The 72,089-nt window shown below is 38.2% G+C and overlaps 1 protein-coding gene and 1 long non-coding RNA gene across 2 annotated transcripts; one reads left to right on the top strand and one right to left on the bottom strand.

The window, feature by feature from the left end:
• Window positions 1–28,436: 28,436 nt before the first annotated feature.
• LOC485640 (60S ribosomal protein L10-like) lies at window positions 28,437–28,789 on the top strand. Its single transcript, XM_038570674.1, has one exon. The coding sequence runs from the start codon at window positions 28,476–28,478 to the stop codon at window positions 28,713–28,715; it is 240 nt and encodes a 79-aa protein (XP_038426602.1). The 5' UTR covers window positions 28,437–28,475; the 3' UTR covers window positions 28,716–28,789.
• A 23,020-nt stretch (window positions 28,790–51,809) lies between these two features.
• Window positions 51,810–65,563, bottom strand: LOC111091957. The gene is made up of 3 exons (XR_005376949.1): window positions 65,438–65,563; window positions 57,534–57,670; window positions 51,810–53,970 (listed from the first exon to the last, which is right to left on the bottom strand). It is a non-coding gene; the product is annotated as an uncharacterized LOC111091957 (long non-coding RNA).
• Window positions 65,564–72,089: the final 6,526 nt, after the last annotated feature.

Below are 72,089 nucleotides of genomic sequence, written 5' to 3'. Positions count from 1 at the left end.
TTATTCAATAATATATGTATTTTTTTCATCCAGGCTAGGTATAGAGTAGTAAACAAAAGCTGACATCTTTTCTTGTGGAGTTTATAATTAACAGAATAGACACTAAATATGCAACTAGAAGATTATGTTACTACCCTCAAAAGCTTCTACTTTCCATTTGAGGAACATCATGCTTTCCCTGTCTATGCCAAATGATTATTTACTGAACTAGCAGTTCTGATGTCTTCCAGTTCACTTTGATTTATCCAGTTCCACTAGTTTTGAAAGATAATTCAGATAAAACAAGACTCCATTAAGTAGAACTATTGCTGTGGGGTTTGCTATAGCTTTGCAAGGTAATTCTTAGGCTGTTTTGCCTTTGCCGTTTTATTGTCCTTAATGAGGATAACTGGTAGGAAAGTAGGAAGAGGGGGCAGAATGATTAAATCTCTGCTTTTGGATATTTGCAAACTGAAATGATTTACTTGAGAACATAGTTGCTCTTTCACTCAAATTTTTAGGGAGAGATGAGGGAGGGAAAAGAGAGAATATTAGAATCAATGGATTTAACGTGGACTGGTTATTTACATACTCAGCTGTTTGGTAGAGTATTATTTAACTGATTAGCAGAAGTATTTTCAGACCTGTGTCACTTTGGATTCTCTGAGAAGCTGACACTGAGTTAGCAGCACAAGAGGTTTGTTTTTGGGGGGAGGGTTGTGCAGGATATCTGTACAAGATAAGAAAAAGAGGGGATAGGATGGTGGTGGGAGAGTCTCAGGTTGTGATGCAGATCTAACAAAAATTCACCCTAGTGTCAGCCCAGTGGGGAGCTCCATAGCAGAGATTATCCTAATGAGGAGTCCTGTTTTGAGGAAATAGCCAAGCCCTAACTGGCCTCGTTGATCAGTCATCAGCTGGAAGGTCTGCAAGAAAAACGAGGCCTTGGCTCAAGATCCTGTAGGTGCCGAAGCTGGAGGCTTTCAGCTAACCTCACAGCTTGCAGTGAAGGGTAAGGTCTCCATGGCTGCCACAGTCCCCAAGCATGTCCTTCAACCTGTGATCCCACCTCCCCTGGGGCAACCAAACCTAGTACCCATTACCTTAAGCAGAGATACCACAGAGAAATACAGAGAGAAAGAACTAGTCAAGTGGCAGCTTTTGAGTTCCAAAATAAACTTTTGGTATGCATGGCTGTGAAAATTACTTGAGAAAAAAGTCATTGTATTTTTCAAAAGCCTAAGTCATATCCCATGAAGGATAGACTAGGACAGTTCTGTGACTAGAGAGAGTTGTGCCTCTTTCAAGAGGAAGAAGGAGGAGAGTGAATGGAAAAAGCAAAAGCTCCTGGGTTGAATCCTGAGAGAAAAGAGGACAAAATATGAAAAACCAGACAGAAGAGCAATGTGAGAACCTGGTTTAGGGACAGCACTCTGCACATGCCCTGTCCTCGGGCCCTTGGCCGCGGGGCTGATTATGGGCCTGCAATCCAGCTTGAACACTGCTTCACGAGCTACCAAGGGAAATGTTTTCTTCTAGCTGGTTTACCCAGAAGAGGTGCATCTTGGCAATTTGTCCATAATGATTAGACACTTTTTCTCGAATTCATGAAGTTCTTTGTACACCAGCAAGGAGGTTGCCAATGCATTGCTTTCTGGATGGAGTCTGAGAACATTGCTGGGTCTCAGAAGCATCTCTATATAAGCCAGGTAAGGATGAGGAAAGAATGAGGGTCAGGTGGGAAGTTTACAATCATGGACCTGAAGCCTTCTTACTAGGCCTTGTAGTGCAGTGTTGGGAGATCTCGAATTTCTCCCCTCAATGTTCAGAATAGTACCATTGTCGTACTGAAGCCAGAAATCCGGGAGAGGCCATAAAGTAGAATAAGGAGCTTTTCTGGAGAAGTAAAGAACCAAGAGTCAAGAGCATATGAGAATTAGTGGATGCCAAGTGGGCAACATTGTTCCCCTCTGAGTGTTCTAGAAATGCTAGGGCCTCAGAGACAGCTCTGGGAATCTTTTATATTAGCAGGGTTACCTAAATCCACTGAGGTTAAATCCCTGCTATCTCAAGGGATAGAGGCCCAAAGTAATTGAATTGTAAAAAAAATTAAGGTCCACAAATTTGTTTTCACAGCTTAGTTTACAACCCAAAACCTTAGAACCTCCTGCAGTTAGTCTATAACTGAGGTTCCAAGTTGAATTGAATTTTCTTAGATCTCCGAAAGAAAGTAGGAGAGCAGGACAGATTTGGGCTTTCTGCACCAGCCCGTGTTCTTTAACTCACAGCATCCTACTTCCTCTCTGCAACCTGTTAGGAAACTCAGCCAACGCTGTGCAGTGTTTGGCACACAGCAGGTGCTAGATAAATGCATGCTATGGAATGTTAATTGACTCATTTGCTGCATCCTTCAAGGTCGAATTAGCTGCACGTACAAGGAAGGCTGAAAGGCTTAAGTCCTGTGCTTTAATTAGCAAACCATGATGAACTCAAGTGCTTTAGAGAAAGGGAGAGAGATGGTTGAAATCGGCATTTCAAATGATCAGAATCGCCGATCTGTTTACACACATGATGCCAGAATCTGGCTGGTGAATGTTACAGGAATGTTTTAACAGCCGAAGCACTGTGCATGGAGTTAGCACCCTGCAATGACAGAGCTGAGTGTACACCTCTTTCTTGTGAGGTTACCACCTACCATTTAGCCCAGACAGCAGAACTCTTAGTGTTGTTAGGGTCTTTTAGCATCCCACCTTTCTCAGACCTGTCTACCCTACAGCCAGGGAGTCTGGGAGCCAGACCAATTTATTTAGGTTTCGAGTGCCAAGTGTTTGATGTACTTACATTGATTCACAAAGTAAATTCTACTTTAGCTCATACACACACACACACCCAGAACAAAATGTACATTTGCTGACAGATTTCTTAATTTGTGGACCCATTTTAAGGGCTTAAAATGTAGTTCCTAAAATGAAGCTGTACAAATACACAAACAACTCAAATGTTCATCAACAGGGTGATAGATAAAGAAACATACATAGAGCTATGCAGTAATAGAAAAAGACAAACTAGTTTTTAAATTTTTAAAATTATTTTTTATTTAAATTCAATTAATTAACATATAGCATATTATTAGTTTCAGAGATAGAATTCAGTGTTTCATCAGTATTATATAATACCCAGTGCTCATCACATCATGTGTTCTCCTTAATATCTATCACCCAGTTACCCTGTCCCCTCACCCCCTTCTCCTCTGGTGATCCTGAGTTTGTTTCCTATGATTAAGAGTCTCTTATGATTTATCTTCCTCTCTGATTTCACTTGTTTTATTTTTCTCTCCCTTCCCCTATGATTCCTTGATTTGTTTTTTAAATTCCACATATGAGTGAGATCATATAATTCTTTCTCTGATTGACTTATTTGGCTTAACATAATACCCTCTAGTTCCATCCACATCATTACAAATAGCAAGATTTCTTTCTTTTTCTTTCTTTCTTTCTTTCTTTCTTTCTTTCTTTCTTTCTTTCTTTCTTTCTTTCTTTCTTGATAGTTGAGTAATATTTCATTATATATATATATATATATACACCACATCTTCTTTATCCATTCATCTCTTCTTGATGGACATGTGGGCTCTTTCCATAGTCTGGCTATTGTGGACATTACTGCTATAAACATTAGGCTGCAGGTGACCCTTTGGATCACTACATTTGAATCTTTGGGGTAAATACCTAGTAGTGCCATTGTTGGGTCATTGGATAGCTCTATTTTCAACTTTTTAAATGAAGGTTTTATTTATTTATTCATGAGAGACACACAGAGAGAGACAGAGACATAGGTAGAGGGAGAATCAGGCTCTCTGCAGGAGCCCGATGTGGGACTCGATCCCGGACCCTGGGATCACGCCCTGAGTCAAAGGCAGACGCTCAACTGCTGAGCCACCCAGGCATCCCTATTTTCAACTTTTTGAGGAACCTCCATACTGTTTTCCAGAGAGGCAGGAGGAAGAGGAAGAGAAAGAACAAACTAGTTATACCTACAATAGCATGGATGAATCTCAAATCGTTATGCTGAGCTAGGTGCAAAAAAAAACAAAAAAGGTACATTTGTATAAAGTTCTAGAATAGGCAAAACAAGTATTTGGTGAAAATAACAGAAAAGTAGTTGCCTTCAGGTTGAGGACTGCCTGGAAAGGGGCACTAGGAGACTTTCTGAAATGATAGAATTGTACATTTAGGATCTGTGAATTATACTGGATCTAAATCATACTACAATGAAAAAAATAATCGAATAAAAAAGCAAGGCTCTAATAAAGGATTGGAGAAATCGCAGCAGGTGAACATTTCAAGGGATGGCTACAAGGACAGTTGCCATTATTTGCACCGTCTGAAGAACATGTCTACTTTCTTTGGCAACATTAGACTTCATTGAAAGAAGTGTTGGGTAGTTTTCTTAGTGGACAGATATTAAGAAATATAACTCTGCATGATTTGTCACTGGCTGTATGGATGACATCTTTATAAAAAGGTTTTATTAAAAAAAAAAAGGTTTTATTTATTTATGAGAGAGAGAGAGAGAGAGAGAGAGAGTGGGGGGAGGGTTGTTAGGGGCAGAGGGAAAGGAAGAAAGAGTCCTAAGCAGACTCCCTGCTGAGCATGGAGCCCTGAGCATGCAGGGTCCACTTCCTGACCTTGAGTTCACAATCTGAGCTGAAACCAAAAGTTGGATACTTAAACGTCTGTGCTACCTAGGTGTCCCTGGATGATGTTTCAAGTCATTTTTAAAATAGAAAGTTTATTGTGTACTTAACCAAGAACATCAGATTAGAACAGAGATGTCGTCATAAAAATCAAACATTTTTAAAAAGACCATTCATTCTTTTTCTAAAGACACCTGGAGCTGAAGACTTCAGCTGAAGTTATGAAATTTTAGAGTTAACTTCTGTTTTAGTATTTAACTCTATGATCTTGCATATAATAATACCTAGTCTGTTTTGTTATAAAGATCAAATCAAGTGCTGTATATGACAGTGTCTTGTAAATTGTAAAGTAATACAGGAATGTACACTTTAGGGATCCCTGGGTGGCTCAGCGGTTTAACGCCTGCCTTTGGCCCAGGGCGTGATCCTGGAATCCTGGGATCAAGTCCCACATCAGGGTCCCTGCATGGAGCCTGCTTCTCCCTCTGCCTGTGTCTCTGCCTCTCTCTCTGTCTCTCATGAATAAATAAATACTTTTTTTAAAAAAAGAGGAATGTACACTTTATGGCTATTATTACTATTTAAATGAACATGGGAACCTAATCGGAATTTTTACCTTTGAATTAGAAGAGCAGGGATACCATAGTTATACCATGCTAAAATAGGCGTGTTATGTTCCTACAGTGACTTTGAGTTCGTGTAAAAATTGTGAATTATTAAAAAAAAAAATTGTGAATTATTTACATGTGAGCATATATATGTTTTCCTATCCTTACCGCACACTCCAGCACATTTTCCATTCATCCCCATCTTCAGGAATCACCCACAGACAACACCAAGACTCCAATACTTTTTCACTTAAGCCATATTTTGACAAGTACCGGGTACTTCATGTGGGGTGAATGCGGAAGTGCAGCATAAAGGGAAGGAAGACATCGGCCCCTTTAAATGATTGCCTGGGCTTAGCTCGATGTGGAATACTTAGGGTTTTCATTTTTGCTGAGTCAACTCAGGTGCTTTTTTTCCCGCCCCCCTCCAATTATTTTCTGATGGCTGCATTTGCTGAGCAAAATGTACTTTAGCTCTATTAAAGTAAGAAGTATCAAGTAAATAAATTTGGCACCATCTGCTTGGAACTTAGTCTTGACGTATTGATGCCTTTTTTCTAGATGATAAAAACTTGGAAATGCTAAGTGCACACAGAAACCGATATTGCAGTAATTTAATGCACAGGTGTCTATGACGCTGCTGGCAAAGCGGACAAGGGAATTTAACGGCTGCATGTAACTGCCTCAGGCTTTAGGAAATGAAAGAAACTTCCAGGGGGAGAAGTTCTTCCAGGTTGCTGGCTTTTCATCTGTAATCTATATGAAGTATCCCTGAGTATACTGAGGGCCTGTTATTGGTCAAATACTTCTGGTAATTGTAGAATTAATCAAAGAGATTTTTGTAATGTCCACATAGGCTTAGCAGCTGTCTTCGTAGAAGAAAATTGCACCCAATTCAAATGCTTGCCATAAAGTATGGCTGATAACTGGGCATTAAAATGAGAAGCAGTTTGGCATAGCATTCAAGCAGTCCAAGTGTGGGCTCTGGAATGTAACAGAACTTTCTTCAGATATTTATTCTATCATTTTCTTGATGTGTGATCTACACTAAATGAAACTCTCAAGCTTCAGTTTCTATATCTGTAAAATGGGTATGTTTGTAGTAACTACGTCAGTTATTGATTGCTGTGGAAAAAACAAACATAAAACTTAGTAGCTTAAGCAATGATTTGTTACTTGAGAGTGTGGGATATCTAGGTGGTTCTTTTGCTTCACGTGGTATCAGCTTAGGCACTAGGAAGGCTAGAGTCATCTGGAAGCTGGACTGGGAATTCAGGGCTGTGCTGTTGACTGGTGGGTCCTTGGTTCATCTCCACATGGTATGGCATTGGAGTGATAAGACAGAGAAGTTCAGGAGTAAGCATCTCCATCAGGCCTTAATTTAAGGGCTAGGCCCAGAATTGGCATAGTACCATGTCCACTGAGTTCTTTTTTTTTTTTTTCTTTTAGTGGTGGGGGAAGGCTGGGTGTGGGGAATAGTGAGAGAGAGAGAGAAGAATCTTTTTTTTAAAGATTTTATTTATTTATTCATGAGAGACAGAGAGAGAGAGAAAGAGAGGCAGAGACACAGGCAGAGGAAGAAGCAGGGAGCCCGATGTGGGACTCCATCCCGGGTTTCTGGGATCACGCCCTGGGCCGAAGGCGGAGCTAAACCACTGAGCCACCCAAGCATCCCATACTGAGTTCTTTTGATTGATTGTAAAGAATGGATAAAATAAAAATGTGAATATTTTACACAGAAATGAATTCAGACTAAGCCTTTATTCAGTTGTTATTAATGTTGATATTATACGGGCGTAAATAGTATGGTTTAGAGGAGATGGCATTAAGGTATTTAAGATTCAGGCTAAGAAACTGAAACATATCTAGGTATCATAAAAAAACAAACAACAAAGGTCTTTAAAGGTTGTCTGGGCAACCTTTCTCATTTAGGGAAACAAAAACCCAAAGACTAGCAGAATTTACTAAAGGACACCCAGTTCATGGTACAGTTGAGTCTGAAAACTCATCTCCTACCTAGTCCATTGTCCTGTACAGCAGGCAAATTTCTTCCCTTCCCCAGAGCCTCAGTTCCTCCATTGGTAGATTGAGAATAATAGTACATTCGTTAAAGGCTGTTATAAGGACTCAGTGATTTAATGAATGTAAAGTACTCATTGCAATGAGAACATTCTCAAGAACTTCTTGATGCTCGGGTGCCTGAGTGGCTCAGTTGGGTAGGCATCCACCTTTGGCTCAGGTCATGATCTCAGAATCCTGGAATCAAGCCCTGTGTCCAGCTGCCTCCTCCCCACTCGTGCTCTCTCCCACTATGTCTGTGTCTCTCCAAATAAATAAATAAATAAATAAATAAATAAATAAATAAATAAATAAATTCTTAACATAACTGCTTAATCCTACTTCAGATTGCTACACTCAGCAATCTTCCCAAATCTATAACCTTTATTTCCTACCTGTGAAGAGATCACAAGCTGTACAGTGCACTCAAGGTCTGGCATTTCATAGGCTGGTTATTATTTTCTGCGACTATGAGGCAAGACGGTCCTGTGGCTTTAAACATTACCTACATAACAATAACCCCTATCTTATAGATTCTGTCTATAATTAATATGTTACTATCTATTCCATATCATTCTTTGGATGTCTAAGATTTATCTCAGAGTTAGAATGGCCAAGATTGATCTTCTGATCTTTGCACTAAAACTCCGCTAGCCTTCCCCAGTTCAGTTGATGACAACATCATTGTTCCATTTGCTCAGGCTATAATGGGCAAGGCCAAACACCTGAGTGTTACCCTTGCTTCCCTCTTCCTCTTGTACTATGTGTCCCACTTGTTAAAGGACCTGTTGGCTCTATCTCCAAAATATATTCTGAATCTCCGCGATTCTCACCCTCCACATGGATACCACCCTGCCCATCATCATCATCTCTCTCCAGGGTTTCTGCCGTCACCTGCCAACTGGTTCAACTGGTTCCCCATTTTCCACCCTTGCTTCCCTAAAACTTATTCTCAACACAGTAGCCAAATATATTCATTTAAAAATGTAATTTAGATCTTCTTCTGACATTTCTACTCAAAGCTCTGGAATAGTTCTCCCTAGCAAAAGCTAAAGCTTTTTCAGTGTCACAAAGCTCTATGTGATCTGCCTTCCTTGTACTTGGCAACTTAACCTCATTGCTCTCTCCTTTCCAGACACACTGGCCTCTTTCTGTTCAGCAAACATTCCAGAGGTACTCCAACCTTAGTGCCTTTTTGTATCTGCTCCCTCTGCTTGGGACATTCTTCCACCACATATCCACTTTTATAATTCCCTCACTGTTTTTTCTTCAAGTCTTTGCTTAAATCTCATTTTCCCAATGCTAACTATCTTGACATCGTATTTAATAGTGCAGCCTAAAAAAAAAAAAAAAAAAATAGTGCAGCCTATTGCAACCCTTTACTATCACACTGTTCATTCCCTTTTTCTGGTCTATGCATTTTTTTTTTTTTTTGCCTTAGCACACATCACCTGTTATTCAGTCTAATTTACTAATTTATTATGTTTATTTTTTTTCCATTTCTCCTAACTTGAATGTGGATTTAATGAAGTCTAGGTTTTGTAACCAATATATTCCAAGTACCTAGAAGAGTGACTAGAAGGTGGTTAATGCTTAATAAATATTTGCTGTGGACCAACCATTTCTAAAGCTAAACTGAAAGGGCTGCCATCAAACCAAGAAAGCTTCCTCTAGGGCTGTAGGCTCTCTAGATGATCTCATTCACTCACATGGTTTTCATACAAGCCCTCCATAGTGACCCCACACTACTTTTGTTTCTGCTTCCATCTCTCTCATGGACCTAACACACAAGCCCCTAAGGAATAGTTTCACGTTGATGTCCCAAAGACACATGAAGCTCAACATGTTGAAATGTTAATTCTTCATCTTCTATTTCCTCTTTCTTCTGTTGTGTGTACTATTTGAGAAGATGGTGTGGCTCATCCAACTCAGAAGCTATAGGAGATCTAATATTATTAATGAGATTAAGGCCTCATAGTAATTAAAATTAAACACAGAAGCAGGTGGCACTATTTTTCAGGCCTGTTTTGGTCAAAAATTTGTAAAGATTTGATTTAACCATGACTGTAGACATATGCAAATGAGCTAAATTTGCATGCTGTCATTTAGTTTTAGTAATAGACCACTAAATCTTATTTAGGTTAAAAAATGATAATATTGGATGAGGCATATTGGACAGTGAAAAGGGGGTGAAATAACAAGATTGGAGGATGGCAGAATTGAAAAATTGTTAGAACCAAGATTTCAGGAGACTAAACTTTAAATATAGAAAAGGTTGGAATTTTGATTTAAAAAGCGATACAACTATTGGTAATAAAATGGAGATTATAAGTTTATGAATGAATGAAAGAGGAGGCAAGGAAGACAAGAAAATTGGAGGTGAGAAAGTGACATATACAGGGCCAAGGCATTGACAGTAAGAAATAGAGGGCCAAGGCATTCAATATATTGCTGGTGGGGTTATTGATGTTACCAGGGAGGAGGGCATGTATCTTGGTGGAGAATAGGATAGTAAGCTGGATGCCATTTTTCAGCGGATATGGGAGAGTGACTGGGATTTAGTGGATGACTTCAGACTTCCATAAACCAAAGAATCATCCTGAACACTTTAAATTTAATTACTTTCCAAGACCTATTGATTTCTCTCCAAAATATCTTGAGAATTCATTCACTTCTCTCCATCTCCTATACTACAACCTTAGTCCATAGTTATGTAATTTCCAACCCAGGTTATTGCGACAGCTCCTTAGTTCATCTTCTAAGTTTCTAAGAGCCCTACACAGACTTTGTAAAATGTGGAAAATGTTAATATAAGTGAATAAATGATTTTTGTTTCAGGATCAGATGGTGATAATATCACATAGCAGTTATTATTGGATGCCTAGCCACCAGTATCCATTGACAACTTCTTTCCTCTTTACAGGAAAATCATTTTTTATTTTGTTCAGTATCCACTCTTCCTCTCTTTTTTCTTATATGTCTATTTTTTCATTGGAGTTCGATTTGCCAACATATAGTATAACACCCAATGCTCATCCCGTCAAGTGCCCCCTTCAGTGCCTATCACCTAATCACTCCATCCCCCTGCCCACCTCCTCTTCTACTACCCCTTGTTCGTTTCCCAGAGTTAGGAGTCTCTCATGTTTTGTCACCCTCTCTGAATTTTTAACCACTCATTTTCTCTCCTTTCCTCTTTAATCCCTTTCACTATTTTTTATATTCCCCATATGAGTGAAACCATATAATGGTTGTCCTCTGATTGACTTACTTCACTCAACATGATACCCTCCAGTTCTATCCATGTCGAAGCAAATGATGGGTATTTGTCGTTTCTAATGGCTGAGTAATATTCCATTATATATATAGACCACATCTTCTTTATCCATTCATCTTTCGATGGACCCAAGACTCCTTCCACAGTTTGGCTATTGTGGACATCGCTGCTATAAACATTGGGGTGCAGATGTCCTGCCGTTTCACTGCATCTGTATCTTTGGGGTAAATCCCCAGCAGTGCAATTGCTGGGTCATAGGGTAGTTCTATTTTTAACAATTTGAGGAACCTCCACATAGTTTTCCAGAGTGGCTGCACCAGTTCACATTCCCACCAACAAGAGGGTTCCCCTTTCTCCACATCCTCTCCAACATTTGTTATTTCCTGTCTTGTTAATTTTCCCCATTCTCACTGGTGTGAGGTGGTATCTCAATGTGTTTTTGATGTGTATTTCCCTGATGGCAGGTGATGTGGAACATTTTCTCATGTGCTTGTTGGCCATGTGTATGTCTTCCTCTGTGAAATTTCTGTTCATGTCTTTTGCCCATTTCAAGACTGGATTGTTTGTTTCTTTGCTGTTGAGTTTAATAAGTTCTTTATAGATCTTGGATACTAGCCCTTTATCTGATATGTCATTTGTAAATATCTTCTCCCATTCTGTAGGTTGTCTTTTAGATTTGTTGGCTGTTTCTTTTGTTGTGCAGAAGCTTTTTTATCTTAAGCCCCAATAGTTCATTTTTGCTTTTGTTTCCCTTGCCTTCATAGATGTATCTTGCAAGAAGTTGCTGTGCCCAAATTCAAAAAGGGTATTGCTTGTGTTCTCCTCTAGGATTTTGATGGATTCTTGTCTCACATTTAGATCTTTCATCCATTTTGAGTTTATCTTTGTGGATGGTGTAAGAGAATGGTCCAATTTCATTCTTCTGCATATGGCTGTCCAATTTTCCCAGCACCATTTATTGAAGAGACTGTCCTTTTTCCAGTGGATAGTCTTTCCTGCTTTGTCAAAGATGAGTTGACCATAATGTTGAGGGCCCATTTCTGGGTTCTCTATTCTGTTCCATTGATCTATGTGTCTGTTTTTGTGCCTGTACCACACTGTCCAGAAATCAGTGGCATTTCTATACACTAACAATGAGACTGAAGAAAGAGAAATGAGGGAATCAGTGCCATTTACAATTGCTCCTAAAAGCATAAGATACCGAGGAATAAACCTAACCAAAGAGGTAAAGGATCTATACCCTCAAAACTATAGAACACTTCTGAAAGAAATTAAGGAAGACACAAAGAGATAGAAAAATATTCCATGCTCATGGATTGGAAGAATTAATATTGTAAAAATGTCTATGCTACCCAGGGCAATTTACATGTTCAATGCAATCCCTATCAAAATAACATGGACTTTCTTCAGAGAGTTGGAACAAATAATCTTAAGATTTGTGTGGAATCAGGGGATTCCTGGGTGGTTTAGCGCTTTAGTGCCTGCCTTTGGCCCAGGGTGTGATCCTGGAGTCCCAGGATCGAGTCTCACATCGGGCTCTCTGCATGAAGCCTGCTTCTCCCTCTGCCTGTGTCTCTGCATGTCTCTTTCTCTGTGTCTCTCATGAATAAATAAATAAAATCGTAAAAAAAAAAAAAAAAAAAAAGATTTGTGTGGAATCAGAAAAGATCTCAAATAGCCAGGGGAATATTGAAAAAGAAAACCAGAGCCAGGGGGGAATCATCATGCCGGATTTCAAGTTGTACTACAAAGCTGTGATCACCCTTCCTCTCTGCCTGCAAATGCCTAAGGGAAGACTAAAAGCATCCCCTGGTCCAAAGAGTACTTGATTAGGTTAAGGGTAGTGTTTATCAATAAGCTCTTGACATTTTGGGTGGTACCATTCTTTATTGTGCAGTGCTGTTTATGTATTGCCAGACATTTAAGTAGTCTAAATATTTCCTGCTAAATATTAAGAGTCCTCCAGTCATCGTGACAACCAAAAATGCACCATAGTATTATTGTCTAATTTTTTGAACCACTAGCCTAGGGGTCCAGAGAAGGCATGTGATTCAATTCTGACTTTTAATAAGTAAAATTATATTGAGGAACACCTAGGAGAAGTTTCTTCACACCATCTGGTAGGCCACAGGAAGATCTACTCTGTACCTCTGGATTATGTCACATCTACATTGTTCACCTTGAATTGCTACTTTGCAACCATCCTGAAAATGAAGCTATTCTAGGCTGGTAGACTGGAGGAACAACAAAACCCTTGACTTTCTAAATCAAGTAAGTCTGCGGCCCATCCTATCTTGGGATTTCTTTTTATGTTAAGGAACTAAAATTTTCACCCTTAAACAAGCTTGGGGTTACTTGCTGCTGAAAACAACCTAATAATCTATATACCACTTGCTCCTTAACCTACCTGGAAGAAAGAAATTTTCTATTAGATGGTTCCTTGTTTCTGAGACTTACAACCAAACCTGTGTTAAAATGATGGGGTCCAGGGCAGGCTGCCTCCAAATATGGCACTTTGGCACAGTGATTATTTTGAATGAAAGTTACGGAAGTGATAGCTGGTACAGGAAGGACATTCTGAACTTCCTTTTTTCCCCTGAAAGCAAGAAGTGAATTCCCCTTGTGGGGGGATCCTCTTTGCACCTGGAGAACACAAGTCATCCTTAGTTGCAGTGACAGGGAATTCGGGGCCAAGTAGGCTATATAAACAAACCTTTTATTTGATTAATTTGCTACCTCAAACCAAACCTCTTTGGCTGATCAGCTATTCACAAAGCTGCCTGCTTTTGTCACTTCTTTGACTCTTATACATCTATGAGCTAAACAAAACTTGTTTTGTTTTATCTTGTTTTCTCCTGTTATCTGTTTCACATCAATTCAATTATTAGGCCAGCCAAAGAACCTAGAAGGGAAGAAAGGAAAAGTTTTCCTCCCCAATACAAGGCAACCTTCTTTCTTTCTTCTCTTATCCATTCAGACAATTGATTTAAAAGCAGAGAAAAATCATTTAGAAAAAATAGCATGCAGCTTTGTTGGCTCAACCAAATATATATCGATTTCTTTGCTGGAGGAAGGGAGAAATAAGCCTCTATCTCCTACAGCTTACTGGTAGGATCAGTCCTTTGCTATTTCTAGATTAACTCATTATTTCCATTATTCTTCCCTTCCTTTTTTTCTTTTAATTGGAGGTGACTGCTTTTTTGGGGAAGCTGGACCAAAGAGCCAACCTCAACACTTTAGGGGATATACTCAATGGGAGAAGTCAAAAGGACATTTTGGTTATCACAGGCAGGAAAATTTCTATCCAGGGAAAGAGCTCTCTGCATCAATAAGCAGAAGAAAGGAAGCACTAACTATTCTTTATGACCGATTTCACAGTTTAGGTTTGTCTTTGAATCACTCGCCACAGATAGGGACACTCTGTACAGCAGAAGCCAGAGACAGGGAAGGACAGCAACGGCTGAAAGGAAGGACTTTTGCAAGGTCAGGTCTTCTGCGTAATTCAAGGTGTAGCTTATTTGAAAGCACTGATTATAAAGCTGACTCGTTGTTTCAGAACTTATGCAGAAATAGGAAATGCATCCTTTGATGTATTCCTTCTGGATAAGCCTTCATCTAGTAGATCACAGTGGATGGCAGTTTCAATTCTCCAGGTCTTGATTCTGTCCTCTGAAGAGGATAGGAAATTGGGCTGTAAACTTATTCCTGGAACATGTAGATGAGAGAAAAATCTACATTCCTTTGAAGACTGTTTGGCTATTCATCACGCAAGCCTGAGATGTAGTCACTATGTTTCAACAGCACTTGGACAATTGAAATTGCCCAGCAGTGAAAGGAGGAGGTAGACGGAAAGCACAGTGTTGGCTGAAATGGCGGGAATGAGGGCTTCAGGGGGATACTGGAGCATCTGAAATTGTCCTGCAAGAGTCTTGGCCACCATCACTCCCCCTCCAGCTTCACACACAAAGAGTGAGCCCCCTCTCCATTTAAGTGGTGAAATCTCCCTGTCTCATGTATATAATATAGGGAACAAATCACCCAGTATCCCCTGCTGTGATATACCAGCCCTCTTAGCTCTTCTCAACTGGCTTCAATGTTGATCAGAATAGGAATTTGAAGTTCTTTAATGTTGCTTCTTGCAAAACTGCTTATCTCCTTCCATAATGTTGCTTCTTGCAAAACTGCTTATCTCCTATTCCTCGAAGGGTTAATATTGTATATTATCTCTGGTAAAAAAAAAAAAAAAGTAAAACGTATAGCAGACATTTGTCTTTTTCTTTTTCTTTCCCTCCACTGTGGAAACATAAAATTGGAGACTCTAGTCACAATCTTAGGAAGGGCTCAGCCATGTGGTTTACACTTGACAATCAGATGAGCTCGGAGCCTACCCTGAATCCAGAGATAGTTACAAACGAGGGAAGATTCCTTTCTGTTGGTCCACCAATATCCTCTTCCTAATGTGCTGCCACCCACAGAATGTCAGGGCCTTTTCCAACAGGGGAGCGTCCTGCATCAGCCGGGTGCCCAGTATATGAATGTAGTCACTGACAAGCCCATAGGACTGGTTCTGTAGCATGTTTCAGCCAATGAGCCTAGCTGCCTGACTTATCTACTATTTCTGCCTATTTTCTGACTTAGGCTGCTGTGTTTGGGCATTTATTTAACATAATTTTCTACATCTTTTAATATGTACCTTATGGTCCATCAAAGTTGATTTCTTTACTGTCCTCTGAGTTCGTGTTCAAAGGAAACTCATTCTTAGCTTTCTATCATATGAAGAATTTTTAAATCAATGGCTCTCAACTGGGGACGGTTTTATCCCCTGGGGGATACTTGGCAATGTCTAGAGATATTTTTGGATGTCATAGTGGAGGGGGAGCTGCTGGCATATATTAGGGGAGCAAGACATCCCACCACAATAAAGAATTATACACTCCTAAATTTCTGTTGTGTGGAGGTTGAGAAGCCCTGTTTTAGAGGCAGACATCCCTGGACTTCTGTTCCTGGCTTGTTTGTTTACCAGCTACATGGCCTTGTGTAAGACATTTATGCCCTGTGAACCTTGGTTTCCACATTTATAAAATAGGACTGATGATTGTTGTTGGAATCCAATGGAAATATATAGAGAGTCCAGGCCTTTTATAGCCAATGTGCTGTGAACATTGGCTCTCTTCTCCCTGACTGTCTTTCCTTCTTGATCTCCTTCTATGTTATGGAGAGGAGTTTGAAAGTTATTTTAAACTCTCTTGTCCCCAGGATCCTTCTTCCTATTTTAATCTTACCATCCTTTGTAGCTCAGTTTCACTTTCTCAAATATCCACAGGAAAGATCTTTTCTATTAGTTCCCTACGAACCATCCAGCAGTACCACATAACACATAGCTTGGTTTTTAATTTCGCTATTGATCTTGTGTTTGCACATCTCTGACTCAAAGCCAAACTTCCAGGAGACTGGGGGCTCATACCTGGTGCTGCCAGAGAGCCTAACACAATGCAGTGGCACATGGTGAGTGCTGCTAAATGTTTGCTGGTAAATCTATTGGATAAAATATTTTACTGGCAGCCCGAAGTGTTGGTGCAGCTGTTCGACTATGCAGTTATTCTGGCAAAGGGCACTTCTTTTGCAGGCATTTTCCTGCATATCACTGCTTCCCTCCCAACTTTGTGCTCCCTGTTGCCAAACACTTTCCTTTTTCGGGTACCATCTCATCACACCTTGTCTGGGTAACTAACCTAAGAGGCAGGATAAATTTATGAAATGGGATGGAATTGTAATCCCTTGCCTCCCTCTTTGCAAAGCCAGCTCACTGTCCCTCCAGGGGTAATATGCTCAGTTTCAGCAATGGCCTGTTTCATCCAAAGTGCCACTTCAAATGGAGGTGGTTTTAGGCCCAAAGAGAGAGAAAAAGTAGTAGTGTGGTCAATTTATATTGTGGATGGTTACTGAGAACTCTCTTAGGTGAGTTCCACATGACCTATAACTACATTGATTTTACCTGATTCTTCCCATTACCTCCTGCACTGCTCGGTTCCAAACTGTAACCTAAGATATTCTGATTTGTCTCTTAAATAAATCACTTTTTTAAAGATTTTATTTTATTTATTTGTGAGAGACACAAAGACACACACTCGATCCCATGACTCCAGGATCACGCCCTGGGCTGAAGGCAGGCACTAAACTGCTGAGTCACCCAGGGATGCCCTAAATCACTTTCAAATCTATATTTGTATGTCTCTATCTATATACCTGTCTGTCTGCTCACCCGTCCATCCATGTGTCCATTCATCCTTAAGATTCTTCCATATAACTTTAGTTTTTTTTTTGGGGGGGGGGAGGGACGTGTGGAGAATGAAGTTATATTTCTTAGCAGGCCTTCCTAAACTGATCCTGGATTATCTATCCAACCTCATTTATAGCAATCCCCATCTCAAACTTCCCCTCCAGAAATATTGTACTTTTTATATTATGCCTCCCACATATGCAACACGCACAAACACCCCCCATGCTGCTGCACAATTACTGCTTTACTCATGCTATCTCCTCTCTCTTGAGTACCTTTCTACCTCCTTTGCACTCAGCCCTTCCCAGCCCGTGTATATGATAAACACTCTCTAACCTTCCCCACCACAGACTAAACTAAGCACTCTACTTTACTGCTTCCTGTCTTAAAATCAGTGGTTTCTTTCATGATATTGAAATGAATTATTTTAGAATTTGTCTTCTTTTCCAGACTGTGATACCACTGAAGACAGTGACCATGTTTTATTCAGCTCTAAATTCCCTTGTGAATAACAAGAAATTCAGTTTGAACAGACCTGAATGTGCAATGAAAACAAGAGGCCTTTTAGTCACATGTTTCTTTGGCAATGAGCTCTTTGGCCTGATTGCAGGGGGGCAAATAGTATCTGTAGCAATGACTGCCTGGGGTATGGTGCAGAGGAAATCTAATGCCATGATTGATTAGTGATGTCTGCATTGGCAGAATTGCAAGTGGCAAATTTGTCAATGCACTTCCCAAATCAAATTATTTGATCATGGCCTCTTTGAAAGATTTATATCCTTTGGCCTGGTCTCCAAGAACTCTTTCTCTTCTTTTATAACTGGTTTCTTAGCCATCACTATTGTGATGGAAAAATAGAAGTTACACTAATTGTTGCCTTTTTTTTTTCTTCAGTCAGAAGCATCATGTTTTGTTCCTTCTGGCCTGAAATCCTGTTAAGTATCAAAGAGCAGATGTTCCGTGCTCATTTTCAGAAGCTCATGGGGAAAACTTCAGAGAGTTAACTTTGTGTTTTGAGACTAGGCATTCTGAACCACAGGATGGTCCTGGACTCAAGGTGTTTAAATCTCCACGGCAGGCTGGAGGAGAAAGACTAGTAGGTCTACTATAAGTCTGCACCTATTGTTTTTGTCCTTACCCTGCAAAAATCTTCAAGGGGCTGGCCTCTAGCTGTTTTTTTCCCACTATTCTGAGCTGGTTGAGTAGGCTCATTTATCAGATAGCAGACAGATAACTAGAGCACCCAGCTTTTCCCTACCTAGTATGACAAAGGAGATCTTTGCAAATGTTCCATGAAAATTGATATAAACTGGGATGCTATGTTCCAAAGTCCTAAATCCAAGGACAGAAATAAAGGGACATAATTACTCAGGCTATTACCGCTGTACTCAAGTATAATATTCAAATGATGGTAAGGGACAGGGCTTTAATTTAAAAGGACCAAATATTGGCCAACAAATCTGTTTTTTCATATCTGAGGAAACACTGTATTCAGAAGACTCCTCAGTAAATGGAAAGATTCACTCACCAGTTGTGTGCATGTGTTCTGCTACATGTTGGATGCAAAGAGAAATGACACTGCCTCTGAACTCACAGCACTAATACTTTAATGGGGGGGGGTGGTCGGGGATGTTTATAGTTAATTGTAATGTTGACTAGAGTCTATTGTACTCACAGTGCAAGTAAAATGCACAGCAATTGGAGACTATAGAAGCCTTCAGCCTTTAGAGGAAGGTGTCTTCAATATTCTCTTCAATGGTCTTTGGAGAAGGGATGAGGGAAATGAAATTTTGGATGGGATAAATATCAGAGCAGAGGTATATAGGATCTTAGATCAGTTCTCAGACTACTTCCCGTGTACTAAATACTGTGCTAGATCCTAGGGAGAGAGAAATGAGTAAGATGGTATCCAGAATTTTTAATCTAATAGTGGGAAAGCCCATAGCATGTTGATGGAGAATATTTAGACAGGCTTGGCTTAAATTATGATATAAAAGGATAACAGTGAAAGAGGGATTGACCAAGTAATAAAAAAGCCTTGACTAAAAAACCAAGTAATTGGGTATTCTAGAGGTAAATGAAGGTTTGGGGAGTGGAAGTGATTTTTTGCTTGTTTGTTTTCATTGCATAGTATCTCAAAGTTTGCTTAAAATATTTTGATGAAAACTACTTAATCATTTAAAACTATACCAAAGTGTTATTGATTTGGGTCTTATTAATCTTTTCATAATTCCAACGTGGACTGGTCTAAAATTTACTTTCCATGAGGAAAAGATTTGTTTTTCTAAATGAACAGATAACATGATTGAGATTCCTGAGTTAATATTTTATTTCAAACTAGTTTTAAGCATTTAAAACAGTTGTTTGCATGTCCATTGTATATAGGCTCCATTAATGCCAAGTTAGCTGTGGATTATTATAATTAATATATTCTAGCATCTAGGCCCTTAATTATTTAAGACATTATAACTCCAACAGAAATTAATCTGATTCAAAAGTTTTATTTTTGTAATATCCTTTGAGATGGGACCATTTTGAGAATTTAGGTCCACTTTGGAGCTAGGATTCTAAAGAAAATTTCTCATTCTTTCATGGAAAAGCTTTTCCTAGAGGGGGCAGATGAATTTTTCCCTCAATCTTTTCCTATATCCCAACTATAACTATCCATCTATAACATTTCTATAACTATCTTTGACAGTCATGGTCAACACTTTGGGTTTGGGGCTCAATCCAATCAATATCACATCCTGGAAATAAAACCCTTTACTAATCTAAAAGAGATCAAAGTATCCTACTATTCCATTCCACACTAAAATCCTAAGGATCAAGTGTACAGGTGTCACATATATAATTAGTATCTTCCAATGAGCCAGTGAAATCATTTATGCTCATACTAAAGTGTAACCATCTTGAGGACAGGAATTATATTTCATTCATCTTTATAACCCCACAGTCAGAATGTCATTTAGAATGAGACAGATGCTAAAGAACAATTGTTTGAATTGAATTCATGAGATGACCAGAATGTCTAATGAGCTCACTGAGCATCATCCATCAACCAAGACATAAATAACCAAAAACAATTTTCCAGTGAACTCCTAATTTGGATTTCCAGAAGAACAATAGTATTGTTCTCATTATTTTACATATTCAAGCCACTATAGTGAATGCAATGTTGGAAAATATTTACATGAAGTTTCTTACTCTTAATTTGAATTTCCTTTTTTTTTTTTTTTTTTTTTGAATGTGATATGCCAAAAAAACTTTCCTAAGATAAGAAATTCAGTTTCTCATTTTATCCCTTAGGTCAACCCTTTAGTGGAAAGATGCCAAGAAATGTCAGTCTGTGTAAAATTATGGCTCTCAATGGATGGCTATTATAAGAAGTGAGAATAAATGGTAACAATTGTTGATAACTGCTAATCTGCTAATAACTAGTAGCAGTGAGCACACTAGACAAAATGTACCTTCCGAGGTTTGGATTATGGCAGTTAGACCTGATCATGGTTACTCCCCAAAGAAACATGTAGAGTTCTTGCATGATGGAAAAGTGAATATTATAGGAAATTCAATAATTAATCAACAGACATATACAGTTATTATTAGAGGTTCACAAGAGGAATTCATAAATAGTATTGAGGTAAGCAGCCTAGTAAAAAGAACAAAGAAGCATGATGGCTCTGTCAACTTATCCATTTGTTCTGCATTCTTTCCGCTTTTATCCTATAAGACAGAATTTTTATTCTGGCTCATAGTTGGAAGGCCCTCTGATAAATGGTTCTGATGACATTCTCCATTTCCTTTATAGTTTTCTTTTCTAGTTTTGATCATTTTAAATAGAGTAGAAATTGTTGATTGTCTCCATATTTGCTGTGAAGGACATATATAACTTTGATGCATGGATCTGCTCTATGGGAGGATATGAATTATTAAGTGCCATGTTTGCCATCAAGCCATAGGGACACTGCAGTGCAGAGTTGGCTCTCAGGACTGGCTTCCTGGGGCTGCATGAATGATGTTTCAAGGATGAAGGAGAGGAAGATTGGGATCACTATATATAACACTATATAGTCCAACTCAACTATAATCCCTGATGCTCACCATCATTCCCATTATTCAAAGAATATTATTAATAAACATTCAACTTAAGGAAATTTAATATAAAAACAGAATTGAACAAAGTAGGTAGGAAAATGGGAAAATAGGACTTATATCTCTAATTAACTGTCAGACATTTACTGTTTCCTTGAAACAGAATAGACTACATACCTAGGCTTCAGAATTAAGACTTTGTTTCTTTCTTTCCTTTATTCCTGTGCATCTACCTAGATCATTTTATAGGTTATCCTTGTTAATTCCTCATATTCTTTTTTTGCATATAGCATTTTAGAATGCCTAATCAGAATGTGTAGTGGTCCCTTGGCATGTAAAAATGAAGCGTATTGGAATCATTAAAAAGGATTACTGACCTTGGTTCTAACAAGTATAAGATGGTCAGAAATTACTGAAGTTGCATCATATTTTGTGTGTCATAGAAGTTATATGGTTTCAGAATACAGACATCAGATGTTCTCTCCTTCCTCACCCTACCCTCAACTTCTGCCACCATACCGGTGGAAAAAAGTATATGTGATCTATATAAACTGGATGCAAATGTTTTCCTCTGAGATGAATATTGCATCAATCTTTCTCCTAATGAATCCCTTGGTTTCAACGGGTAATATTTCTATCTTGATACTATTCACTGGCATTTTGACAATGATGAGAGCAGGTCTCTGATCTGGGAAGACGGTGTTACAATTCTGAAGATGCTATCACCCTTTACCACCCTGGGGTGACAGAGAATCTCTACTTTATTATTAACTACTTCTCACAGTAGGTGGAGCTGCTAAAGTGATTGATAAACTTGGTGCATTCATTGGGCCACATTTTACCCAATGGGCCAAGGAGGGTAGGAGAGAGGAAAGCTTCATTTTATCTCTACAAATGTAACTTTAACACTCCAGCAGTGCATTCTATAGCACACCCACAAGCCATGGGCAGGGGGCCTGTTTATTGCGTATTTACTCAGTCATTAAGAAACGCATGTTGTCCTAGTATTTATCACCCCATTGGCAGAATTAGGAAAAGGAAGAGGTGTGACTGGCAAGAGTAATAAACTAAAATCCTAGTGGCAAAGTGGAGAAGGGTTTGTTCCATTTAGAGTGTGATGAATCCTTGTTTCCTTGAAGTGTGATGGCAATAATGCTTTGTCAACTCTCGTGATGCCAGCAGGCATTCTGAGTTCTAAGTTTCCTACAATTCAAGAAGCCAGATGAATTTCTGTCTTTACAATGATACCCCATAACTACTGGCTTGGTTCTATTTCTGGTAACGCAGACACTCGAAGATGGAAACATGAATTGAATCAGGCTTATGTTCTAGATACATTTGCAGTCTATTAGGGAAGAGAAGACAAGAACCTATAAAATAAGTAGAACACAAGACAGGATTCATTAGTTGTCAGATGAGTAGTAATGAAAAAAGTATTGTAATAGTTCAAAGAGATGGGTGGGCTTTCTGCAGACTAGGGGTGGGGAGAGGACTGATTCACAGAGGCGGGGCAGCAATTAATCGAACTGGAAATGGCACTTCACACTGTGGGTGGGAGCATAAATTGGTATAGCCATTTAGACAAGTAATTTGGCAAAACCTATTAAATTATATATGAGCACAATTTTCCAACCAGCAAAAACTCTTCTTGGATGCTACCCTGGCAAATACTCACATGCACACGAGAAGGCAAAGTCTGAAGATATTAGTTGCAGCAGTGGATTTAACAGTGCAAGCTAGAACAACCTAAGGGAATAAGCTGACATGTAGCCATGCTACAGAATCTTATGCGGGTATGAAAAATAATCAGGTCACTCGGAAAAAAAAAGGAAAAATACCCACAACAAAATGTTAAATAAACAAAGCCATGTAAATATGACACCAGTTGTGATACCACATAAGCCAATATGCATACACATGAAAATACATACGAAAAACAGGAGAAGATACAACATTGCTGGCAGTGGATCCTTTCAGGCAGACACTTAGGACTGGGTATATGTTTGAACAGGATATCAACCTTAGCTATATGTGTACTTAAATTACTCATATAATTAGATGTTTATAAATGTTTTATTTTTTTTAAAGATTTTATTTAATTATTTGAGAGAGAGAGAGAGAGAGCACAAAGTGGGAGAAACAGACTTCCTGCTGAGGAGGGAGCCTCATGTGGGGCTCATTTCTAGGAGCCCAGGCTCACAACCTGAGCCAAAGGGAGACGCTTAACATACTGAACCACCCAGGTGCCCCTAAAATGTTGTTTTAATGAAGAATTCAAATAGGCAGAAGGAGAAGTTGAGGTGAGCTTCTCAAAAGCAGGAAGCAGCAAGAAACCTGAGAAAATATGCAAATTTGTACCCAACCCCCAAACTGGTCCTTAACTCCTTGTTGCCCACCTTTCCTTCCTGTCTGGCTCCTCTCAAGTTTTGCTACTTAAAATGCAAATGTGATTGCCTTACTCTCTGCTTAAAAGGATTAAATCTGAACTCCTTAACATGCCATCCAAGGGCTTCCAGAATCTGACCTCTTCATATTTCTCTCCAATCTTTTTCCTGCATCTTCAATTTCAGCGAAACCAAATCGCTCTCCGTCTTGTGCCTGCACCACACTACAGCTCCATCAGTCTCTCCACACCACTGGAAAAGTCCTCTCAGCCCTGGCCACCTAGAAAAATCCTCAGTACTATCCAGTCCTGTGTAATTGTCCTGAGAGTGCCACCTCTCTCTGTGAATTTCCATCTCCTTCCTTTTTGCCTGCATCACAGGCTGTGCGTTCCTTTCCCACCTGCATCACTCACTTGGACTTGTTTTTCTATGCCTAAACTTTAATAAGCTTTGATAGTTTAAATTTTTTATGGGGAAGGACTACATTTGGCAGAAATGGCCCCACCATGCCTCAGTGTTCCTTCTCTGGTGGTTGGTTGCATTCTTGATGTTTCAGGTAAATAAGGAGATAAGGATTTGCAAGGAATTAATCTTGCCATAGGCTGAATGGACTATAGATAACTGTTAAAGGTCACTAATGTAGTTGTCTTTTTTTATATATAGACAAAGCCTGAAGTGGGCAAGCTCCTCTAGGAAACATTTTCTAATCCTACTTCTGACCAAGTGTGATGTTTCCTCCCCCTCAGCCCCATTCCCATTCTCTCCACTGAATTGTCGAAGTACTTTCACAATGTTGAAGTTAAGAGGTGGACTCTGGAGGCAGAGGGAGCTGTGTTCAAATCTCTGTCTCTGCTGTTGCAGTACTGTGTGACCTGGGGAAAACTCTTCATCTCTCTGAATCTCATTTTTGTCTTCTGCAAATTTGGTATAATAACTAGCTCATGAGGTTTATTTTCAAGACTAAATAAATAGATGTTAAAGGCACACAGTTAAGCATATAGCTGTTTACTGGTGGTTGTTTTTGATGGTTACTTTTTATGTATTCATTATTAATATTTATTAGTGCTATCTTTTACAGTATTTATCAAAATCTATAATATTCTTGCTTATTTGTTTTCTCTCCCCAGGAAAACATAAGAACTTTCATTCTTGTGTATTTTTTTATCATCATATCCCCAGTGTCCAACACAGAGTAGGACTAATATTGGTAAAATATGTTTTTGCTACTGCTGTGATTCTATTGTTCTGCTTTATCTTATTGCAATTCTGGACCATGAGGCCAACATTATTCATATATGCAGGCTGAGAACCTAGCACAGTGTTTGGAAGAGTGCAGGAGCTCAGCATCTATTATTAAATGAGTGAACAAAGAAACTAAACCTGCATTTGTCCCAATTATCCTTCTAAATAGAAACTTTCTTGATGACAGGGACTGTGGCTTATTTTTGTATCCATGGAACCTAATAGGTGTCCAGTAAACATTTGCTGAATTTATTCAGTTAAAATTGAGAGGAGGGATTTGTGACTTAATTACAGAATTGCAATGAGCTGAGTTCATTTCTGCTAGTCCTTCTATTTTCTATCTGACTTGGTTTATTTCTAGTCTCTATTGTGGAACCTGGCATGAGAATCTATCAACAGGAAGACAAGAGGGATTAACTGAATAAATACTGAATTATTGTTCCCAATCAGACCCAACAACAGCCCTTCCTAATTCCTACTCAGCCCCCGTAAGTGCATCATGACAGGTGGAAGAAGTAAATCATATTCTATCCCTGCTTTCTCACCCATCGTCAGTCTGTTTATGCTAGTGAAAATGAGTATCAAGGACAGACTGGAAGGGGAAAATCACTCACATAAGGATAATAGGCAGCCTGAGAGAGTGCCTGGAAGGAGGGATTGGCTTTAATTGGGAGTGGCAGGGCTGGAATGGGCTGATTATATAAACATATGAGTCATGGGCCCTTTTAAACACCAGCTAGTTTAGCTGCCCTCTCTCTTCCAAAAGACTACTTTCTGATTGACCATGCAGGCTGGAAAAGAAGGGATAAGTCTGACATTGAAGGGAGCTGACTGCTCCTCTCAGCATCTAGGACTATACCTCAGATTGCTTTATCCTTGACATGGCCCTGTTGCCACCATTAATGATTAAGACTGGCCAAGGTCCTCTCACCAGGACAGCACCCAAGAGTAACCAATTACATCCACCAGAGTGATCAAGCAGTCTGCAAAAATGAATTGCGTGGATTTCCCAGTTAGTGTTTTACTTGCAATAACTGATGGACTCTCATCCTCACTCCTTTGAGGATGCCTTTGGCCAGGCACCCTGGTACAGTGCAATTTGAACAACACAAAAACTTGACCTGTGATCTCAACTCTACTAGGCTTTAAGATCACTACAAAGCTGTGTAACTTTGAAAAAGTCTCTAAACCTCTCTGGATCTTAATTGTAAATATAACATCATACCTTTCCAAAGATGCCCAGCTTGGCTTCGCCTCTTGATGTCTCTTGTGGCTCTCAGATTGTCAGATCATAAAACTGTTCCAGATAGTCCCAGTCTTGAGTATTTGGGTGAGGGTTAAATAGGGACATTTTGGTGGTATTCTTATAGTTGAACCCCATTCTCTTTTCAAATCCCTCCCCCCAGCCTTGGTTATATATATGGGTGCAAACGAACATCATGTCTGAGCCATGTGCAGGATGATAAAAACTAGGAAGTACTGGACCATCGAACAAACTATTTTACAAGGGTTCTCTCAGATGGATAACAGAGAACTTAAAGGTGCTTGAATGACAAGTACAGAAATATTTGTAGCAGCACAATCTGCAGTATGCTGGAAACAAGCCCAATGCCCATTGATGTAAGAATGAAAAGAGAAATTGTGGTATATTCATACATTGTGGTGATATAAAGGAATGAACTCTGGATATATGCAACAGTATGGATCAGTCTAATAAACATTAGTCCATGTGAAAGAAACCAGATACAAAAGTGTATATATTTACTCTTTGACTGTAAAGAACAGAGAAAACTAATTAATAATGATAGAAGTGAGGCTAATGACCACCTGGGTTGGGGGTTGGGGTTGCAGACATTGACTTGGATAATGGCTTAGGCCTCAGGTTGTGGAAATGGCTCTGTAGCTTGGTGACCACTTGAGTGTTTACATGTGGAAAAAGTCATCAAGCTAAATACTTAAGATTACTGCAATAAATTATGTTGTATCCCAATAAAAATATGTGTATGTATTTATACATACTCAATTAATCAGTGATTCGGACTATATATATATGTAGATATAAATATCTGCACACTTATATACCTATACATATCTATGTTTTCTTTTTCCCACAAAAGAAAATATGAAGGGGAATAAAAAGATTTCTTCAGAGAGCAGATAGCTACAAAAAAGGAACTGCCTTATAGTGTTGGTAGTGTTCTTATCAATAAGAAATGGCATTTGCATTTAGATCCCTAGAGGCTAGCTTATATTTACGGTTATTAGGAAATTATTTCTGAGGAAGGCCAACCCCTACTAAATAACAGATCAGTCTCTGGTGACCCTGAAGGTGAATATGAGTCAAATGAAATTTATTTTGACAGTATCAAATTGTATTGACATCTCAGAAATGGTCTCAGTGCCTCATTAGCACAAGAAAGATTATGGTAAATAATCAATCACCAAAGCTCATTCAGAACCATCTGAAAATATGGAATCCTTATGCTAAAAACACAATGACATTCAATAGCTAAAAGGCAGTGGATGCTTCTCTATCTTTTTTAAATGGTATGATTTATCTTTTGACTCATAAATTAAGACCTAAGATAAAATTATTATCAGCAATAATTATTCTCAAACTTTTTTAAATGTATGTAGATTTAGAACTTTCCCATCCTCTTCTACTTTCTAAAGAAGCATAGCTGGAAAGAAAATGAGAATGTTTTTTCTCGAGAGGAGTGCTATAGAAATGCTGAGAAAACAGTATAGTTTTCTCAGTATAGATCCTTTTTGCCATTGCTCAGATTAGTGTTCAACTCATTGCATGTCCAGAAAGAAAGAAAACACAATTGCATAAGGTTATGTTGCAAGGAAAGAAAACTGGTTTTAAAATAATTCTACACTATTCTTTGATAAGGAAAACAAAACAAAACAAAACAAAACCAACCCTCAGAGGGGATTAAATCTTACCCTTGTTTTATAAATGGAAAAGCCGAAGCCAGATAGGTAGTTACCTGCCTGCAGTCATGCTATTTCTGGGTTGCTGGAAGCATCCTTCTAGGACCAAGGGCATCAGCATCTCCAAGGAACTTGTTTAGAATGCAAATTCCCAATCGCCACCCCAGACCTGCTGAATCAGAAGCTCTAAGGATGGGCTCCAGCAATCTGTGCTTGAACAAACCCTCCAGTGATTCTGACACAGCTAAAATTTGAGAACTGCTACTAATATTAGAGGGGAAAATAAAAGTTTAAACAGCTGGAATCAACTTCTCCTTGCTGGAAGACATATTTTTCCATAATTTCTATTGATAAAGACAGGCATAGAGCTGACTGGGACACCAAAAGTTATTCTTGACCACTGCTCAGACAAGTCAGAAAATTCCCGTTATTAGTATTACACTGAAGTGGCCTTTGAGGGAAGCAGGGTTCTATATGCTAATGACAATACAAACGTAGGCAAAAAGTAAAATAAGTCAATTTAGTTTGCTAAAAATCTTTTTAGATTTGAGAAATGTACCTTTGTGTTTTTAAATTGGGTTACTCAGTATTTATCAGTATAACTTTCTTTTAAAAAAAATCAGTATTTCTTATGCAATATAGGTAGCCTTCTCTGGTGAACTAAAACACTTAAGCCCAAAACAATTCATTCTTCATTTGTTTTGCTTTAAAGTGTGGTATTTGGAAGCCTGCAGGCCAAAATCCTTGTCTTTCCCTAGGGTCTCTCAGAGTTCATGGACAGGGGCCAAGCAGGGGGCCAGAATGAGTAGAAGAAAGCCGCAAAGTTGTCGATAATCAAGAGCCACAGGACTCTTGACAAGCCCCAGGGCACAGTAGCCAGGGTCCACAGGGCACAGTAGCCAAGGTCCACATTGGCCAAGTCATCATGTCCATCCGTACCAAGCTGCAGAACAAGGAACATGTGATTGAGGCCCTACGCAGGGCCAAGTTCAAGTTCCCTGGCTGCCAGAAGATCCACATCTCCAACAAGTGGGGCTTTACTAAGTTTAATGCGGACGAATTTGAAGATATGGTGGCTGAAAAGCAGCTCATCCCAGATGGCTGTGGGGTCAAATACATCCCTAATAGTGGCCCCTTGGACAAATGGAGGGCTCTCCACTCATGAGAACCTTGCACCACCCAAACCCTATTCATGCCCACCAATAAATCCTGCTTCCTGTCAAAAAAAAAAAAAAAAAAAAGGAGGAGGCAGGTCCTTCTTACCTCTGGCCACTTATTGCTGCATTGGAATACAGACTCAGGAGTTGCCAAATCTTCCAGTTTTTCATAAAAACCAGAAATCTAAATTTTTTTTTTTGGGGGGGGGAGATAATTAGCTTTTCCATATTAGCAATAAATTAATATTTTTATTTAAATTTTTTAGATTCATATTTTTAAAAACCACGCAAGCTAACTACAAGCTATGTTCTCTACCTCTGTCATATGATGCATGGCATACTGTGAGTGATTAATGGCCAGACTTGCCCAAGGAGCCCCATCTACCTGGGATTAAGGCAGGCAGTTGTTACCTTTGAGAGTGTGGCCTTGGTTTACTATAGCTTTCCACAGTGGCTCTATGGTATGACTATATATGGGTTTCAGTATGGGTCAGAGAGCATTTTCCTCCATGACCCCTTCTCTATAGAGCCAACTCCACTTTTTTCAGAGTTCCTTCTTTCCAAACTTTCCAAATCAGTCTTAGGCCAATCTGATTATTACTCTGATACCATTTCTAATGTCACTGTTACAAACACTTAAGGTTGCTGAGAGCTGACAAGCACATTAGAGGTACTCTGGGCCAGGTGCCTTACTTCTGGGTAAGCACAGAAGAGGGAAGATCCAATCAGTTGACTGTGGTCACTAACTAGCTTTGTAGCAGAAGTAGGTATGGAAACTCTGACCCCTGAGTCTAAGTCCTGGTTCTTTACAGCTGACAATACGATGTCATCGGCATTGAAGAAACTATTGAAACTTCCAAGTGAAGGATGGCTGGGCCCGGATTCTGAATACCTTTAGACCAACTGTGCATTTTTGATGCACAAAGTAATAGAACAAAAAACAACAACAAAAGCCCCACAAAAGCAAAAACAATAGTAACAATCTTCACCCCACTGAGATGACAGGAAGATGTATAGTTAGGAAGATAATGCTAACCAAAAATAAAATGCATTATTTAAATTACCATCAATTTCCAGCTTACTTATTGTCTTCTATGCTGCAATTTTGTTCACTAAAACATGGATGAAATGCCACATATTGATGGATACTGAAATGTAGTACCACCATATCACAATCCTTTTTATGTGGGAATATTTGGGTCCATGTTTATTTCCTAATGGGCTCATTTATGGAGTTAGAGTAGTTGGTCTTACATACTGCATTTTCTAATAGTTATTTTATTATTTTTATTTTTAAAAATGGACTTTGAATCACAGTTTTATTTCCCAAAGGAGGTAAGTTACCATCTACTTCACATCTTTCAGATTTTTGACTGGAGGCTTATTCTTTAAGTGAAATGTTAGGAGAGTGCCAAATATATAAACAGAATCGAGGCAACAGTGAGGGAGCCTCTCCAGCAATGTCTTCCCCTAATGTTCTTTCTTAGGTAATTTTTGCTGCATACACCCCTATAGTCTCAGCAGGTTACACCAACAAGCATTTGTTCTCTCAAAATTTACGTAATGTAGCTTGGGCTTATTTGGGTGGCTGTCCAACCTGTCATCTGGTCTGGGCTCTGGAGTGTTGGTTGGGCTCAGGTTTATTCTCTTGTGTGTCTCCTGTGCATCTAAGATTAAAGGGGCAGGCAATACCAGTGAGAAGCTATTTTTATGAAAGATTATGAAGTTTTAGAGGGCAAACTCTAATCCCAGGCACATTTCAAGCCTCCAATCATGTCATGTCTGCTAATGCCTCATTAGTCAAAACAATTCACGATGCCAAACTCAGAATCAAGGTGGTAGGAACATCCTACTCATCATGGGACCACTGCAGAAGTGTGTATATATAATACTGTTCCAGGAAAATGGAGAATCTGGACTATGAATTCAATCAGCCGTGAAATCCTCCCCCATGGTGATCTCTGAACCAACCCCATGTAACAGATAAAACAACATCTAGCAGTTCAAAACCATGCATTGAGTCCAATCATCTCATTTTACAAATGTGCAAAACAGATTTAGAGACACTGGTAACTTCCTCAAGGCTACACAGCTGAGACATGGATCTAGAACCCAGGTGAACTGGTTCAAAATTCAGGGCTTTCTCCACCAGTGTTGTAGGTCTACCTTCAGAGAATGTCTCAAGTCACTTGAATTGAGTAGCAAATTTGTAAACACAAATTTAAATATACTGATCTACCTTTATTTTGCTGGTAAGTTTAGAAGTCTGTTAAATTAAGAGACAGGAAGGTGGCCTGAGCATAGTGTAGGTCGCGGGGCCATGTTCCTCCAAGATCTGGAATTTAGCGGCGATGTAACTTACACAGTGTTTGCTTCTTTAAGCATCGTTTTTTAAATTTGTCAAATAGGATAATAATGATGCCCTCAGAGGGTTGTTGTGAGAATTAAGCATCTGATGCTCAGTAATTGTGAGATCTTTTCCATTGATTTATCATTCAGTAGACAAGAGCTATGCCTTCCTTTTCTTGTGCATTGTTAGGAAACCGATAGCCTGGCTTTTAGGAGTGTACCTTTCTTACTAAGGACATAAATATTACAGAAAGAAGACTAACCAATTCTCCATAAAGCAAAGGCAAAAAGGCCAGTCTTCTTTGCCCAAATCTCCAGGTTTTTCTATTATGGAATTTCCTAAGATACAAAATTGAAATGACTGCTTTGAAGTCAAAATTCAAGGTAAAATCTGTGTTTAGTAATTACTGTAATAGACAGCAAAATTCGAAAGACTTAAATAATTTATTCTGCACTGGAATGCTGAAGGCCATTTGGTCAGCAGGGTGCCTATTTGACATGTAGCTGGTGTGCTTTCTCTTTTTTTCTTGATAGTCAGATGGCAAAATCAGAACCTCTGTGAGATGTTTGTCTTGAATGTTTTATTACCTTGCCTTGCTCTTTTATCTTGAAACTAGTACTTGTCCTGCCATAAAAATGTATTTACTCATTAGTCTGTCAAAATCTCTATAAACATTACATTACCTTTGAGGGATAAATGCCTAATTTGGGGAAAGAGAAAAAATATTTTTAAAAAATTTTCCCCATGGTTTCTTCCTGCAAAAATTTTTGATAAATATTGTTATATTTTTAGAGCATATTAACACCAACTAGGTATAGTGACCTGAATTATCTGGTGATTGAAATATTTTGTGAAAATCACTCTATTGACTGAAATAGAAGTCATGATAGAAATTCCTATAAATACATTTCCCCAAAATACAAATATATGTCTCAATATTTTGCAAATAATCACTCATCCTGGCTGTTTTTAGTATCTGCTACCAGGAGTTATGTTGTTCAAATAAAGTTCCTCTTCTACCTGGAAATGTCTGGAGATCTTTTGCCTTTTCCTTGAGCTCAAAAATAAAACTTCACACAATGTTGGATGGAAGTTTAACCAGAGAGTTGTTAGATTGAATCTAGATAATATTTATAACTATCCATTCACTCTCTCCCATAGTTTGTGTTATATTGAAAGTAGAGATCTGTAAAGAAATTTGAGGAAAGGGGAAGGTTGAATTAATTTTCAATATTGATACTTTCTCCCTCACCATATTCATATACCCTCTGCTTTTCCATTCACTTGTTTGCTGCCTTTCACTGCCCCATGGAACACATTTACTGGAATATCCTCTTGATGGTCTATGATTATGAATAACAAAGGGGTTTCTGCCTTCCAAGCTTACTTTTTAAATTAAAATTTCATCAAAGTATAGCCTACATATAGAAAATTGCACACTTCATGAGTGTAAATAGCTTAATGAATTTTCACACAGACAAGCAACCATCACGCAGATCAGGGAACAGAAAATGAAGAATAGCCCAAAGCCATCTTCATGCTTCTTTGTGTTACTAATTCCCAAAATATAACCACCATCCCGACTCCTAATTCTATAGACCGATTTTGCTTCTGAACTTTTTAAAAAAAAATATTTTTATTTTTTTGTTAACAATAAAAAAGTCCTAATTTCTCTCAGTAAAGGAAGATTATTGTTTATTTTATTGAAAACAGTATAATTTAGTATGTTTCATTATTTAAAAAATCTTGGGTTTTGGGGCAATAAAATCACAGTGATAATATTTCCAAAGATCAGTTTTCAAATTTCTGTCTTCATAGCATGAGTTTCTTTTTTCTTTTTTCTCATTTTATTTTTCATCATGATAAATGTACTCTTTAATTCCCACCCCCTTTCCCTGACCCCCGACCTACTCACAAAATCATAAGCAAATTCTCTTTTTTCTGGTTCATTTTGTTCAAAATTTCATTTGTGAGATTTATTCACTTTGTTACCTATACACCAATCTACTGGTTCTCATTGCCATACAGTATCTCATCCTTGGCTCCAACATAATTTAATTACCCATTCTGTTGTTGATCAGCATTTGGATTGTGTTCAGTTTTTCCTTTTTATAAATCTCTTATGGCTATTACAAATAGTGCTACAAGGAATTTTGGGTGCATATTTTTAGTGAACATGTGTACGAATTTCTGTTGGCCCTATATTTAAGAGTGCAAGTGTTATGTCATGATTTATGAATATGTTCAACTTTAGTAGATTATTCTGTACAGTGTTCTAAAGTGGTTGTACCAATATACAAGTATGTAAAAGAGAATTCTAGTCACTGCACATCCCTCTTCATATACTTATAGACTGTATGTGCTCCTTGTAAAATAACTTTTTAAGTCTTTCATCTGTCTTTCTATTAAGTTGTCTTTTTCTTAGTAATTAGTAGGAATTCTTAATATATTCTGGATGTATATCTTTTGTTATACATTTGCATTGTGAATATCTTCTCCTAAACTGAGGGCTGATTTTTCTTTTATTCTCTTAATGGTGTCTTTAATGAAGACAAGTTCTTTGTTTTAATATTTCACTTATAATTTTCCCTTATGGTTATGGATTTTCTTATCTTGCTTAAAAATTCTGTTTCCCTAATCACCATAAATGCTTTTGTTTGTATTTTTGTTTTTTTTTCCCATAGAAGCTTTATTGTTTTTACATTTAACATCTAGATCTGTAATCTGTTTAGAATTCATTTTTCCATAGGATGTGAAGTAGGCTTCAAATTTTGTCTTTTGCATCTACATAGCCAATTGACCCAACAATTGTTCCGTTATTTTACTTGTGATTCTTGTACCTTATACCATAATTTCTCAGGTAAGATATTTTAAAAATAAACTTTGATAACAAGTTATGTGAGTCCTTTAGCTTTCTTTTCCTTATTTAAGATCATCTTGGCTATATCTTTTCCTTTTTTTTTTTTTTTTGAGTTACCATTCATTTATCAATTTATAATCAAATTTCAAGAACTCAAAAAAAAAAAAAAAAACCTGCTAGGATTTTGATTGGAATTGCTCTCAGTTCTTAGATCAATCTGGAGAGACATGTTATCTTTAAAATACTGTTTTTCAATTCATGTATGAAATATATTTTTCCATTAATTTAAGATTTCTTAAAATTTTCTTAACACTATTTTGTAATATTTGGTGTGGCTTTTGTATATATCTTTTGTTAGGTTTATTTCTAGATATTTGATTATTTTAGGTTATTTTAAATGTCGACATTTAAACTATTTTAAGTATCAGCTTTTAATATTTTCATTTTCTATTTCTTTTTTCAGGAATATAAATACAATTGATTTTGCATATTGACTTTCTACCTAGCCACATTGCTAAATTCAAATAAATTGTAGTTTCTTTTGGGTTTTTCTATGCAAATAAATTTTTAAAAAGATATTATTTACTTATGAGAGACACAGAAAGAGAGGCAGAGACAGGCAGAGGGAGAAGCAGGCTCCTCACAGGGGGCCCCATGCGGGACTCAATTCTAGATCCTGGGATCAGGCCCTGGGCAGAAGGCAGAAGCTCAACCGCTGAGCCATCCAGGTGTCCCAAGTAATTGACTTTAATTAAAATGGAGAGATGTCCTTCCTTTGCCTATGTAATAAGTTGAGACACATGAAGATCTAAAGCTTATGGTTTCTTAAGAGAGGTTTTTTTTTTTTTTAATTTATTTATTCATGACAGAGAGAGAGAGAGAGAGAGAGAAGCAGAGACACAGGCAGAGGGAGAAGCAGGCTCCATGCAGGTAACCTGACGTGGGACTCGATCCCGGGTCTCCAGGATCACACCCCGGGCTGAAGACGGTACTAAACCGCTGGGCCACCCTCTTTTTTTGGGGAGGGGCACCCTCTTAAGAGAGTTTTTGATTTAATCACTGTTTCATTACCAGATGGCACATTGCTTCTAAAATGTATTTTTTAAATTATTTTATTTTATTTTAAATATTTTATTTATTTATTCATGAGAGACACACGTGGGACTCAATCCCAGGACTCTGGGTTCATGACCTGAGCCAAAGGCAGACGCTCAACCACTGAGCCACCCAGGTGCCCCTTATTTTATTTTTTTAAAGAGATTCTATTTGCTTATTTGAGAGAGAGATAACAAGCATGGGGGGGTGGGGGGATGGGAAAGAGGTGGGAGGGGGTAGGGGCAGGAGAGAAGCAGACTCCCTGCTGAACAGGAAGCCCCTAAGCAGGGCTTGATCCCAAGACCCTCAGATCATGACCTGAGTGGAGGGCATATTTTACTGACTGAGTCACCTAGGTGCCCCAAAATGTATTTATATTTTTAAACAAAAATAGCAGTTTAACTTCAAATTTAACAGAAAACATTAAAATACTCATTTTATACTTCTGCTTTACTTTTAATGTGTCTTTACTCATGGAATATTTCAAACATAGTAAAAAGTACAGAAAATAATATGATAGGAATCTCTGAGTCCTCTCTTAAAATACTAACACTCTGCTATGTTTGTTTTAAGCATATGATAGAAAAAATATTACATGGTGTAAAATGGAGACTTGCACGATCATATGTGTTGAAGCACTCTTGTTAGTAGTAGAAAAGTGAGAGGAACCCAACTGTTCATCTGTCAGGGCCTTAATAAATGATAGAAGAGTAGATCAACTTTCCTAAATATGGGAAAGGAGAAGAGGAAAGTGTAGGGTAATAGGACTTTACCTCTATCTATAGTATCTTCTATTTATGTTTGATTGTTTTTTTAAAAGTTGTTAAAGCAGTACATATCTATTGTAGAATTTTCAGAATAAAAAGTAAAATAATCTCCTATATCAATGATGCCATTCAGAGATAATAGTTATTAGTTTGATTCTTCTCCGGTTTTTATAAAAATATATATTTAATTATGTATATATAATTATTTGGTAAATTAGATAGATATCTCAATAATTACTCAGTTTTGTACATCATGATTTCCAGTAAGTATTATTTGTAAGTATTTGTCTTATTTGTACTTGTTTTTTTGATATACAATATTAACTTTAATAGTGGCACACTTGCTTCACATGAATATACTATGTTTAACCATTTTCTTGTGATTGGATATTTGGTTCAATTCTTCATGAACAACTTTGATCATAAATCTTTGTGATCACCTTGAATCACTCCTTAGTATAAATATCCAAATGTATAATGAGTCAGTCAAAGGAGAGTTTAAGACTTTCAAGATATATTACAAAATTACCCTCTAGAAAGGTTATAATGATAAACAATCTCATTATCACTTTATAAGAACATGCCTGTCACTCATCTTGGATAACAGTGAACATTTTAAAAAATTAATTTCATCTATATTATGGATGAAAAATTATATTCTTGCTAATTTGAATGAAAAATTAGCCATGTATTATCCTGTAATACATTGTGACTTATGCATTATAGAATTAAGCATAACTCCATTTTGTAAAGAAAAAACTTGCTATCTACATATCTATAGGAAAAATTTTCTTCTTCCCAATGTAGGGGTGGGTAAATGCATGCCACATAAACTTGAGAAAAGGAGCACTGTCAGCTTGAGTTTAGAGGGTCCTAGATAGATTATTATTATTATTATTATTATTATTTAGAGCATCCTAGATAGATTATTCTTTATAGTGAGGCATATCCCAGTTTTCTTTCTCTCTTCTCTATAATCTTTTTTTTTTTTAATTTGTTTATGATAGTCACACAGAGAGAGAGAGAGAGGCAGAGACACAGGCAGAGGGAGAAGCAGGCTCCATGCACCGGGAGCCCGATGTGGGATTCGATCCCGGGTCTCCAGGATCGCTCCCTGGGCCAAAGGCAGGCGCTAAACCACTGCGCCACCCAGGGATCCCTTCTCTATAATCTTAAAGAGAAAAAAAACCTTTATTTCTAATAGCATTCTTCATGGGATAGCGGTATACTTTCAATGTGTCCATTGGAAAATGTAATCATCTCCAGGGAGGCTAGAAATAGGATTGGTTCATATGAAACCTACCACAAATATAACACAATACTTTCAATGTTCAGACTATTATAGGCTTAGGAAGTGAGAGACCAGAAAGCATGAGCTAGGGTGAGGGTCCGAGGGAGAGGGAAAAGCAGACTCCCCACTGAACAGGGAGCCTGACACAGGGCTCAATCCCAGGATCCAGCGATCATGATCTGACCCAAAGGCAGACGCTTAACCAACTGAGCCACCTGGGCACCCCTCATATCTTTTCTTTGGCGTAAATGCCCCTTCTCTTTCAAAATATTTCTCTTGCTGAGGGAATCCTTCCTCTGGGTCAGTCAGAATCCCCTGTTGTGCTGAGAGATGACACCAGGTTGGCTAGAAAGCCAGTTCAGAATTAGAGTGGGGTCTTGGGGAAAAGGCCATGGTGGCAGCTAGAATGCTTTGTTTTCAAGAGAAAAGAAGTCTTCGGATATGGGGAGGGGCTAACTCATTAGAATAAGGAGAACAGAGTTATATTTGTTTGGAAGCAGTAGCTAGGAATAAATGGTGTGTGTTCGCCTGGAGTGCCCTTGCTACTCCTTTCCTTCAGAAGTGTGGTAGCAATAGCAGTAGCTGGATCATTGAGGATTCCCATCATTAGTCCTGGCCTTTGCACTCTACTTCAGAAGCAACACTGACAGTCTTTAAAAAGCTTAATGTTAGAGAACTTGTGTGATGATCATGTGATAGATATCTGCCCTGGATGGGCTCCATCAGACCACCCAAAAAGACTATGGTGCCCAAGGGAGCAGAATATTTTCACAAATCTGCTATTACACAGCTTTTTATTCTAGTGTTGAGATCCCATTCTTTTTCCTAGAGGAATAAATGTTGAGTTCCTCTGAATATCAAAAATGATCATGAGAGGTGGGTTATTAATGAAGGAAATGTTAAGTAAATATGTTTAGCTTGATGTCTGGTGTGTGGGCCAGCTCATGGGGATTCTTGGATTATAGTATTTGTTCCTACCTGGCTACAAAATGATGGGGCCTCAATTTCTTGCAAGGTAAATTTATGAAACAAGAAGTGATGGTTTCTCAAATCTCCAGGAGATCTAACATTTAACTGACTTTTGAATTAGATATAGTTTGTTGTTCTATGTGGGTGAATTCGTTTTCATGCAGAATTCGTAAACCTGTGCCCTCTAAGCCCAAGTAGGTGCCTCCACATTTTTCTTTATGGCTTATGTGTTATTTTAAGAGTATTGAACACAATGTAGCATTTAAACACCAGATTTTGTATAACAGCCAAATTTTCTGGCTTTTCTTAAGAAGCAGGAGATCTGGGGCTCCTGGGTGGCCCAGCCAGTTAAGTGTCTGCCTTCAACTCAGACCATGATCCCAGGGTCCAGGGATCAAGCCTGCTTCTCCCTCTACCCCTCCTCATCGTGCTGGCTCACTCTCTCTCTCTCTCCCTCTGCCTGAAATTAATAAAATCTTAAAAAAAAAAAGGATCAGGAGATCTGGTAACACTTGGCTGGAGGAGGGTGAAGCAGCCCCTTCCGATATGCCATATACACACACTCCAGGCCAGTCCCTAGGCCACCATCATGTTCCCTGAACACTGAGGTGGAGGGTCCAGTGCTATTCACCATCATGTGAATACTGTTGTTTTTCTAATGTCAAATCTGCTTTGCTCATTTTCATTCTCTGCTTTTTCTCTGTAGAGATGTGGGTGTGTGATCCCTGCTATAGTACTTTGCGCTGATTCTGAACACTGAAAGAAAAACCAAAGGGTTATATGTCCACGTGGACCACATAAGAAGTCAACCAAGTTAAAAGTATTCAGATTATCTAAATGTGACTGGATTAGAAACAGCTGAGGATGTAAACAGAGCAGAGAAAATGAAGTATAGAAAGAATTTTTTAAAGCATTACTTTAGTTTTGAATCATTTTATATTTTCCCTTTACCCCGTCATTGTTTTGGATAGAAAGTTTATCCCTAGGTAGCATCACGTTACTTATGTTATTATATGTTAGTATTTCTTTCCTCTGAGATTCTTTGAAATTATCGAGGTGGAGGAAGGCAAACAAGAGAGGAAAAAGTGATGAGGGGGAGGGTTGCAGAGATGAACACCATCAGGGTTATACTCCATCAGGACATCTTCAATGTCTAAAATTATTTGCCAAAAACGAAGAGACAATCGCCCCATTTTCACACTAGTGATGACAAATTTCAGTTACTGAAGACTTTTTAGCTAATGGAATAGTTGCTTTATTTCTTTTCTCACCTCTGGTAATGAGACTGCATTGGCCTGACCTCTTTGGTTTTGATAATTGGTCAATCTCTATAAACCTTAGAGAAAATGTAGTTATAATTAGGGGACAACTAACCACCATCTTAACTGTGTCCATTGTGAAACAACTGATTTCCCTCACTTTAGTTCTTGTCTTCCCATGGATATGCTTCCTGTTCTAAAAAACACGCATATCAAGTTTTCAGTTAAAATGTCTCTCGTGTTCCAAGGAATAGCAGCTAGCATTGCTGAAGAGAACCAGTCCATTGGAAAAAGAAAGTAAAAATAAAAACTCAAATCAGAAACCAAAATAAGAACCAAAACAAAACAAATTAAAGAGAACTCCTATAATAACTAACACTTGATGGTATAATTTGTAATAATAACTTTACCTCAAGGAGATGAGGTAAAGCTGAAGGTGATGTTCCAAGAATAAATATTATCAGTAATTTAGCTTTCAAAGTGTTAGTTATCTATACAAAATCTTAAATCTGGCTTCCTTCCAGATTTTCTGGAGGGCTGTGTTGAAGCACATTTATTTGTACACAATTTTACCTGTGTCTGTTTGGTACCAGGCAAGAATAAATTGCCTGGATTGGAAGCCTGGCTTTAATCCCATTGAACTCCATAACCTTGGGGAGTTAATCTCTGTACTTCAATTCAGTTTCCTCGTCTGTAGCATAACTCTTTTCCTGCTGTTCTTTTGTCCCTCCTCCACAGTATCCTGGTATATTTAAACATGTTGGCATGAAGACAATAGTAGTTATTATACAATTTTGACTACATATAGCTCAGCTGAGTAGTATATTATGGTTGGGTTTTATTTTTGTACTTTTTCATTTGTTTTTCTTAGAAGTACAAATTTGCTAAGGTTCAAATTTTCTTATTTATTTTTAAAATACTTTTTTTTTTATAATTTGAAGAATATGGAGAAATTTAAAACATGGACTACCTTTAACGTATAGAGAATAATAAAACACTCAGGTGGCCATCTTCTATAGGTAACAGATTACATGAAATGAAATATTGGCTATATGGTGAGACAAAGCAGAGAAAATATTGAGGGTCTATTCCTTGGGATTTTTACTGATAATTGAATGAGCATGTGTATGAACAATTACCCCCACGTTACTTAAGTCTTTGATGGTGACACTAATCTGCAAATCTTCAAGAAGAGGGAGCTTCATTGACTTACATTTGGATGTTCCTAACATACTAGCCCTTATTTCATGGGCCTAGGATCTAAGATAGATTCTGCCCATTTACTAAGTATACCTCCTTTCTGGGGAATAGGGAGATAATCTTAGAAGTGTTCATGGTTACCCTGGATTCACTGTTAGATGGGCTTGGGCCAAATTTCCATCTATCACCAGATTTCCATAAACCCCTTCTCAGTGGTATCAAGGGTCTCCAGGAATTAGCAGAGACTCATAACCAATATCTAATAACTCCCAAAAGGGTCAGGCTGTTTCCTTTTTTTCAGAGTACAGTTGCTCTGGAAAGTGCTACAAATCAGTCCAATTTGGAAAAGCTTGGGAAAAGGGTATAGTTTTGGTCAGGTTGTAGGCTCCTTCCACAAACAGATGGACCTTCCTCTCAGTTGAGGGTCTAGGGGTCTATGTCCTGATTTAGGTCTGAAAACTGCTAAGAGGCCAGAATCTCCACCATGATAACTTGAGTTCATTTTCTTTTCAGGCAACCAAAAACATTTCTGTCAATATGTGTCAAACAGAACCTTGATAGACTACTGATCTAATTTCATCTTTATGGACGGTGTGGTCAATTAGCCATATCTGTCCTGTTATTAGTAGAGATGAGAGGCTCCTTGAGAACTACCAAGGAAGCCTTCTCTACAGGTTCATAAATTTTAATTTTTTATTCTCTTATGTTTGCTCCCTAGGGTGATCTGTTTTTCCTTTAGTAATTAGGTTCACAGCCACTTGATCTCCTAGTGCCTCATCTTCCATTTGTACTTCATTTCCCAGGGTACCACTGGTGATAAATTCAATAATTGTGATTCCACTCCATGCCCCAGATGATCTCTTTTCTATTTCCTTCAGCAAACAGGAATCTGCGTTCCTTGACTTTATGAGCAACTCAATCCCAGAGTCTCATCTTGAAGGTTTGGTCCTTGACCCCACTCAGTACCAATTACAGTTTCTAGTCAAGATCCCATGACCACACCAGATCTTATGATCAAGTAGGATAATTTGAGGAGTTTGATAAAGAAATAATTTACAAAGATGTGCATAGTATATATGTGTGGGGCCCACTATTGCCTGGTTTAGTGGTATGGGAGGGGAATCATTGGGGTTTAAATATTGAGAATATAGAATTTCAGCCAAACTTCATGTCATCAGAGGCTGCCTGGTCCCTACTTTCTACATCTCCTGAGGCCTTAAATGATGATCCTCCCAGGGTTTCTGTAGGACAAACTTTCTCTATTCTTAACTGTATTTTTCAGAAAAGCGATTAGGTAAAAGCTGTCTCCATGTTGCCACACTGGTTAGCACTCCTCCAATGTTTGTCTATATCCAAACTTTTGAGCTCTCTCCACTACTGTAGGTTCTTCTGTGTTGGTTGTATAGTAACATTTTTTTTAAGTTCCTCAACTTTCATTTTACTCCAATTTTTAGCAGGTGAAAAAGTATATATATATATATATTTTGTTAATTGGCCATTGTAGGCATGGACTTAAAAAAGGGGTTTTGTTATGGACAGTGTGCTTCTGTTATATAATTTTTTGTTATAATTGATATCAACCAATATTTCCTTAATTAACTTAATTCTATTTAGATTTTAGTTCTGTAAAATTTCAGGACACTGGAGTTTTAAATGTTTAGTAGGATTTCTGAAAAATTGGAGCCCATGATACTCTCTTTCTAAAGGATATTTTTACTCCTTGGGCAACAGATTAAATTCAGCATGATAGTCTCTATTTGACAAGAAATGGGGGTGATGTTATTTTCTGCCTTCTCTACCCATTATTGGGAAATTAAATTAAAGATGTGTATGTGCATGTGTATATGTGTGTTCATGGTGCCTGTGCACTTGGTTACATTTAAATTCTGTTAGATAAGTATCCAACTTGTAGAATAGTAGAGACTGCTGATGCAAAGAATATAATTGTTTTCTTTATTCCCTTAATTCCCAAGGATACCTTAACTATTGATTACCAATTATAGTCATTGGAAGAAAGTGGTCCTATAGTGCAGATTATAAATGTGAAATTGTCATACTATGACAGAGTTGTTTTTTTTTTTTTTAAGATTTTATTCATTTGAGAGAGAGAGAGAGTGAGTGAGAGCACACATGCATGAATGGAGGGAGGATCAGAGCAAAAGGGAGAAGCAGACTCCCTGTTGAGTGCAGAGCCCACAACAGAGTTGGGCTCAATCCCAGACCCTGAGATCATGACCTGAGCTGGTCAGATGCCTAACCAACTGAACCACCCATATGCCCCTGGCAGATTGCTTTTTTCTTTTTTTTTTTTTTTTTTTTAAGATTTATTTATTTATTCATGAGACAGAGAGAGAGAGAGAGAGAGAGAGAGAGAGAGAGAGCAGGCTCCATGGCTCCATGCAGGGAGCCCGATGTGGGACTCGATCCCGGGTCTTCAGGATCAGGCCCTGGGCCGAGGGTGGTGCTAAACCGCTGAGCCATCCGGGCTGCCCTGGCAGATTGCTTTTAAGATAAACTATAATTTTTTTTTCAGGTAGATTTTCAAGAAAACTCTAAAGTCATCAACTTCTCAATTAATCAGTGACAAAAACAAAAACGCTGGCAACCAAAATAATACAAGCATTTTAGTTAGTGCTTGAATCTTTTACTGTTTATTATGGCTCAAAGGGTTCTGGGTTCCTTTAGTTTCAGTAGACAAGCTGGGAAAAATCAAATGGAACTGTGTATTTTTTTAGACAGTGATAAATAAACCATAAAATACTGGTAAATACGGTGGAATAAATAGATTCAGCTGTAAATTTTAAAGCACCATTGAAAATTGAAGATTGTCACTTTTGGGGTTTTGGTTAAGGCTTTAGCACTAAGATATCACAGCATTGTGAAATAAAAATAGCTAGAATTATCTATATGTGCAAGCCTGTCCACTTGATCAAATGAACAAGGTAAAAGTTTCTCCTTCATTTTGGTTTTTATTGATATTTTAGAGATAAACTAGCCCACTTTGTAGGACTTTTTCTTCAATGTTTGTACTTGAAAAAAAAAAAAAAGCCTTTATATAAACTAACTTCCATGTTTTTCAAGTAAGGAAAAGGAGACTTAGTAATTTCTCATTAAATTACCCAAATCTATAAGACTAATTTATGGTAAAACCTACCTATTTGTTTGTTTGATTGATTATTTACCCATATATTTATTTGTACACTTGTTTAGTCATTTATTTATTCATTCATTCAACAAACAGAACTGAGGGTATACTATGTGGAAACAATTAAGCCACTCAGGAGTGCTGCCGGTAATCCTTGTTCCCAAGAAGCTTGTTGTTTAGTGGAAGAGGGAGATGTACATTAACAGCTTATTACTCATGGTGAGGTCAGTTGAGGATGATTTTTAGACCATACACTTTATTAAGAAAGAAAGATATTGTTCTGTTCCCATTATAGACTTAGCACAATAAATGCTAGTAGAATATTCAAGACAGTACACAATATTGTGCACATGTAGAGGAGGAATATTTAAACCTGCTTGTAAGGGGCTGGTGGAGGTACACCTAAGGAGGTATGGACTAAGAGTTAATCAGATGACAATGTGTATGGGCAATGTTCCAAACTAAGAAGACATCAGAAACAAAGGAACAGACAGGCAAGTCAACATATACATCTTGAAAACAGTAGCAGATAAAGGGTGAGGCAGAGTGATGGAAGCTGGAAAAAAGAGATATCTGATGATGGTAGGGCTGGTTGAATTGTTAAAAAGTTTATAAGATGTGAGAAGTCATTACAGCTATATTAATCAGTGTTTGCTATGTGATGCTATATAGCAAATAACTTCAAAATCCCGATAGCTTGCAACAAATATTTTTTCTTGCTCACTTTACATGTTAGTGGCTTTGGGTTATCTGCTGTGGCTTTTCTCCTACCTGTGAGTTTAGATCTGCTCTACATTCCCAAGCTCCCCTCTTTTTTTTTTTAAGATTTTATTTATTCATGAGAGAGAGAGAGAGAGAGAGAGAGAGGCAGAGACACAGGCAGAGGAAGAAGCAGGCTCCATGCAGGGAGCTTGATGTGGGACTTAATCCCAGAACTCCAGGATCACGCCCTGAGCTGAAGCAGACGCTCAACCGGTGAGCCACCCAGGCGTCCCAGCTCTCCTCTTTAGTACATGTCCTTTTCATGACAGAGGCCAGAGAAACATAAATACACAATCAGATTGAAAGCTTCTTCTTGGCAGATTTGTCACATCTCCCAAAGCAAGCTACAGGGTCAAGTGCAACACCAATAGGAGAGGAGATGTACTCTTTCCATGAGGAATAACAAGGGCATGGTGCTGCAATCCCTTTTTAGGGGAAAAATAAAGAGAAACATGAGTAATAATAATGCAATCTACTGCAGAGGGTTTCCAGTAGGCAAATGGTAAATGACATAGAAGTATATTTATAGGAAAGTATATTTAGAGGAAATAAAGAGGCTATAATCAAAGTGAGATATTCAGCAGTGTTACAAAAAGAAGTGGCGGTGTGCAGAGGGGGGTCCCATTTCTAGGACCTCAATCCAGGAATGACTCCTTTTACCTAACAGAATTTATTTTGCCCTTCCAGCTCTCTAATAGAATGTAATGTATTGGAAAGAAGATCCCTTCCATAGGGAAATAAGGTATCTGCCATGTGGTGCCTGTGTTCTCTTATTAATTAATCCCCTTTTATCCAATGTACAGGGACTAGATCATTAAGTGTTGTAAATGTCTCATAAAGTAGTTCAATTTTATCCTATAGGTCATTGTGGAACCATTAAAGAAATATAAATAAGAAAATATAGTGAAATTATCCAGGATACACATAAATATATACATATGTGTGTATAGACACATTGATGTGGATGTTGATTGGATCTATATTAGCTGCGGAGTCCTGGGTGAACTATTGAAACCACTCTAATCCTCAATTTCTTCATTTGTAAAGTAGGAATTGTAATAGTACCTTCATGAAAATATGTTTGTTGGGGGAATTAAACTTGTAGGTGGGAAAAGGTAGAGTAATAGTATATCAAGACTAGAGTCTTAGTTGAGATCGTCAGACTTTAAAGTTGGCTCCATCACTTACTTGCTGTGTGACTTAAAGCAAGTTTCATGACTTCTCTGTGATTAATAAACTAATAGTAGCATTGTTATGAAGATTCATATAATTCCAATAACTGGATTACATTCTAAGCCATTCTCTGGTTCTTAACCCAGAGTTCAACATTTGTTTTTGTTCTCATTTTGTGTGTCACATCAACCCTGAACAAATTTCTCTTTAAGGATAGCTTGGATCTTATACTTTTTTTCACCATCTTACCATTGTTTAAACATCTGGGGAACCTATCTTGTGAACTTGCCTCTTCAGTGGTATTTTTTTTCAATAACATAAAGTATATAATTCTTTATTCATCCACCCATTCATTCACTAGAGCCCATCTAATTCTGCTCCTGTACTTTAGAAGGCACAGCACCTACATTTCTGATAAGAAAGTGACATTTGTAACCCACCTGACCATCACGGAAGTTTCCTTAAAGATCCAATTTCCCAATAGGAGGATCCCGAAGATGGGTTTTCTTTAGTCTTATTTCTTTTCGTACTCTGTTCAGTCACTAAAGCTCATCTTTTCTGAGTGAATTGAGTCTCCAAAGTATCTAAGTGTACGGACTTCAGAAAATGGCTTTGTGGATTGCAGTAGACAGAATAATTTGGCAGTCACACATTAGGACTCCTTGAATCATCGTGGACTTCTGATATCTCTCAAGGGAAGCTGAAGGTCTATAATAATGTACATCTTACACAGTCGACTGCCTGTGGTCATCATCTCTAAGACACATTGGAGAGCGGCACTTTACATTACCTTGCACTCTGTACTTTATAAAATACTTTCACATCCATTATGTCACTGCACATTCAGTAACCCTGAGAAAGAGACAAAGCTCACAAATAGGGAATGCTCTGTGAGCACTTCTCTGCCATTGGTATTCGTCTGGTCCCTGAATGAGGACTTACCACGTTGGCTCCCCAGGTGGGGAGGAAAATAGCTAGGAGCCAGAGGTGTGTTTCTGTAGGATATAGAGGGGGTCATGTTCCTGGGCTAATACTGTGAAACAAAGCACTAGAATCAGCAGTGTCTCACTGAACCGTTTTAAAGGGTGTATATTTTTGTGCTTCTCTCCCATTTGACATCATTTTCACCTATTTCAATTCCTAAATGACATTTGATTTTAAAATGCACCTTTAAAGGGATGTATGGGTGGCTCAGTGGTCGAGCCTTCAGCTTAGGGTGTGATCCCAGGGTCCTGGGATGGATTCCCACATCAGGCTCCCTGCAGGGAGCCTGCTTCTCCCTTTGCCTATGTCTCTGCCTCTCTCTTTGTCTCTCATGACTATATAAATAAAATCTTTAAAAAAATAAAAAATAAAAATGCACCTTTAAGAGTTGTTCACACACTATCTTAAAAAAAAAAAACGCATCACTATCTAGTGGAGTGATATAAGTTAATTTGTGGGAGTCTATGGGCTTTAGGATTTGATGACTCTATATGTTCTCGCTCTGCCTTTCAGTAGGTTTCAACAAATTCTGAATCCTTTTCCTGAGCTCTCAGGTTCATAACCTGGGGTAGATTATGTGTGAAGCCTCATATGCCCTTAATTACTCCGAAGCATATTTGACATGTGAGACATTGTTGCACAGAAGCTAGAAGGGCAGGCTCTGGAACCAGACGGACTGGAATTGAATCCCAATCCTACCATTTACTAACAGTGTGCCCTGGGGGAATGTAGTCCATCCATGCCTCAGTTTTCTTATCTTAAAATGAGTTTCTCATAGGGTTTTGAGAAGAATAAAAAAGATTTGATATATGGAAAGTACTTATAGTTATGCTTGACATAAAGTAAGTATTCAGTATATTTTAGCAGTTATTATAGGTAGTTATAACCTCTTGACTCCAGATTTTCAAGGGTGGATACAGTTCTCTCAACTCAGGGAAATATAGCACTTAAGGACTTAAAATGTAGGTATATTGGTTCACTAGCCCCTGGAAACTGTTATTTCAGACAAAAATTAAATTAATTATGTACAGGCATTACAAATAACATCCCCATTTCTAACTCCATTACATAAATCATTACTCATTCTACATAAATGTCTGATGATGAGAGGCCATACATTGTGAGGGTCTTAAGTCGTCAAAAACATAGGGTCTTGAGAGCTGTCTTCAGCAATAAGGAGCTCTTTCGTTGAAAGATTAAAATGATTAATCATTTTCATTGCTGAAGAGACTGTCTTTTCAGGACCTTCCTAGAAGAAGAATTTCTTCCTTTCTTCCTTTTGTTATGCTTTGTTTGGTGTTCGGTTTTTAGTGTTTGCTCTACTCAGTACAATCTCATTGGCAAATAGCCATGCTGGGCAGGCAGTGTGAAAGGCTTGCATACCTCCGTTTGAAGTAGGCCTTAGGAAGTGAGATAGGCAGTTAAACACAAATTTCTGCCACCCAGCTCATTTCAACACTTTTCATATTTTGTGAGGAATCGGCCACATGCTGAGAGTTTATTAAATGTATTAAAAGGCCAGCAGCTCTTTTATGCAGAACATTTATACACCTGGGGTACAGGTTACCATCTGACTACTCCATCTGACAAAAATGATCCTCTTCAACTCTGCCTCTGTGAACAAGCTATTTGTGACTGCAGGAGACTCGGCTTGTCATCCACGCCATCTCATTATGCCAAACCTGCTCTTCAGGCCTTCCGGCCTGCTTTCAGGATTTGTTTCCCTATTAGTCCTAGTGTATATATATATATATATATATATATATATATATATATATATATATATACTGATTGTCTCCCTGAAAAAAATATTAACTTGCTACTTTCACCCTAGAAGTACACATATTTCCAAGTGAATGACATGTGGAAATGCACACTTTCCAGCAAGACCCTGAATGCCTGGTTTTAGTGTCTTTTTTTATGATCTCTCAATCTATGAATCATTACATAGGTACCATATGTAATGGCATGCGAAGGGTATTTCTTATTAGGAAAATTGGAATCAAAATGGCAAAAGGGTTTTTAGCTTTAATTTGACAATATTTTCATGTTGATGTTTTTTTTTTTCTCTTGAAAATGTAGTAAAAAACAAGGAGTTTAGATAGTGAATCTGTTTTGGACTCAAAATATATGTTGGATGAAGTGATAATTTTGTATGTATCAAGAAGACTCAGCCAGAAGGATGTTCTGATGAATTAAATTTCTCTCCCTAATTTCAGGTAAAGTGATTGAGTCCATGGTGGTAGTTTTAAAAGCCACGTGCATAAGTCAGGACAGGTTAGGCAATGTTGCAATAACAAGCACTATGAAATCTCAATGGCATCATAAAATAAATGTGTATTTCTTGCTCTTGAAAAATCTTCTGCAAGTCTTGATGAATCCCAGGGCAGCCACCTTGTGTGTAGTGTTTCGACATTCCAGGATACTTTGATTTGATGTCACCTCCATCTGATCATATGCTTACATTTTTACTGTCTCAGGGAAAGAGTAGGTAAAGAATTAGCTTACCACCAAAACCACTAGTCATGACTAGTTACATGGATCTACTTATTGCAAAGAGGGGAATGGAGGTGTAATATATCCAGGAAGGGAAGGAGAACTGGAACTATCATTGAGATTATATCTGCTACTTCATCCCCACTTTTGATAAGAATTTTGGCAGAAATAAGCAGATGAGATATAAGTGCCTTTCTGTTATTACAATCTCAGGTGGAGTAGCCAACAGAAAGCTTGATTAGCTCTTATAACCAGAAGTGGGGAGAGAGCACTAGCAGGTGTGAGATCAGATTATTGATAAATCTGGTTCAATCAGTGTTACAGTCATTTCATAAGAAGGCCATTCTGAGACCCAGTCCTAATTGTCTGATACTCTTTGGCATGAGAGGGGGGGTTACCATCAAGTTTCCCCTAAATTCTACCCAGCCTATCGGGAGACATTTGAAAACCTAACGGTCATCCACACTGGGGTCAGGGTATCCACACTAGAAGAAAAGCTGGCTGGCCCTATTTCCATCTTCTCCCCTCTATCTACATGCCCACTAAATAAGCTTATTTTTGGTGGCATGTTTGGTACTAAAGAAACTGAATTCGGTTGAACTTCACAGATCTGCTAGGAAATGCCAAAGTTATGTTGTAAGCTATTAGATTTAGCTTGCAAAAGACATAGTCCTATTTGGATTACAAAGGACTACTAAAAGACACAGATCTTTTATTCTTCAATGTAACTGTAAAGCACTCAGATGTGTTTTCACTAGTCCAAGCACTTATAGGAATACAAAGACGAGCTTGGCAGAGTCAAGCAGAGTCCCTTAATAAGACTCTTGCATATGGTGATGGCATACATTCTTGGTACATGAAATTTGTGCAAACAGAAGCAAGTCCAAGGTACTGAAGTGGGGTGAAAGGGTGAATCATTAACTCTGGTGGGTGGGAGTACTGGTGGGATCAGGGAAGCCCCACAACAAGTAAAGATTAGACCTGACTATTGAGTAGTACATATGGTTTTTAGCATGGAAGCCTAAGAACAATGCTTGGCTACTATGGGAGACACTTCTCTTAGGTCTCACAACAAGTAACTAATTTTTTTTTTATCCCACTGATGTGGTAAAGCTTGCAACTGACTAGGTTTCCTTCTTTGCTTTGGCTGACAAGAAGTACACATGCAGATTGGGGTCCCATCAAACAACTATATATATTTTTATGGCATATATATTTACTTCCAATTTAATCTTTTTTCCTCTCTCTTACCACATCCTCCTTTTCTTTCTTCATCTTTTTAAAAAGTTCCGGTGTATATTACTCTGTAAATCATCTCTGATTCCTTTTGAACAAATTCCAAAAGGAAGAAGAATGGGATATTTTTGTAGCATTCTGCATGGTTTGGTGTTTTGGGAAGGGAGATTGGAAAGTAGGGAGACAGGGTATTTTCATCATTAGCATAATAAGGATATGGATTGAGGCTCAAGCCTGGGAAACAAGTTAGGGGGTTTTCTTTCTCATTTGTAGAGATAATAAAAGTCAATACCAGCGGTGTTGTGCTGGCAATGTAAAGAGAGAAAATGAGATTCAAGAGATAATTTGAAGATGTACAATGCAAGGTATGAGGGCCCCTTGGAGATGGAGAATTGCTTCCAGGCTTCTGGTTTGAGTTACTGGGGTAGACTGTAGGACCCCTCACTCAAGAACAGCAACTGAAGGAGAAAATTAACAAGTCTAAAAAGAATTTCATTTAGATACAGTTAGTTGGAGATTCCCATGGGAAATCCAGGTTGTGAATTTGTACAACTAAGGCAGCAGGCCAAAGCTCTGAGGAGTTGAGGATGCTGTTCAGAGCATAGCCAAGGTGATAGGTATTATCGAGTTCAGGTAGAGAAGGGAAGGAGTGAAATCAGAAGAGCTAAGAGAGCAAGAGAAAATGGTGGAATGTGAGATACCAGTATTAGGTCTGGTGGACATACCATGATAATTGAGGAAAAAGGATGGGAAATTGTTGGGAGATTGTGGGACTATGAAATTTAAGACCTTACAGGAAGAACTATTGCAGGAGATAACCAGGTATAAGATGTGTTCCTAGCAAGGGGACATACATAGAGATCATACGTGATGGTTGTTGTGGTAAAGGAGGTGAACGATGAGCACAGGTGGGGACTTGTCATAAAGAGGAAGATCCCTATGTGTTAACTGAGCCTGTGGGAATGATTCACAAGTTATTGGTAGGTAAAGGTTTGAACAGGTAAAATGCATTATGGCCAGAAATTCAATGAGGAGATTTCAAAGGTGTATAACAACCAATGGCATGGAGTCAGAAGTTGGAGCTACACATTTAGAAAACCCGTCTTCAATTTAGAGCTCAAGAAAATAAGTGGTCTTCCAGCATTCCAAATAAAACCCAAGGGATGGGATAATTCTCTCTTCCTGGATGTTTCACAAGGCTGGTATGTGGACAAATGAGATAAGGAATATTAAAGTTCATGGCTAGAACACAAACTTAGGAGATGTTGATGATATTGAACCTAAATTCAAACCCCCATGTCAGTTACCTTTGCCGCTTACAGGATTTGTCTCATGGTGGCCTGAGGTTGTTGTCATGAGTCCAGTCATGACCAAAATGCAAACTATTTTAGCAGGTAACCCCGGGAACTATAACACTGGTATGTGATCTTTTGGTTCATGATGTATTGGTATAAACACAGAGTACTGATCAAATATAAGGATGTTGGATAAAAATAACATTAAAACTGATATGGATATCTGAGAGCATAGAATTAAAAATTCACTTATATGTTTAAAGTAAAGGAAAACTGTATAGAAATTTCAAGATTTGAGTGGATACTTTTGTTATACCTTTTCATATTTTGGAGCACTGTGCTTTCTCTTCTCCCTGACTGCCTTTGTACCTAATAGTGGAAAAGTGTAATACTCACACCCTGCAGATGTTGGAGGCATTCTGAAAGACAATGCCAAAAGATGCTCACTGAGAGCATTGCTCATATAAATGGATAGCTTTCTGAAGTGCTAACATGGAGATTTCCAGAAATCTTTGAAAGTGTGAACTCTGGGAAATTTGTGCCAGGCATTGGGCACATTTCCATACACACCCATTAGAGGTAACCCAAATATCTGATAACAGGATCATTAAGTAAATTATAGGCCATCTTTGTAATAGAACATTGTTAAATGTTGATGTAAACATATGCCCAATATAAGGAAACACAATACATCAATTTTTAAAAGAATATTACAAAGGTGTTTCACATTAAACTCAGTTATCACTCATACATATGTCATGTCATAAGAAAAAATCATGTTTATATGAAGATACTAACATCGGTCATTTGAGAATAGTAGGATTTGTGTGCATATATATGATTTAAATTGCGTTTCTCTTTGTTCATCAGTATTTTCTATTAGTATTTGTCTACAACAAACATATATTGCTTGTGTGATAAATCTAATAATAAAGAGAAAATAAATAGAATAACTATGGGGAACTCACCATGGCATTGAGTCCTCCTAGAAAACCCACTTCAGGAAGAACAGAAATTTATTTATAGTGGATAAATTAGATCGGCTGTTTTTCTATTCCTGTTTTCTCATAATCCTATCCTGTGAAACTGCCCTACCAGCTTCAGGAGAGTTGGTTTTATATGCAGAGTGTTCCCTGTTGACCATGCTCTTATAGTGCTCTGCAAAGTACACTAGATTACAATACCTATTCAGTTTGGAAGGTCATGAATTGCTTCCTGTTTCCTAGTGCAAACTGGCTTTATGCTCACATGTTACTTTTTTGCTTCGCTACTGATTTGAGTATTGAGGGAAAGTCTTCAAGCCAGCTTTAGAAGGAGAAACTGCTGTCATTTCTGAATGCAGTTAATTAGAATAACATTTGCTTTTAAGTATTCAATATTTGGCACCGTTATCAGACCTAAAGGTTATGTTGTCCTATCAGATAAGCTGGGCTCCCAGGGATGTCTGTTGTCTCCCTGGACTGGTGCTGGCTAAATATAAGAATCTGAGGTGGATAGGAATAATTGCCTTAGATATTAAATCTGCACATTATAACCATGACGCTTACTTAAGTCTTTCATGGCATTATTGGCAGATGGATTTTCTCTGTATGGACAACTTGCTCTTTGCTCAAAAAATTTCTTGGAAAGTGAAAAAGGGAAAGTTTGATTTCCTTGAGCACACTGGGAGCTTTAACAGGTTGAGGTAACTATTTCAGAGGGGAAGCTAGTTTGGACAAAGGCTATTTGATTATTGGCAGGGCCTGACATGCATTCCTAAGTGGCTGGCAATTAAACTGCCCAATTAAAGAAACATCCTCCATGGAGAGCATGAAGCATTACCCCTACCCAGATTTTAGCAATCAGCTGAATCTTTCTAACCGAACCACTCAAAGCATCATATATGTCTGTGCTGGGAAATAGCTTCCCTCCTCTCTCTAGGATTTGTTCGTGAAAATGCCTAATGTTTCATGGTGACCAAAGTTCTGTCTCCCTCCGTGCCATGTGTCCTGTGGAAATGGGGTGGGAAGCTATCATTTTACTCTTTACTCTAATCATCTACTTTGGAGGGAAAAAAAAGGATAAGAAAAGTGTATATTTGGTAGGAGGTTGGGAGAGAGGAGGGAGGAAGCCAATGTGGGAACAGTGTGTTCTGCCTCAGGCTGCATTTCTAAGTTATTTCTCCCCCCAGGAACTAACATGTATTGGATATTTCACTCAGAAACTTGTAGTTCATTGTAAGAGATGAACGATGCATGAATAATATCAGCAATAATGCTCAGTGGGGCCCAGGTTCATGAATGGTTTTGAAAGGAAATCTTGGTTGCTTTGATGGCTTCATTCATCATGTTCTGGAGGAAGAATCCTGGTGTCCTGGGTACCTTTCTGCTCCAAATCTCTAGCTGAAACAAACAAGTCATATAAATTTCTAAAACAAAATCAAATAACCAATTAATTCCATTAATAAATAATTAATTAAAATGAATGCATAAAACTATTTCCCTTTTCTCATGAATTCAATTAAAAGCAAACTACTAGCTTGAGGATTTGCTTTCAGTCCCTTTGACAGATGTCATATTTTCTGAGGTCAAAGGTGCTAGATTTGGATGCCCCGCTACTTGGCCAGGCATACACTGGTTACTCTTTACTGTAGGCTCTTCCGGGTTGCAGATTTAATATCTGCCTCTGTTCAGCAAAATTTTTATTGAGGCCGCTATGTTCTTTGGATGGTAGAAAATGATCCAGATCTTGGTCTCCCTACTTAAGGCAGTTAACTGATTAACTCCAAACTTTGATTGGAGTCAAAGTTTCCATCCTCAGTTGTGTACATAAAAATGGAGGTAATATTAAAGGGAAAAATAACAACAGGTCATTTAAGAGAAAATCCCAGAGAACATATCATTGGTTGCAAATAATAAATGCCATTAATTTGTGCTAGGAGTTCTGATGAAAGAGAAAACACTGGTCACAGCAGTTTCCTGCAGGATTTGAGAGTGGAAATAGAAATAGTAACAATTAACCTTCTCGCTTAATCTATACTTTCCTGATGGTTGAGTGGCATCTGCTCCAGGCACTTCTGAGGTTGGAAGGAGCTCATTCCATTGCAGTGAGTGGTTGATATCAGAATGCAAGAATGCAAGAAATAGAGAACCCAGGTAACTTCAGGATGTGTTTCAGCTGCTGACGAGGCTGTGGAATGTTCCTGGGAACTAGCCACTCTTACGGCTCAGGGCTCTCTGGTACTCTGCGCTTAGCATGATTTAGCTTCCCACTAAGCGTTTTGTGATTTTTTTTTTTTTAATTAGTTTACTTGGCTGCTACTGGAAGTCCTTTCTCTTCTCTCCTCTTTACCCCTTATTTCAGTAATTGATTTGTGGATTTTGCTATCTTCTCCTCCACCAGGAGAATTAATTGGTTACTATTCCTGTGTATCAAACTATCTTTAAAGTCAGAACTATGTTATTTGCCTGTGATTGTGTGGGTTGGGACTTTACCTGGTGTCTGCCAAGATGTTCTCCCTGATGTCCATGGGGATGGGAGTATCTTGAGGGGCATCTTTACTCACAAGTGATGTCTGAGCTAGGAAGTTTCAAGTTGGGCCTGGTGAGGGACAACCTGACTGGGGTCCAAGTCCTGTCTGTGGGAACCCATTTTCCCCATGTTGGCTGGGTCCCTCATTTCTCCCCAAGCAGTCTCAAGATCTCTCTTTTCCTGTGGATTCTCTCTCCTTGTCCAGCAGGGCACCTGGACTTTTGTGGTGGCTCAGTGGCAGAAAGAGAGCAAGGCAGGAGCTGCTATCAGAGAGAAACAAACCCAGACATTAAAGTGGTAAGGACAGATTTATTCATTAGTAACTGCTGGAGGAAGGAAAGGAGTCCAGCATGAATGGAACTCAACCTCACTGAACAAAGGCAGGAGACATTGAAGGCTGGGGTGTGCTAGGGGAAGGGCACTGAAGGGTACACATGGGGTAGTCCACGTGACTGAGTCCATGTGTATCCTAATTGGCACTAATTCAGAGGAGAAACAAAGTTCTCATATCCTTTTTTAAAAAAATAACATTTAATTTATTCATTTGAGAGAGAGAGAGAGAGAGAGAGCATAGGAGAGAGAACGCATATGAGCAGAGGATGGGGCAGAGGGAGAGGTGAAGTAGACCTCACTGCACAGGGAGCCCCATGCAGGGCCCTGATCCCAGGACCCAGGATCATGACTGGAGCTGAAGGCAGATGCTTAATGGACTGAGCCACTCAGATGCCTCCCAAAGTTCTTGTATCTTCCTGGCAGGAAGTAGTGGTTTAAGTTAAAAACAAGGCATCCGCTGACATTAGGCCCTTATCTTTTCCCAGGAACTAGGAGCAAGAACAGTCATCTCCCTGACTGTTGGCGCTCAGGTTCATGAGAAAACATTCTGGGCAGTAGCTTTACATCTCAAAAGGTAGAGTAAGGATTTATACTAAGACCAGACTCTGGGGCCTATCTATCACCACGTTTTTGCTATAACAGTGAACACTCCTGACAGTCTTGAGCTTTCTCAGGTTGGCATTTTAAAGAGAGGTGGTAGTAGTGTCAGGCTCATCCTAGGGATGTGGCCTTCTGCTGCTAGAAGCCTTATTATCATTTGGGCAAGTCTTATATATAGTGCAGGGGTTTGGATGGGCCCATTAAGTGCTGAGAGTTTTGTTGTTCCCACTGCCAGGCATTCTTAAGTCCATAGGCCCAGAATTCCAGAGCTTCATTTCAGCTACATTCTGTTGACTAAAGTGAGTCAACAGACCCAACCCAGATTCAAAGGGAGGGTATTATGCAAGAGAGAAGACCAAGAAGCATTGTTTATTGGGTCTACAATTGTGACTGAAACACAATTACAGTTACTTTGTCGCTACCAAGAGTGGGCCATTCTTGTGGGACAGAATATATATGCTGGGCCACCAGCCAACTCAAAGGCAACTGCCCCTCTCTTAGGCAGAAACCTGGCTCTAGCTCCACTCAACTATGGCAAAGGTGGTTGAATTTGCCACCACAAAATCGACATTGAGCATGAAAATTCCCACATAAGGCAATCCTCCTGGCAGGTTTATTTCAGTTGGGTGTTCTTTGCATAGAAGGTATTCAGCATTTCCAGAGACTCCTTAGTATGACAATGAGTCATTGCCTGGGGGTCAGCTCTATCTGGACCCCAGAGGATACTTGGGTGTTATGTCCTAAGGTTTCAGAGGTAATCAATTGACTACTGCAAATTATTATTATTTTTGAATATGGCCAGATTTTTTTGTTGTCATAGTTATTGCTGCTGGTTTTTACTGCTTCAGGGAGTTAGCAGAAAAGAAATATGGGCAGGACCTCATAATCCCACTCCTATGACTTTTTCCAACTCAGATCAGTTCCACTGACACATATGACAGAAGTGATGCATATTGATAAGCCTATTAGTATTAACCCAGTGTAATGTGGGGGCACTTGATGTTATATATATACATATATATATATATCATATATATTATATCTATATAAATATGTTATATCTATCTATCTATCTATCTATCTATCTATCTATCTATCTATCTATCAGAGTATATATGTACATTCTAGAGCAACATTCTCAGTGTTTTTCCATAGTGGCTCACATGAAAGTGGCTCACATGTCTATTATACTCACTCTCTACAATTCCCAGTATACTGGTTATAACTACACCCTTCTTCCCTAATAAAATACATCTTAAAATGCAAATATGAGAGATCATGATTATCAGAGAAATCACCCTAATTCTGCTGTAACTCATAGATTATATAACTTCAAAAAATCATTTGTTACCCCATGCGCTGCAAATTCTGGGAGACACAAACAGTAGAACAGTTAAAAGGGCAGATTCCAGAGTGAATTCTATATTTTATTTCCTGTTTGTGTCATTTAAGATACTCTTTCAAACTATCTCTGTCATTCTCCCCTTGTCTGAATACCTACCTTTCACTTCAATGTGCATAGAAATGTCCTGGGGCTGCTGTGATGCTGCAGAGTCATATTCAGTAGACCTAGGGCGGGGCCTGAGATTCTGCCCAGAGAAAATGCTGATGCTGGTCTAGAGATCCAGTGAGTCCATCCTATGAACAGAATGCAGCCAGAGAGAAGGGATGTCACTACAAAGGTTAGGTTTTGAAAGACTGCGACCTCTGTCTTACAGTCCCTTGTTCTCTTTCTTTCTATGAGCCTTCATTCTAGGGAAAGCAAAGTACTGTGTTATGAGTAGCTCACAGGAGAGGCCCGAATCCTGCTGACAACAAACATGAACAAACGTATAAGTGGCTTCTCTCTGAGCAGGGCCTTGAGTGACTGTGGTCTCTGCTGACACATTGATTAGATATTGGTAGGAGATCTAAGCCAGAGGACCCAGCTAGGATATGCCCAGAGTCCCAATCCTCCAGTGACTCTGAGATAATGTATGCTTGTTGTCTTAAGCCATTAAATTTTAAAGTCATTTGTTTTGCAGAAATACATAACTAATGCACATGCTCTCACACATATGCTACTTCTTGCGCTCATTCAGCAAATAGTTCTTGACTGTCTACTAAATGCTAGGTTTCGGGGAAACAATGGAGACAAAATAGATGTGACCCTACCTAATGTCCTGGTGGAAGAGGCCAACACAAACATTAACTTATTCGTAATTTAGAATTTAATGGAAAAATAACTTAGAATTTTACAAGCCACATTAAGTACCTGGGGAAAATGAAGGGGCAAACTGAGACTGGAAAATTATAATGATGATGATGGAAGCAAAGAGAATGGAAAGTCAGCTGCTGAAATGGAAGGGGAGGGAAACTCCGGGAGGAGACCTTTAGGCAAAGACAGGAAGAACAGGAAGCAGACGACCCTGAGACTATGAGGCGACCACACTGGAAAAGGAGGCAGGGCTGGGTCACACAAGGTCTTACAGACTATGCAGAAGAGTTATGATGTTATTCTAACTGCAGTGGAAGTGTCTTTGAAAGGTTTGAAACAAGGGGCAGCATAGTATAATGTGTGCTTTGATGAGATAAACTCTACTGCTGCATAAAGGATGGATCATACGGGGCAAAAAGGTGTGTGGGGAGACCATCAGGGGGCTGTTTTGGTTTCTAGGCTAAAGATGTCAGTGACATGCACTAGGCTACTGAAAGTGATGAAATGCCATGGATATGTTCAATGTATACAACACCCTTCCTACCCTGCTCTCACATCCACTCATCCAGACCTGCAGGTATTCACAAATTATCTTAAAGATTTTCTTCTCCAGAAAATTGTCCCAGATATGCCAGACTGGGCTAAGCCTCTATGTAAATCTGCCTCAGTATTTAATAAAAACTTAACCATAATAATATAAGATATGTATATGTAGCTTTTTAAACAATAGGTACTTCCTTAACTAGATTGTCAGTTCTTGGTGGGCAGGAACAGAATTCTGTTTTCATCTTCAGCACTGTGGTCCAGTGCTAGGCACATAGTAGATATTCAACAGATACTTAATTAGAACTAATTCAAGACATTCTGTTTCTATCATTATTTTGAGACCATGGCTTCACTCTTCATATGGAAATGTGCTTCCTTCCATCAGGAGGTAATTTAAATATTCATCCATTGTTGAATCTTGGAGGTTCTGTGTTGATGTTTTTCTTTGTTTGTCTTTTTTTGTTGTTGTTTCTCTTTTTTGAAGCATATATGGAATCACAACCATAAGAGTTAACAATTTTATCGATATTCTCTGTAACCATTCATAAGCAAGCAGGACAGGATCAAACAGCTTGAAGACAAAACTTAATTTAAGTAAAGACATATATATTTGTTTATTGGACCCCATGCAAAGGGTTGTGATATGAAAAACATGTGAGAAGAAAATGTTCTCTATCTCTCTCATTCTCCCCTTGTCTGAATACCTACCTTTCACTTCTTTTAGATTTTCCCTTCTTCCTTTCCAGGCCCTTGTAAGGAAATGTCTATGTCATTTACTGTCCCTGACAAAGCCACACTTTACTGGACTAAGTCTACCCAAAGTAGGGTTATCAAGGCACCAAACCAAAAAAAAAAAAAAAAAAGTTGCAGAAACTTGGCATCACCCTTCTGAATGGTGGCTCTTAATTCCAGAGGATATTGTCTGGGTTATGCCTGTGAATTTGTAGTGTACCTCATGTCAACTAAAGTTGAATATTCTTGCCTATTTAGCTGGATTTCTCGTGTGAGAGTACCACGATATTGCTTAGAAACTTCCACTGTGATAAAAGAGTTATTAAAATAAGAATTTACCAGAAGTTTAGAGAAAGTTGAAATGGATGGTTCATTGACACTTGCTAATATGGCAGCAGAAATAAAATGGTGTCTTAAGCACTTAGTGTTGGATGACATTCACACTTTCGCAAAACTCTACAGTGTAGAAAGTTTTTGATACTAAACTGTCCATTGTACATAGTTCTAACGCATTGTATTGACCACCAGTACCTCTATAATGATAGATTGCACATTCAGACTTCTAAGCATTAAATATAACTTTTAGTATACTTATTTCCAATTCTTTTTCTGGATTAAGTTTATCATTTTTTTTAGGATTTTATTTATTTATTTGAGAAAGAGAAAGAGAGCATGAGCAGGGGGAGGGCATGGGAAGAAGCAGACTCCCTGTTGAGCAGAGATCCTAGATACTGGGCTCAATCCCAGGGCCCTAAGATTATGACCTGAGTCAAAGGCAGATGCTTAACTGACTGAGCCACTCAAGGGCCTCTAGTTTATTTTTTGACTATGCCATTCCTATATATCAAAAATTACTAATTTTACTAAAAAATACATAGTCAACTTGTGTCAATAGATCAACAACAACAAAAAAGTGAAATGACTCAAGAAAATTTAGACATTTACGTTTTTCCATGCATATTCCATTTGGAATAGTCAGAGGGTTCTAACTTATAATTTTCAAAATAAAACATTTGGACAGAGGCTAATGCATTTCACTGGTCAGATAATTTTTTCTTCACCATTATTAATCCATGGAAAGAAAACTGTGAAACACAATTGAAAATATATCACAATGAATTTTTCTCTTATCATTTATTAATAGAGTAGCCAGAGTGGGGGAAGAGACATAAAGCATGACTAGAGGCACAGATACATTTTCAAGATATTTTTAAGGCTAATATAAAAGACAGGACATCTTTTGGTCGTTTCCTTTCAAGGAGTCTTAAAGACTAATAAGCTCTTCAAAAAGGATTTTTTGATCATGGTCTGCAGGCAGGGAAGCTATAACATGTATCTTCCTCTTCTATATACCTGAATATTTTAGGGGCAAGGCCACGTCACAGGTAGGACATACAGGCCAAGAAATTCCCTTGGAATTGGTGGCCATTGGGCTAATTTCTAGGACATCTGGAAGTATAGTCATTTCACTCTAGCTATTGTTATGTTCTCAAGTTAACTGTATTTCATTCACCATTAAACTTTCTCTCAAATCCTTGGAGGAAAGCAGTTTAATAAACTCATCCACAGGAAGTTGCTTATGAGTGAAACAAGAACAGTAAATATCATTGGCTGAGTCTGAACAATGGTCCATAAGGTATCATTGATTATCACAGTTTATTTTTAAGCTTCAGCTAAAGAAACTGGAGCTTAGAGAGACTTTATAACATGCTCAAAATTATAGTTAGTAAATGGAAACATTAGAATGTGGAACCCAATGATGTTACTCTGAAGGCCATGTTTACCTAACCACCATTCTAAGGTTTATTCAGGACAAAGAAAATATTTGAGGCAAGAACAATTAAATGAACAGAGATTATCACTAATGATAAAATTCCAGACATTGTGGTAGGTAGATATGGAGAGATTTGCTGAGAAATGGTAGCTTGAGAGTATTTAAAATCACAACATAATGACAATTGCTGTCCGTTTTGGAAACATACAATGGAAGAGAGGAATTTAGCAAATTTGGGCTCTGTTTCCCATGTCAGTCTCCCCTTATCACCATTGTCCAATGGCTGCAGTTGATTCTGTATTGGTGATCAATTTTCTTTTGCTCAAACAATTATATACACTTATCTTAATTAATTAATTGATTGATTAATTAATTTTCTTTGTTTGTCTTTTTAATTGATTGATTAATTTTGAGAGAGAGAGTGAACACATGCAAATAGAGGAGCAGAGGGAGAAAGACAAGCAGACTCCTTGCTGAGCATGGAGCCCAACATTGGGCTTGATCTCACAATCCTGAGATCATGACCTGAGCTAAAATCAAGAGTTGTTGCTCAACTGACTGAACCATCCAGGCACCCCTGTATATATTAAATTGAACTGGTTGTCAAGATTTTAAAATATGTTCATTATACATAAAAATTATTATTTCCTATTTATTTTAAAAATCGGGAAACCTAGCAATACTAAGCTTGCATTTTCTTGTGGCAACAAGAAGCCAGAACTGAGTAATGGGCAGGTCCTATAGATAGAGCCTATGCTCTTTCTGATTTCTCACCATCCTTGCCCAGCTTGCTCCCCTCATTCCTGCTACATGTCTTACAGCGCTTCTGAATGCAACCTGCATAGGTCGCCGCAGCTGCTTAGCTGCTATAGGCATTTGGGACCCTTGATCCTTCCACCCCTGTTATAGAACTAATAATGCAAGTCAGGTCTGTAGGCAGGCAGGGACTGGTGTCAAATGACAGTTCTGCATTTCAGTGGTCATTTATTGAATGCTTAGAGCAATGGTTCTCAGACTTCACTATGCATCAAAATCACCTGGAGAGCTTGTTAAAACACAGATTACTGGGCCCCAGCTACAGAGCTGCTGATTAAGTAGATCTAGGGAGAGTCCAGGAGTTTGCATGTCCCATGCAGCAGTCCCAGGTGATGCTGAAACTGCTGATCCAGGGACCATACTTTGTGTACAGTGTTTTGGGAAAGCACTATTGTGGACTGGATCATGATAAAATAAATACTCTGTCTTCTACCACCTTTTGTTCTTCTATATAACTTGCTTCCTGGTTTTTCTTAAAATTGTATGTTTTATTTAAAAAAAAAACTTTCTTTTTGTCTTATTTTCCTTGAATTTCATCCACCTTTTAAGATCTTCCAGCTGGATTAAGAATTAAACATATATTACATAGGGTCACCAGTCATCCACCTGGAATGACTTAAAGATAGGAAGGTAGTCTTGATATGACACGGAGACTTCCTCCCTTCCTTACTTTTATGATATATTTTTTCTTTTATGATATCTTTTCATGTCCTGCATTATGGTGGCCATAAACTGTGGCTGCAATCCAGATGCCCCCCTCATTACTGCCAATCCCAGCCAGATTTAAAAACTAGGGGCTTTTCCATTTCTAACAGATAACAGTCCAAATCCATATCTTCTGCAAATCTATTTATACTACACAGATGGCTGAATCATCCAGAAGAATCACACTTTGAAATCCGGAGAAAGTGAATGTACAGCAAGAAAAAAAGTAGTTTGGCTATTTTTCTGCTGGCCATTTTCCATGATGTGTATTTTTTTCACATATATGTGAAATATATATATATATATCAAAGACTTTTTGTAGGGGTCAAAGACAGGCCACCGCAAAATGTGCCACTTTGACATATTCATTTTAAATAAAAGTTATAAATTAAATAAAAGCTACTTCAAAAACTTTTGTCTCCATAAAGCAGGAAATAGATCTTTCATGTGAATGGTACCCTCCTTGTGTCAGGAGGTAAACTGACATTCTTATAATTAGGGGTAGGAAATTCAAAGCCAAGAAGGCTACATAAGCAACTCTTGTTACTTTTATTAATTTATAACCGCAGCCTAAATTCTCTTTAGAATTCCTTGCTGGGATCCCTGGGTGACGCAGCGGTTTGGCGCCTGCCTTTGGCCCAGGGCGCGATCCTGGAGACCCGGGATCGAATCCCACATCAGGCTCCCGGTGCATGGAGCCTGCTTCTCCCTCTGCCTGTGTCTCTGCCTCTCTCTCTCTCTCTCTCTCTCTGTGACTATCATAAATTAAAAAAAAAAAAAAAAAAGAATTCCTTGCTAACTAAAACTCCTGAACATAAATTTTCTTTGTCCTGTCAATTCCCCAACAAATTTATTATCTCTGTATAAAAAGTATAAAATCTGTCTGCTTTGGCCATTTCTTAGGTCTAATTTTCATTTTTGAGCCTCTATGTACACATAAACTTTTTTTCCTTCCTCTCATGCCAAAGTAATTCTAAGATCAGCTGGAAGAGTTTTGAAAGGTAGATAAAAATTTTTCCTCCCAACACTACTTTTGCTCTATATGTAAACCTCTCTTTAAATAAATTGCAGTATATGCCATGTGCCTTCAAATCTTTCTCAGTTCAGCTTAAATAAAGGGTGGCAAGACAGCAGGACTGAGAGGCATTGAAGAAAAGTAAGCCTGATTGATGTGCTGTGGCTTCCAGCTTAAGCAATAAGGTGTGACAGATTTCTGTGTATCCAGAATTGTGTCAATTTTATGTATCCTATCTTGCACAAAGGCCATAAACACTTCATTCCTCCAATGACCTTTCAAGCCTTCGTTACATTTAATAGGTGATAGAAGAAGAGGAAGAAGAAGGAGTGGGGGTGGAGGGAGGAATGAGAACCATGGAGGCATATTTGTTAAGGGCTTCATTTAACAGGAATATTTAATGAGATGAAGATATACAATGACCAATATAAGGCAAGTGTGCCAACACTAGACTTTTCTGAGTTAGCAGATATTTTTGATCAACAATATGCCTCTAGTTGCAGCTATATATAAGGCATAGCAGGTCTAGAAAAGATGGGAAACAAAGCATAAGTATACATTAAATAGACACATGGAACAGTGGTGATGTGATTTATTATGCACCAACTTTGTACCAGGTTCCATATAAATCATAGAATTATAGTCCATCAAAGTAACTTCAATTTCTATTTAATTATAAAGGTGTATATTCTTGTAAGAAAAGCCATTATGTAACCATGAAATTTTATGAAGCAGAGAATTTGGATTTTGATTGTTCATTTTGAAAAATGATTATGAGTACAAAAATATTCCTATAAATAGAGGATTCAGTTTATTGCATTTCAATTTTTATTTATAGATTATTAGCTATTTGACTAAGAGGTGACACAAGACAGAGACTTCAAGCTAAAATTATTAGGATGTCAAAATGAAGATAAAGAATGTCAGAAATAATAGAGTAAGTTTCTGATGACTCATGATTTAGGTTACAAAGGATTAATGCACAGCTTTTCAGATATATCTTCCCGTTGGGTAAGATAAAGTATAACTAAAATTTGAAAATAAAGAACCATTTAATGTTTTACTTTCCAGTGGGCAATAGAGGTATAAAGTTTTTCTATAAGTTTTCTGCCTGAAGGCTATTCCATCACTTACTAAACATAGGATCTACTTTTAGTAATATGTACTTACATTTCAGGACATCATTAGCTGCATTTTACTTATGTTCGAAAAAGGATCAGAATGCCTGCTCTTCCTTTCTCCACTGTCTTTGTTTGAAAAAAGAACGATGCATTAAGGAGTTGGTGTCAGGATAGGAGAAATCTTCTAATGTGAATTGTATGGTCTTAGTAATGGTTTTCTCTTAACAAGCTTCCAATAATAAGAATTTAGGGGCAGGAGGAGGGTGACAGGACAAAAAGTTTCTACTTAAAGGCTTCTTTCTTCCCTGTCATACAGTGAAGCAATTACCGAAGAAAATACTGGCATGATGTTGAGGATCATCCACATCCTCAGTCTTCTTTTAAGTTATCACCTAGTTATAATGGTTCTCCCAAGATGGAAATGTGGACATATGAGAATAGAAAGGAACAAAATGAATTGGTGATACATCTACCTCTGGTTTTGAGTTAGCAAAATTACCTCAAAATCATTTCTTTTCTCACTGGAAGATGTTTCTTTTTCTTCTCTCTCTCTCTCCTTTTCTTTGTCTCTCTCAACAAAACTCCATGAGGAAATGAAATGATTCCTAAAGAACCCATTCTTGTCTCTCTACTTTTGGTCATTAATATAGTTAGTCTGTAATGAACCCAGAGGCACAAAGTGCAAAGTGTTCCATGAGGTATAACAAATGAATCCTCTTTCAAGATACCAGGAACGTGTGTGTGTGTGTGTGTGTGTGTGTGTGTGTGTGTGTGTGAGAAAAGCAATTTTTAAAAGAGTGCCCAAGTGGTCTTCATTATTCTAATATAGGTAAGTGCTCCATTAAATTTAGCAATATCTTATTAAAGGTGTGAATAGCTATAGATTGAGACCTTTACTTTATCTAAACATGGAGCAGTCAGAAGCTTCTCATACCTTTTCTTCTATAGTCTCAGGACTACCAATTATCTCTACATATCAGCCCCAATCTACTTAGGTAAATGACAGTTTATAATATGTTTGATTTTCTGACATTCTTTTCTCACCCTATTCCATGGATGTAAGAAAAAAGCATGATTTTGCTTCATTCCTAATGTAGATCTTGAGCTCTCTGGGAAAAGTTAAGTGTATGTTTTAACAGGTTGACCCTCCCCTGCTAAGAATTGGTAGCAAATTCTTAAATATAATTCTTCAGATTTATTTTAGTTTTGCTCACCAATTTTAGCTGAAACAAGTGGCATATCCTGGGATACTTGCAATGAGCTAAAATAGTTTCTAAGATGATGCCTCAAGTGACTTGTACCTTCCAGTTGTGATTATTAACCTCTAGCCTGAGCTCCTCACCTAAGTGAAGTTTAAGCCTCCATAATGCCTCACTCATTTTATTCCCAAAGTGTAAGGTACTTCTAGAGACAGTAATTGGACTATATTTTCTGGAAATGAAGTCCTATAGGAGAGATACGAATAACCCAGTACTGGGTGAATATGCATTTCTCCTGGCTTTCTCTTTTCCACAGATTCTTGCTACATACTGTGCATGAACATGGTCTTCCTTCATTTTGGAGTGATGATAACTTGAGATGGGGTTAAGGCTTTCATTGTAAGGAGAAAGAACAAACCTCAGCTTAATTTTGTTCTAAGTTCTACATTTAACCTACTTAGGAAAACAATTCCATAAGAGAAGAGAACTTGGGCACCAGTTAACAATGAAATACAATTGACCTCTTTGATTAAAAAGAAAAATAAAAATTCTGGGTTTTTTTCACCTTGATTTTATTTTTATTTTTAATTTTTTTTAGATTTTATTTATTTATTCATGAGAAACAGAGAGAGAGTGAGAGAGACAGAGACAGAGAGAGAGAGACAGAGACAGAGACACAGGCAGAGGGAGAAGCAAGCTCCATGTAGGGAACCCAAACGTGGGACTCAATCCGGGGTCTCCAGGATCATGCCCTGGGCTGAAGGTGGCGCTAAACCGCTGAGCCACCTGGGCTGCCCCAAATTCTGTGTTCTTACCTCAGTCAGCTATCTCTGTGGAGAAGTAATTAGCTAAAGGTAAATTTGGGATTGTACTGTACCATTTCGGTTGGCAGAATAATGGCCTCCTAAAGATGCCCCTGAGTGTTCCTAGTCATTAGAAACTGTGAATGTGTTATATTACATGCCAAAGGGGGATTAATGTTGCATATTAAGGTAAGATTGCTAACCAATTGACCTTAAAATAAAAAAAAATTATCTTGGATTATCTAGGTGGGCCCACTGCAATCATAAGCATCTTTAAATGAAAAAAAAAAGTGTGGCAGAGGAGATGGCAGCGTGAAAAGACATGGCCAGCCGTCGCTGGCTTTGATGATGGAAGAGGCCACAAAATGAAGAACGCAGGCAGTCTCTAGAGGTTAGAAAAGGTGGGGCACCTGGGTGGCTGAGTGGTTGAGCATCTGCCTTTGGCTCAGGTCTCGATCCCAGGGTCCTGGGATGGAGTTCTGCATCAGGCTCTCCACAGGGAGCCTGCTTCTCCTTCTCCCTATGTCTCTGCCTCTCCCATGAATAAATAAATAAAATCTTTAAAAAAAAAAATAGAAGTGATAAAAGGTGAGAAAATTGATTCTCCTCTAGAGCCTCCAGAGGGGGAAGACAGCTCTGCCAACTCCTTGGTTTTAGCCCAGTGAGACCTATGTTGGATATCTGACTCCTACAATTGTAAGATAATACATCTCTGTTGTTTTAAGCCATTAAGATGATGATAATTTGTCACAATAGCAGTAGGAAACCAACACAACTGCAAAGTACCACTTTAATAGAACCGCCAACCCAAACTCTACTCTAACATTCATCAGCGTCGAGTAGCCCATATTGAGATGATGTGCACCAGGTGCCTGTGATGCTAAGGGCCATTTTCCTTTTTTTTCAACATCATTTTCTCTTAGTCACTTCTTTTCCTTTTAGTTTTTACTTCCATAAAGGAACTCAATATGAGAGAAGAAAGTAAGATGTTAACAGAGTAGAGAATTTCATCAGAGAGTAAAGGAAATAGTCATGATCCAGATTGGGTTGAGAGTGTGTATATGTCTGTGTGTATGCAGAATTTTATCAACTTGAATTATATAACAAAAATTTGTGAAAAAAGGCATCATATTTTTAAAAAATTTATTACTTTAAAACAAGATGTGGAAATAAAATGAACTAGTTTAGAAAAGACAATGACTGAAAAAGTCCTGTTTCTCCAATACTTAGTTCAGATCAACAAACTGTGGTTCATATGATGGTCTTCTGTAAAGTACAGCCAGATTTTTGGGTCTTGGTCCAAAAATTACTGGCCAATAACCTTGATTGTATAACCTCTTTTGATATAGTACTCAAAGATGGTAATAATGTTCCCTTTGTTTGATCAGTAAATATTTTATATCAGGAAGGCTTGAACTTAAGTAGGGCAATGATTAAGAAATGAATATAATATCAATACTTTTATAAAAATTGCATTTACACAGTGTAATTGCTTGAAAGTTTTATAATTATTGTCCTGCTTCATCTATGTAGAAGTTTCTTTTATACTTAAGATAATGACTTAGTACATTTATAAATTTGATATAGTATATTTATTCAAATTTTTTAAATGCTTATATTTTGCTTATTAAAGTCATGTTTCTCCTTTCAGATATTTAAAGTACTTGAAAGAATAGAATATATTAAACTATAAACATACTTTGAAATATTTAAGGAAATCTCTTCAACTACATGTATAAATGGGGTTAACTCTTCCTAAACAAGACTTCTTAGAATCTTAATTCTTTAAAGTTACAAATAAATTGATCATTAATAAAATATAAGTTGAAGTGTAATTACTCTTACATAAAGTTGCTAGATTTTTAAAAGAAATAAGTTTTTAAGCTGACATTGAAGACTAAAGGAAATTGAGATTTGAAATGTGTTATATTAACAGATTAATGATACATTAAATAGAACTAACCACAAATAGATATTTGTGCTCTTAACCATTTCCATTCCTCCCAGCAATGAAAAACCTTCACTGACAATTCATAGAGGATATTTGAAGGGAGATTGAATTTAAAATATACAAGATTTACTCAGCACGTTTATTGAATGCTTATGTGTTACACACTGTGCTAGGTGCTAGAATAAAGGGTTTAGAACAATGCTTGACATGTGGATATGCTCAGTAACTATTGGCTATTATTATGCATAGAAGCCATCTTTGTGCTCCCAGTACCTAGCATTCTAGTGTGTGTAGGTGTATATTTAGATGTCTGTATGTTTCTCTGTGTCTATCACCAAGAAGGAAAAAAGAATACGAAAACTAGTAGAGATTTAAGGTGCTCCTTTGTTAATTGGCAATAGACACATGCATGTGTGCACATGCACAAACACATGTGCAAATCTGGGTTACCTCAAAATATTGTTTGTGACCAGTCCTTTAGAGTAAAATCTAAAAACAAATCTCCTCTGAGATCAGAGTGAAGAATTAGAAGGGGCAGCTACTTTGCTTCAGTATGCCAAACTTTTTGATAGATAAAGAAATGGAGGCCCTGGGAGATGACATGACTTGCTCAACAGCTATGTTGAAGACAAACAAACCAGATACTAGTGAAGTTGGGCGGCACAGTAGAGTCAGGGAAATGAGGTATTACAGGGGTTTAATCAGTATTAATGTGATTAGGTCAGCTGTCCACTAGGTATCAATGATCCAAATTGGGATTTCATCCTCCCACAGAGACTGGGAGATAGAAACCCCATCCTCAGGTATTGGCTGAAACAGACAGTATGTTTGTTTTGGCAGCCTTCAGTTTTTCTCAGGTAAGCGCTTTAGGGTGGGATATGGCTATCTTAGGGATGTGGTCTTGAACTCTTAGAAACCAGGCTGGTGTCTTGTTTAAGTCTTTATAGGCCACAGTTGAGGCCTAATGGATAAAGGGGCTCAGAGGAGATTGGCTAGGATTTGGTTAATGAGAGAATCTTTGTCACCCCTCAATGAATTTTCTAGGTGTGTGATTTCTGCTTGTATTGTAGCCACATTCTGGTAATAATAACTGTACATTAGACCATCTGAAAATATTTTACCTCAAAGAAAAAAAATAGGCTTCTTTCATCTTTTTTAAGTGGTAGGAGACTCGGCTTCACAGCTGTGGAGCTCCAGTCCAGCTGGCAAGTTGAAGGGTGTGTCTTTGTGCTCAGGAGAGCTGGCTACTTGCATTCCAACCATGTACTCTGAATTTAGTATGAAACCCATTGTGTCTATTATGTCCTCATACTCAATAGGTACAGTCCATTCCCATTATTGTTTCTACTCCAACCCATATTGCCCATGTCCTGTTGGCGTGTGCTGTTTTGAAACGATCAGAACATCAACCTCTAATACATACCACACTCTCTTGTTATTACCACACTGTCACAATTCAGCTTCTGAAATAGAAGTATACAGTGAAGTATCAGCCTTGTTCACTGTTATATTTGTCAATTCCTAAGTTATTTAAACTTAAAGTAACTAGTTCTCTCCATACCCTAGTCTAAGTCTACCTTTTGAAGACTTTAACCATTTTTAGAATATATTTAAATATTCGATCATCATTAGCTCTTGCATATCATGACTCTGTAAGTTCATCATCCATTAAGTTTGTTTCACTTAACACACTAGCCTTCTGTTTCACAAACTAGCCTTCTGTTTATTGCCCCCAGTGCAACTTCATTAAGTTCAAAGTGGTGACCCTTTTAGTGCACAGACCCTTTCCTTTTCCTTTTTTTCTAAAAGGTGGTCTATCTTTAGATCTGTTTCAGATGGTTTCCTTTGCCTGTAGTAAATCCCCATCCACATTTTTCTGGGGCTAATTGGAGTTACAAAATAGAAGGCAGCATCCTTACAGGGTTTAGATCACTCTCTTAGACGTGCCTTTATTATTTCTATTTAAGCCACTTTGTTTTCATTCTTGGGAAATGCTTTGAAAAGTTTAAAACTCTTCCCCCCCTGTAATTTTGGTTCAGTTAGTCAGAGTACTGAATAAGATGCATGAAGGTGAATACACTTTTTTCTCTGTTTCTTTTCTTTTAAAAAACATATGTTCTGCCTCTCCTCTCATTTGTACAGTTTTCCTGCCCTGGGTGAGAAGAGAGGCATGTGTAAGCCTTTATTTTCCTCTATCCCTGCATTTTGTTGTTCTCTTCTATTTCAGCTTTCTGTTCTTATGACTCCTTTACTTTCATTTTTCTTCCCCTTGACTCCAGTTAAAGGTAACTGTCACTACCCTGTTCTTGCAATTTTCTCAGTATAGCCCTGTTTTCCATGCCGGCTGATGGGTATCTAGTCTGCAAATGAACATCTGGGGAGTGGAATAAAGGGTTAGATGATTGCACTTATAAATATCCCCTTTGTGTTCAGAGTTCTGTGAAATCTGGTTTAAAAGTTTATCGTTTTTGTACCAAAACAGCAACTCTTGTGCTTAACTCAGAAGTAATATCTGTCATCCTTGGGGCACCGGGGTGGCTTAGTCAATTAAGTAACCAGCTCTTGGTTTGGGCTCAGGTCAAGATCTAGGAGTCCTGAGATGGAGCCTCACCAGAGGCTCTGTGCTTGGTGGGGAGTCTGCTTGAGGATTCTCTCCCTTTTCCTTTGCCCATCCCCTGCCCCTTAAAATCAATCAATAAATATTTTTAAAAATTTTAAAAAAAGAAGTAATCTTGTTACCCTTATTTTTATTTATAAGACTATAATTTGATGACTGATGTATTATAGTAGCAATGTGGACTATATAGACTACAGTAGCAGAGTATCTGTTAAAAAACAAGAAGGGCACATGGCTCTGTCTTCCTAAGGAGAAGCTCCCATAGCCCGTTTAGGATCTGAACTTGAGAGTCATAAATACTACTGTAAATACCACTGGACTCAATTGTGGGATAGAGACAATGATGTGAGGATGTGCCTCACATCATGCCTCACTGATGTGATGTGATGCCTCACATCATTAAATATGAGATGTGAGGAGTGTCAGGGTGGCATAGCTTGGTTAGGTGTGGGACTCTTGATTTCCACATAGTTCATGATCTTGGGGTCATGGGATGGAGCCCTGCATCAGGCTCCACACCCAGTGCGAAGTCTGCTAAAGTTTCTCTTTCCCTCTCCCTCTGCTCCTTCCCCTCTGTCTCT

Source organism: Canis lupus, chromosome 23 (genome assembly GCF_011100685.1).
Source record: "Canis lupus familiaris isolate Mischka breed German Shepherd chromosome 23, alternate assembly UU_Cfam_GSD_1.0, whole genome shotgun sequence".
In the NCBI taxonomy this organism is placed as follows: domain Eukaryota; kingdom Metazoa; phylum Chordata; class Mammalia; order Carnivora; family Canidae; genus Canis; species Canis lupus.
The sequence above is the reverse complement of the archived record's forward strand: the minus strand, read 5'-3'. Positions and strand labels throughout refer to the sequence as shown.

Excerpts from the sequence above, each read along its gene's own strand:
- LOC485640 (XM_038570674.1), top strand. The coding sequence starts at position 28,476 with ATGTCCATCCGTACCAAGCTGCAGAACAAGGAACATGTGATTGAGGCC.